At 35.9% G+C, this 55,493-nt stretch overlaps 1 protein-coding gene and 1 pseudogene across 3 annotated transcripts; one reads left to right on the forward strand and one right to left on the reverse strand.

Annotated features, from left to right (window-relative positions):
* Nucleotides 1–1,199: 1,199 nt before the first annotated feature.
* Nucleotides 1,200–2,115, reverse strand: LOC141519481 (olfactory receptor 4D11-like; annotated as a pseudogene).
* Nucleotides 2,116–11,840: 9,725 nt separating this feature from the next.
* Nucleotides 11,841–37,544, forward strand: LOC141518997 (butyrophilin subfamily 1 member A1-like). Of its 3 annotated transcripts, XM_074231422.1 has the most exons (11): nt 11,841–13,392; nt 13,655–13,750; nt 14,410–14,496; nt 16,662–17,003; nt 20,202–20,483; nt 22,874–22,990; nt 23,698–23,727; nt 26,074–26,094; nt 26,174–26,200; nt 28,315–28,341; nt 29,155–37,544. In XM_074231422.1, exons 3-11 carry the CDS (start codon nt 14,421–14,423, stop codon nt 29,751–29,753), a joined length of 1,521 nt encoding a protein of 506 aa, XP_074087523.1. In that variant the 5' UTR covers nt 11,841–13,392; nt 13,655–13,750; nt 14,410–14,420; the 3' UTR covers nt 29,754–37,544. The 3 variants fall into 3 exon arrangements, with proteins under 3 accessions (XP_074087523.1, XP_074087522.1, XP_074087524.1); XM_074231421.1 differs by lacking the exon at nt 13,655–13,750; XM_074231423.1 differs by lacking the exons at nt 11,841–13,392; nt 13,655–13,750 and having other exon boundaries at nt 14,410–14,477.
* Nucleotides 37,545–55,493: the final 17,949 nt, after the last annotated feature.

Consider the following 55,493-nt stretch of genomic DNA (forward strand, 5'->3'; position numbering starts at 1 on the left):
ATAGAACAAGAAAATTGCAATTGGACTTGATTTAGGAGATGGTTTGAATCCAGTCTTTCTTGTTGACTATCTTAATGGTTTTGGACAAATGGAAATGGGAAGAAACAAATTTAGATTTAATATAAAGAAAAATTTCTTAATGATCTTGGAAGAGGTTCCTAAGAAGGTTCCTCACGTCTTACATGTCTATCAGTAAATATCACAGAAGCCTTGAATGTGGAATTTTTTTATACACATAATTAATAAATATTCCTTTGAGCAGAAGTCTGCCAGAGGTCCAGGACACAAAAAGTTTAAGAATTCTGAATTAGAGTTGTCTTATAGAGGACTGGACTGCTTAGGGAGTTAGTGGTTCTCTCTCTTGAAGGTCTTCAAACACAAGCTGGATGTTGAGGGAATTTTGGTTTGAGTCTTGGTTGGATTAGATGACCTCTAGTGTTCTATCAAACTTTGAAATTCTATTATCCTGTTCTTAGGAAGTTGTGTCTGAGAGTAAGTTCTCTCATTTTTAAAAGGTATCATAACAGTGGATTGATCCAGAGAGCCCTCTGTCTGAGTGATCTACACAATAAGCTTATAGAGTGTGATCTTTGCTCAAAAGAGACAGAGTTTTGGGAAGTGTACAATTCCTCCTCCCATCCCCACTCTCAACTCTGTTGAGAAGACTCAAGAAAATGCTCTGAAAGGTAACTTATCTGATTGGCTGTCTTTAAGATAATTGTCAGCCATCCCAAATAAATCAGGGGCTCTTCTGCTTAACTTCTTGCAAAAATGTAAGCAATTATTATTAATGTTGGAAGTTAGAGCCTAAAGGAACTTGAGAATACAGAAGTTAGAGGTAGAAGGGTCTTTAGAGAACACTTGATCCATTCCCTACAGACATAACTTTCAGAGAGGCTATATCATTTGCCTTAGGTCACACAGGGAGTTAGTGGTAGGATCAGATCACCTGTCTTTTCCATTTTTTGATATGTAATCTTTCATATAGATAATTTTTGAATGGAGAGGGTCTAGCGTGTCTTGTGATATACCTGGATTTTTCATACTTGAAATAGCCCAAACTCATTGCCTTCAATGGTCACTTAGACTAACGGATGCAGATATCCGCTACCTTGCCCCTTGAAAACAGGGAGCATCAAATTCAAGTCAACATTTCCAAGGTTCCTGCTAGCATAGAGACAATTCCTTTGCAGAAAGTGTCAGTCTTCTCTGCAATCACTTCTCATAGCTGATTTCATCTCTTGGTTTCTCAGGGTGTAAATCAAGGGATTCAAGAGAGGGGAGATGACAGTGAAGGTAACAGAGAGGAACTGGTCAGAGGGAAGGGCAGTGAAGGATGTGGCATATACATAGATGCAGGGAACAAAATGCAGGGAGATCACTGTGAGATGGGAGGAGCAGGTAGAGATGGCTTTCCTCCTGCCCTCTCCTGTGTGAGACCTCAACATCATCATGATGATAACATAGGATACAGTAAGTAGTGAGAACCAAAGTGTGGCAATGAGACCATTGATGGAAATCATAAAGAGCTCCAGAGCAAAGGCATCAGTGCAGACAAGTTTGAGGAGTTGGGGAATGTCATAGAAGAAACTATCAATGATATTGGGGCCACAAAAGGGGAGTGGAAGTAACAGAAAGATCTGTACAATGGAGTGTATGAAGCCTCCCACCCAGGAAGCCACCAAGAACCTAAAGCACCATTCTTTTTTCATGAGGGTCACATATTGAAGGGGCTTTGAGATGGCCAAGTAATGATCATAAGCCATTATAGAGAGAGAAAAAACATCCACCCACCAAGGAAGTGGAAGAAAAACATCTGTGTCATGCAGCTATTGAAAAGATGGTCTTTCTTCCAGCTAAAAGATCTACCAAAACCTTTGGAGTAATGATGGAGGAGAAGCAAATGTCCACAATGGATAGGTTTTGGAGTAGGAAGTCCATTGGTATGTGGAGACGAGTTTCACAGGTGACAGTGAGCATGATAAGAAAATTTCCCAGCAGAGTTGTTACATATACCAGGAATAATATAAGAAACAAGATGAAGCTCAGCCTTGGAGACTGGGTGAGCCCTGTAAAAACAAATTCCTTCACCCTGGTGTCATTTCCCAGCTCCATTAGCTCATGTTTCCTCTTCTTTGGCCACCTTGTGAAAAAAGAATTAACTAATTAAGAACAGACACATTTAATCAGATAATCCTCTTCTTCAATTAAACGCACGATCTGTTGCTTTCACTCCTATTCCTGTGGTGAATGGAGCTAGAGAAAGTCATAAAGCAGTCTTGATTGGGCCCACTAGAAATTTATGACATAATCTGGAGTCTGATCGATGCTCCATAATCCTTTTAAACCTTTCTAATTGATTCCTAGCAACCACATTAGTTTCCCAGACCTTTTCATATCTCCCCAAACATCCCATGGCTCTCCCTCCCCCCAATCTGTCAATTGAGAATTTTGTCTCATATTTCACTTTTAAAAAATGATGTTATTCATCAAACTTTCTGTTTTCCCCTCTTTCTTCTCTCACTCAGATGCCTCCTTAATCCCCATCTCAGATGATGAAATGATCCTTTTTTATTGACAGAGCAAACCCTTCTATATGCACAAATAGCTCCATCCCACCATGATTTATCTGCCAAATTGTCCTCTTTATCACCCCCACTTTCACTTATCTGGGAACTTTCCATCTACTCACTGCTTCCCTAGTGCCTAAAAACATAAGATTTCTCAGTTTAGTTATTACATGCACATACATCTTCCTCATTGTCAGAAAAACCTCACTTGCTCCAGCCATCCCTGCTGTAGGTTATCCTAGGTCTCTCCTCCCTTTTTTGGCTAAACGTGGTAGATAGCCAGTCTACAATAGGATCATCTATTTGTTTTCTTTAGCTTTGCTTCTTAACTCTCCAAAAAACTGGTTTCTAACTTGATCATTCAACTGAAATTGCTCTTTTCAAAGTAATCAGGGATCTCTTAATTGCCCAATCTAATGATCCCTTCCCATTTTTGAACTTTGCTGTAGCTGTTGATATCAATCTCTGTCTTCTACCTGTTGCTATCTTTTCCTAGACTTTTGTGTCTCTGCTCTTTCTTGAATCCCTCCTACCTGTCAGCTGCTTCTCATTCTCCTTTCCTTGATCTTCATCTGAATATTGCTGACTAATCAAGGGTGTCTCAGGGCTCCGTCTTGGGCCCTTTTGTCTTCTTTTTCTAGACTATATCTCTTGGTGATTTCATCAACCCCCATGGATTCAGTGAACAGCTTTTGGCAACTGATTCTCAGATTTATTTGTCCAACCCTGACATGTATCCTAACCTTTAATCTCATATCTCCAAGTGCCTATTGGACATTTCAAACTGGATGTCTCATAAACATGAAATTTGAAATGTCCAAAACTGAATTAATTATTTTCCCCTCACCTCTTTGTAACTTTCTTATTACTGTTGTGGATATTTCTATTGTCCCAGTCACTGAGACTGGCAAGCCTCTTTTAACTAAATTCTATCTATCTATCATCTATCTATACAGATATATTTTTTCTATTCTATCAAATTCTACGTATCTATGTATCTATCTGCATATATATATTTTCTCTTTTCACACTGCCACTACCCTTGTATAGACATTTGTACCTCAATTGTTGTTCTCCCTTCATTCTCAAAGAGGATGATTCATGACATGTGAATGATTTGAATTTGAGTGAGGAAGGGCTATGCAAAGACACCAGCCTCACTTTCTCCTCTGGAGTCTTCTAATTAAATTGGCCAGATATGGATCAGGAAGACTGAAGATGGCCCTGGATGCAGTGGGAGACCTTGGTCTTTTTAAGTCCAATTGCATATTATTGAATAGCCTTCTACTGGATCTGCCCGACTCATTTCACCTCATTCCAATTCATCCTTCACTCATCTGTCAAAGTGACTTTAGAGTTGGAAGACTCTTCAGCAGAAGGGGTAGAAGTAGTTTATTCTAAGCACAAAGTACAACTTTGGACAAAGAAGAAGGGGAGAAGAGGGTAGATTACAAGTGGAAGGCAGGCAATTTAATTGGACCGTGGAGTTTTATTAATTGAAATATTTGGAAGTATTCAGTCCTTCATTCAACAATCATATTATGTCTTACTTTATATTTGGCATTAAGGATAAAAAGATGGCTTATTGGGGGAAAGAATGAATGGCAATAAATCCAGGGTCACACAGTTATTAAGTACCTGAGGCTGAATTTGAACTTGGTTCCTTTAGACTTCAGGGTAGGTGCTCTATCCAATGAACCACCTGTTTGGTCAGGGTGTAGGGTATACCAGATCATGAAGGACTTTCTATGCCAAAAAAAGGATTTTGCAATTTTTCCAGAAATGAGTCAGTAATTAATTTTAGGACTTGCAAATTTTGTGGGGACATGGAGTGGCTATATTTAGTCTTTGTATCCACAACACATGACACATCGTAGGAACTTAATAATTCTTCCATGATTGATTGACTGATTAGTAAAAACTGGTTTGGATCTCCTAGGATCAGAACACTTTAAGTCCAAACTCTTTCTTCTTCTAGCCTTCATTTCTTATCTTGTATACCAAAGGTAGATTTTGAAGACCATGTCCCAGAAGTACTGTGTTGGCTGAATCTCCATCACAGGAGTCAGTTGTGTTCAGTGGGCTGCACTTGGATGAGTAGATTTCAGAAAGAATGACATTTAGAAGAATTTTGGTGCTCCCTCAAAGTTTAACCCCATTCCCCATCCCAGAATAAACCACACAAACACACATTCACACCTGCACACACATTCACATATAGGCACAATTCTCCTTGAGTGTAGTGCCCATAATCCTCTCTAGTCTCAGTTTCTGATTGATGCTACTTTGTTTTTTTTTTTTTTTATTTGAGGGAATTTGGAGGAGGTTGAGATGGGACTGGAGAATAAAGGCTTTGATTGCAAGTGAAATTGAGAATAAGAGAAAAAGAGTAAAAGAAAAGAGTTAAAAAAGGATGACATGGAATCTCTGATAGACTTTCTCATCTCTCTCTTCCCTTTGATTATGTCCTCAACATTCAATTTAATTTAATCCAAAGACTATTTACTGAATATCTGGAATTCATCATGTGGGGTATTCAGTGACCTATCTTTCTTAGCTCTAAAACTGAGGGTGTTTAGAGATTGGGATACTTTTTCCTCTGTTGGTAGCAGAATCATGGCAATTCTGTTAAAATATTGCCCCTGTGTCTGTCCTTTTATCAAGAATAAAATATTCCTCTGGTTTCTTTTGTCTTCATTTCTCTGTACCAGCTGTACCCTTTGCAGACCACTAGAGGCCCCCAGAATACTAAAGACCCTTCTGTCCTTTGTATTTAGAGAATATTAACCCCTCTTTCCCTTGTCCAGACTTTTAGGAAACCATTCCTTAATATGTCTCTTTTTGTCTTTTCCTTTGTTTCAAACCTCTCCAGGAATTGAATCTGAGGGGACTTGTGTGCCATTTTTAGTGTGTTGTAGGCATTCAATAAATCATATTCAGACTTGGACGGGGACAATTCTATTTGTGATTTTGAGCTGGGTGCTGGGGACAGGTCACTCAGTCTTCCTATTTCCAGGATAATATAATCCTCTGCTGTAACTGGTTATTCTAATAATCAATTCTTCTGTATTCTCCTTCCAATTCTTTTCTTTCTTTTCCCTTTTTCTCTTCCTCATTTTACTCTTCCATTTTCTTACTCCATCTTATTCATTCTTCCCATCCCTCATTCTTCTTTCCATTCTTTTCCATCTGAGCTCTTCTTTGTTGCTATTACAATTGATATTATTGCCATCATCACCTTTATCTTCCATTATTTTTTCCTTTCCCTTCTTTTTCCTTCTCCTTCTCCTCTTCTACCTTTAACGTTTGTTTGACATTTTCAACTTTCCATTTTGATTTCACATTCATGATTTTATTCCACCTTCATAAAAATCTCATATAGGAGATTATAATAAATATTGATATACTCATTTTTTTCAAATATGCAAACTGAGATTTTAGATCTTCAGGAACTTTCTCTCAGAATCATGAAAAAAGAAATTTTTTATTCAAAAGGCAAAGGATTTATTGGCTAAACCAGGAGTAGAACCCAGAAACCTTGGTACTTAATCCACTCTTTCTTTCCCTGTGCTTCATCTGCAGACTATATGGTGGAGATTAGACTCATATAAATAAAACCCTGCCTGGAATTATGTGGAGGAGGTCGAATTTGTCCCTTATCAGCTGAACAACTTTGTTTACTGCAATACAGACATATTAATGGGAACTTTTGTACTAATTAGCATGAGCATTGACTGGATTAGGGCCTACTCTGCATATGTCCTAATATTCACTAGCTAGCTTCCTGGATTCCATTCCATTTATCTTATGTCCCCAAAATACAAGCCCTGGGCCATCCTTGCAAGTACTGTCTTTGCACCACTCGTTCCTTTCCTCCGACCCCTAGCTAACTTTACCTGTTTATCACCTTCCTGGCTATAGTTAATTCATTGTATGGCCTTATCAACTCTCAGAGATCATTTACTAATCCATAGAGAGGTTGCTATTTTTTTTGACAAGGAAATGGGGTTAAGTGACTTGCCCAAGGTCACACAGGTAGTTATTGGATTTGAACTCAGGTCCTCCTGACCCCAGGGCTGGTGCTCTATTCACTGAGGTCTCTAGCTAGCCCTAGAGGTTGCCAATTTTATAAAGGGAATACCCACATCTGTGAAATTGGGAATACTTGAATGCATGCGTGTGTGTGTGTGTGTGTGTGTATGTGTGTATCTATATCTATATCTACATCTATATCAATATATCTATTTTATTCTTGTGTATATATGAGGGAGTTAGATGCTTCATTGGATTGACTTGGAGCCAGGAAGCTGTTGGTTCAGTTGATTTTAATTGTGTTCATTTCTTTGTGATCACATTTAGGGTATTAAGTGATGAAGATGATTCTTCTTAACTTCAGGCAACCTAAGAAGTCAAGGAGACCTCAATTCAAATCCAGCCTCAGGCATGCAGACCCTGGATAAGTCACTTAATCTTGTTTACATCAGTTTCCTGATCTGTAAAATGATCTGGAGAAGTAAATGGAAAATCATTCTTGTATTATCAAGAAAACCCTATATGCAATCATGAAGAGTTGAGAATGGCTGAACAAAAATATGTGTTATATATATATATATATATATGTGTGTTATATATGTACATATGTGATATATATATATATATATATATATATATATATATACCTATACATTTAACTGTATATAGATTTCAGTATCTTCAACAAGTCTTTCAGTAATTCAGAAAATAATTTCTAGGGGTCCCTGGAAAATACTCACAGTCAACTGACACACTGGTACTCTTTGCAGACAGGTAGGAAGCTGCTAAGTCTTCTGAAGACAGTTTTTCTGAGCCAGCATAGGAGGACTTCCACAAAGCAGAGTCCCATGATGTCAGTAAGGTCACTAGGCAATTAGAGGATGTAGGAAATATCCCTAGTGGGTCTTGGGGCTGAGCTGGGACAGGGCGTAGACTAGATAAGTAGCCTCTTAGGGTTTAACACACAGGGGACCCAAGAAGGAACACTTTTTAATGACTTTTTAGAAACAGACAAATTAGTGCCAAGAAATTCTGCTCAATAGCCCGTAGTGGGATTTATTTTGAGATTATTCAAGTTCATTGGATTTCAGTGAATGCTTGTTTTCCCTGGTTGGTTAGGAAGACAAGGAAGACACAATGTTTTGCAAAACATTGGTGATATATTAAAATTGTAGACTCTAGAACTGGAAAAGACATCCTCCCCTCATTCAAATGACACTTGAGTCTACTGAATAACTTGATTCTAAGTCCTCATCCAGCTTCAGCTGAATGACTTGGTGTTGGGGAATTCATTTCTTATTGAGTCAGGCTATTACACTTCTAGATATTTCTAAGCATTGGGATATTTTTCCTTATGTGGAGCCCCGATATTTTCCTCTTCAACTTCAGTCTATCAGTCCTAATTTGGTGTATGGGACCAAGGGCAACACATTGAATTCCTTTCCTATATTGGGAAAGAGCTCTTCTTAATAAGCCCAACTTATTTCTTCCACAGGCTAAACCTTTTCAAAAATTCTAATTTAAATCAATTAATTGAATCAAAATTATTCTAATTAATTCTAGTTTTACAGTTCTCACCATTCTAATTTTTTGGGGGGAGTGCTTTTTAATTTGTTGTTATTTTGAACGTGACCAACAACACATGTAATTATTTCATCACGAAGAAAGGGCTTATATGTGAAATTGTATAGTTTCTTTTTTTTTTAAAATGTATATAATAAGTTCATCACATTAGTTTCAAAATTCCTACTTTGTCTGTGTCCTTTTGAATTTTCCTCTGTTTTACTGTGAATTAAAAATGAAAGGATTCTTCTCCAATTGACAAATGGTCAAAGGATATGAAAAGGCAATTTATAGATGAGGAAATCAAAGCAATCCTTAGTCATATGAAAAATTGCTCCAAATCATTACTTATTAGAGAAATGCAAATTAAGACATCTCTGAGATAGCACCTCACACCTCTCAGACTGGCCAATATGACCAGAAAGGACAATGATCAATGTTGGAAGGGATGTGGGAAATCTGGGACACTAATACATTGTTGGTGGAGCTGTGAACTCATCCAGCCTTTCTGGAGAGCAATTTGGGATTATGCCCAAAGCGCAACAAAAATATGAATACCCTTTGACCTGGCAATACCACTACTGGGTCTTTACCTAAAAGAGATGACAAAAAAGGGTAAAAACATCAATTGTACAAAAATATTCATAGCAGCCCTATTTGTGGTGGCAAAAAATTGGAAATTAAGTGAATGTCCATCAATTGGGGAATGGCTTAACAAACTGTGATATCTATATCTATCTATCTATCATCTATCTATCTATCTATCTATCTATATCTATATCTATCTATCTATATCTATCTATCTATCTCTATCTCTATCTCTATCTCTGTCTCTATCTCTATCTCTATCTCTATCTCTATCTCTATCTCTATCTCTATCTCTATATCTATATCTATATCTATATCTGTCATGGAACACTATTGTTCTATTAGAAACCAGGAGGGATGGGAATTCAGGGTAGCATGGAAGGATTTGCATGAACTGATGCTGAGCGAGATGAACAGAACCAAAAAAACGTTCACCCTAACAGCAACATGGAAGTGATGATCAACCCTGATGGACTTGTTCATCCCTTCAGTGCAACAACCAGGGACAATTTTGGGCTATTTGCAATGGAGAATACCATCTGTATCCAGAGAAAGAATTATGGACTTTGAACAAAGACCAAAGTCTATTACCATCAAATTTGAAAAAAAAGCGTTATATTATTATGTAATTTTACTATCTCATACTTTATATTTTTTCCTTAAGGATATGATTTCTCTGTCATCACATTCACCTGAGATCAGTTATAACATGGCACCAGTGTAAACACTAACAGAATGCCTTCTGTAGGGGATGGGGGGAGGGAAGCAAGAATTGGGGGACAAAAACTCAAAATAAATAAAATCCTTAAAAAAATGAAAGGATTCAATGACATCATTTCCTTTTTACCTTCTTTTTCTTTGGTATCACAATTGCCAGTTCCTCACTTCTCTTCAAAGGTCTCCAAAGTCTCCAAAGTCAAAAGAGGAAATAAAAACTTTGCAGCAAGCAATCAGCATTTCCCTAATGAGTCTAATGTATTACCATACCAAACGTTTTGGTGTATCTGGGTATTTACTCAATCTTCCTTTAGCAAAACCTGTTAAGAGTGAAGTTTTTGTGGTGGCTATTTCTTTGATTCTCTTTTCCATTCTCTTTTTCTCATTAGAAGTATGTACATCCACATCCCTCTTGTGTTTTTCCCTAGGGAATTCTTTTTATCTTTTTTTTTCTCTAAGATGATTGAGTTTAATGTATTTCCATATCAAATGTTTTGGTGGATCTGTTTATTTACTCAACCTTCCTTTGCCCAGAACAGTTAAGCATGAAGTTTATGTGGTGGTTATTTCTCTGATCATTTTTCCATTCTCTTTTTCTCATTAGAAGAAGTAAATACATCCCCACCCTTCTTGTTTTTTCCCTAGGGAATTCTTATCTCCTTTTTTTCTCCAAGATGACTGAGAAGGAAGAGATATCTCTCCAGGTCTTTTGTCTTAATTTCTTCCATGACCTAAGATAGTTTCTGAAGGGTTACTTGTTTCTTAGAAAAGAAACACTTCATTCCTTTGTTTACCTGTCAGATAAATGAAAAAAAAGAACTTATCACAATACAAGCGATAGAAAATAGTATGGGATATAAAATGGATAATTTTAAATATGTTAAATTTAAAACATTTTGTACAAATGAAAAAAATACATCTAAGAATAGAAAGAAAGCAGAAAATTTATAGCAGCAAAAGCTGATAAAAGAGAATTGAGTCAAATTTATGAGGAGTCATTCCTTGATTAATAAGTGGGCAAAGGATACGAGCAGGTAATTTTTAGATAAAGAAATCAAAGCTATACATAATCATGTAAAATGTTCTAAATCATTGATTAGAGAAATGTTACTTAAACAACTCTGAGATAGCCCTTCAAATTTATCAAATTGCCTAACATTTTAGAAGAGAAAAATAATAAATATGGAAGTAGACAACATTTTACATTGAGTTCTTTGAAATTGTCTTGGATCATCCTATTGATCAGAGTAATTAAGTTTTTCTGTAGTTGATCATTGTTATTGTATTTATATTTCTGTGGACAATGTTCTCCATGTTCTGCTCACTTCACTTTGAATCAGTTCATATAAGTCTTTCCAGGTTTTTCTTAAAATATCTTACTCATCATTTCTCGTAGCATGATAGTATTCCATCATAATCATACCATAACTTATTTAGTAATTCCCTAAATGACGAGCATGCTCTTAATTTCCAATTTTTTTAACCACTGCAAAAATAGCTGCTATAAATAGTTTTTGTAGGGGCAGCTAGGTGGTGCAGTGGATAAAGCACCAGCCCTGGAGTCAGGAGTACCTGGGTTTAAATCCGGTCTCAGACAATTAGTAATTACCTAGCTGTGAGGCCTTGGGCAAGCCACTTAATCCCATTTGCTTTTCAAAAACGTAAAAAAAAAATAGTTTTTTGTACATAGAAGTCCTTTCCCCTTTTCTTTAATCTCTTTGGGATACAGGCCCAGTGGTGGTATTGCTGAGTCAAAGGGGGAGCACAGTTTGATAGCCCTTTGGACATAGTTCTAAATTGTTGAATGGTTTGATTAGTTCTGGTTTTTAAACTTCTCAAGAATAGAACCTACTTTTAATATGAAAAAATGTATTAAAAACCATCATTGTAATGAGAAAAGAATAGAAACTTCTTGAAGAGATCATGAAATCCGAGCGGATTGTGATGACATGCAAGTTATTTGGATTTAAGTAAGGGAATGTTATGCAAAGTCACCATTCTCACTTTCTCCTCTGTAACCATCTGGGTCCAGTGACAAGATATTGTCAAATGATTAGGAAGGCTCAAAAACTTGTCCTGCCCTCAATATACTGGATTAAACCAAGAAGACAGATAAATATGGATCCTTCTTTAGACCAGATAGCATTGTACAAGGATGACATTCTTTCATGTTTAATCTAATAAACTGACCTCCAGGAAAGTTTAATGTTTTCTTTATCCTGATTTATTTATTCTTATTCTAGCCTCCCTCTTCTCAGTGTGATGATTACTATAATGACTTCTACCTATACGTTTCTTGGAAAATCTTAATGTATTTTCTGTTATTTTTTGTTTAGATGTTTTTATTATCATATTTGTTTATATCATTGCTCCTTGTGATTTGTGCAATTCTTCTCTTCACTCTTATTTCTGTAGTTTACAATTTTTAAACTGGCTCAATCCCAAGCTCTTGAAAATTCTCTGCTGCTACCTGATAAGTTGCTAACGAATTACCCAAACTGCTGATTAGAGAGCAAACCAAGCAGTTTAATTAGCAAAATCACAGGTCCAAGTAAGAGAAATAAAAACTTCAGTGTGATTTAATTCTGTCTCCCATATTGTGTGGTGTTCAGATTTCTCCCTTATCCCTTTTCCCAGTGGGGGTGAAATTTCAGTTCTTTATGTACTTTTCTGCCCCAGTTGAGCCACAAAATGTCAGAAAGTTCATTATTAGCAAACACTCAGCCTTTAATTTCTGGAGGTCTTAGGAAAGTCAGTGGGCAAACACAACCCTCCTCTTTTTCTGGAGCTGTGCTGAGGGATATGATCTCAGGGACTCATAGCAGTTTCTGGAAGAATGAATAACTGAGGCATCATCAGTCTCGATCACAGAACATTTCTGGACTTCTTGGTTACTATTTCATCTTCCTTCATAGAGTGTTAAGAAGGGATTTTGGAAATTTCCTGCTCTTTGGAAGATCTGTAAAGGGAAGAGGACTTTCAATATATGAGAATGAAGGCTGGAAACTACATACATAGCTAGCAACCTCCTTCTCACTGAGAGGTCAGCCACCTTCCTCCTGTCATCTACTTCCTCTTCGACTCCTACAAGTTCTGAATTGGAACCCCTCCTCAATGGACGCCTGTAAGCAAACTCTCTGGACCGTTGTGAGGATCAAGGGAAATAACAGGTGCACTGAGCTTTACAAAACTTAAAGTACTAGATAAACATTGACTATTCCAGTGCACTCAGAATACTGGACCAGGAGTCAAGAAGACCTGAGTTCAAATTCAGCCTACACACTTCCTAACTGTGTGACCCTAGGGAAGTCATTTAACCTCTGTTTGCTTCAGTTGCCCTCAACTGTGAAATTGTTAGGTAGCAGCACCTACTTGTGAACATCAAATGAGATATTTGTACAGCAGTTGGCATTTGGTAGGTATTGTATAAATGAGCATTCCTTCTCCCTTCCTTTCCCATTTGACCCTCACAGTCACCTGGGGAGCGGGGAATAGTTTTTTTTTTTTTCTATTTTACAGATGAGGAAACCTAGAGAGGGTCATAAAACCAGGGAAGTATCTGAGAAAGCATTTGAATTCTGTTCTTTCAGATTCCAAGTCTAGCAGGTCTTGGGGATGCCCCCCCATCATGGCCACACAGAATGTAGGTGGGCTCCCTCCTTTAATTGTGTGAGCTTAGGGATTCATTTGTTTGCATTCATTCTCACAAAGAGGACTTTATGGCCACCTCTTGAGCAGGGCAGGGCAGATTGAAGAGAGGTCGGAGTCCACCTGTGTTCCTTTCATTTTCACAAGGTTTAAAGATCCAGGAAGTCCTGGAACCTGAATTCTCGTGGGCCCTCTGGATCTTGTGGCTTCAGAAACGGAGGAAGATACTGAGTCAGAGCTTCTTCCTAAACTCACACTCTCCAAGGATTGAAAGGTGGGTTGGGTGAGGTTTTGTTTATGTGCTACCTGTTGGCTGGGGTGTGCCAGCTGTGAGTCTGAGCAAGGGTGCTCTCAGGGGAGTGCAGTAGGACTGCCCAGGAACAAATGAACATTATTCTATGCATAGTTGGTAAGAAAAAATAACTTTTAAAATGGCAAAGCTTTGTTTATAAGGAAAAATATTGGGGGTGGGAGAGTATGATGGAAATCCTTGACCTTTGATGATATCACTGAATCAATATGTTTCTTTCTCCCAGTTTGCTGCCTCTCTCTCTAAGTCACAACCAGTCACTAACTTTCATGTATCTTAAGAGAGAATCTGAAGAAGGCACCACTGGCATCTCAAAGACTAGGTAGGAAAGAAGGGAAAGAGGAAAGAAAGAAAACAGAAGAGGTAGAGATTTAATAGGGAGGAAGGGAAGGGGAGAGAGACCAGACACACACACACACACATACACACACACACACACACAGAGAGAGAGAGAGAGAGAGAGAGAGAGAGAGAGAGAGAGAGAGAGAGAGAGAGAGAAAGGTTCTTAAGGAGAGGGTGGCCAGTTACCAAAGGCTTATAAAAGTTCCTTCCCCTAATCCCACCCTGTCTCTACCCCTCTCCTCTAAATATCTATCTCATCTTCTTCACCCTTCATTCTTTCCTTTCTGCACTTCTCTTTCCTTCTTTTTTCTCCCTCTTTCTTTTCCATTTCTTTTCCTTTTCTTTTTATTGTCCCTCATACTTTCCCCTACTCTTCTTTATGCCACATTTTTCTTCCCCTTCCCCTTCTTTCTCCTTACTCTTTCTCCTCCTTTCTTCCTCTTTTCTCTTCTCATCAAAACCAAGGAATTAGGATTTGCAGGAGATCACTGTGGTGGGATCATATTGTCAAGGTAGTTGAGGCAGAAGAGAATGGGTGGAGAGGTGAAGTCATTTTTTCTAGTTCCTCTTTCTCTTCCACTCAAACATTCTTTGCCAGTTTTGGGTCTGACTTCTTTTGTGGTATCTCTGTGTCTACAGCTCTGATAGATATGGTGGCACCCTTTGACTCCTGTCTGCTCAGCTGGGTCTTTTGTCTTCTTCTCCAGGTAACTTCATGGATTTCAGGTGGGAATTCTGACTTTTTTCCTTGGAAGTTGGGCTCTGAGGGTTACGGGATCATACCCTATGACCAGTGGTTAGCTTTTAAATTAAGGTAGGAGAATGTAAGGAGAGCCAGTGCTAAGATACCAAAGCATTAGATCTGTGAAACAAGGCTAAAGGTTTTGAAATTATTCATCTGTCACATGAGAAAAGTGAAGTACCCATTCTATATGGAAGAATTACTGGGGTAATGATTTTGTGGGTCCTAGAAGTGATATACTCCTACCTTCAAAACAGTTTTCTACCTTTTCTCTGATATTCAAATCATTTTCAAAGGGAATTGTCAATTTGAGGAAGGCAACAACATATTTTTTTTGTTGGAATGTACATTGATGTAGGAAACTCCCAGAGAGACTGTTCCCTTTACCAACGAAGATCTCATCTTTCCAATTTAAAGGACTGTAGAGTTGCTTGGGGCAATGAGAGGATAAATGGCTAGTCTGGGATTATACAGCAGTTTTGGATCTCAGAAGGGATAGGAATTCATTTCTTTTAGACTCTAAGATCACTGTGCCAAACTGCTTCTACTTAATTCACATTCAGCTGTAACTAATTTTGAACCCTTCCATGATGACAGATTCTATATCCATTTATGACCATTTATTTTTTCTGTAATTAGAGTTATATGGATCTGAGTGATACCTTATGTCAACTGTCTCTGTTATGCCACCTTAGTAAACATCCTTTCCCAAAAGCTAATTGAGGCTTCTGGCTAATAATTAATGAGAAGCACACTGGCAGGTGCTCATGAAAATCAGTACTGGAAATTCCATCTCTTAAGGGTCATCACTAAAATACAAAGAGGAAGAATGCTGATAAGAGTTTGGTGAGTGATGCCAGAAAGAGTGCTGCCAGTGTTGGATAGGAGCCAAGCAGATTCTCATCTTCCGCCCATAGATTAGGGTCAGAAATGACATAAACTCACATAATTGGGCCCTGCAAGAGTGCACACTAAGGTGTGAGAATATAGCTCACTTTTTCCTCCCAGGAGCAACAAATGAAGAAGGTTTTTTCCCTCTCTGTGATTTCAGAAGGTACATTATTGCACTCCATGGAGCTAGAAAAGAAGTTTGCCTGAGGGTGAATCATCATAAAATGTACTGGGCCTGCAGTCAAAAAGACCAGAGTTCAAATTCTGCTTAGATACTTTCTAGCTGTGTGATCCTTGGGAAATCATTTGGTTTCTATTAGTCTCAGTTTTCTCATCAATAAAATGAGGATAATAGAATCTACATCTTACGATTGTTATGAGATAATAATTTATAAAGCACTCTGAACAATACCTAGCATATGGAAGGTATTGAATAAGTTCCTTCCTTCCTTCCTTCCTTCCTTCCTTCCTTCCTTCCTTCCTTCCTCCTTCCTTCCTTCCTTCCTTCCTTCCATCTTTCCATCCTTCCATCCTTCCCACCCTCTCTGTCTACCTAAACCAGGTAGAATTCTGAATCTCACATGTGGTTCACAAACTCTTCTAGGCTGTCTAATACCTGTCTACTTGCCTCTCCATTTAGAGTGACTCGGTTACTTGCTCCTCTGTGGGTAGGTGACTTGATTCGAGTGTGTGTATTTATAACTTGTGAGATTCAAATGAAGTAATATGTGCACAATTCTTTTTTTTTTTTGGTATTGTTTTTTGTGAGACAATGGGGTTAAGTGACTTGCACAAAGTCATACAGCTAGTAGGTATCAAGTGTCTGAGGTTGGATTTGAATTCAGGTCCTCCAGGCTTTAGGCCAGTGCTCTAATGTGCCACATAACTGTCCCCGAACAATTCTTTTAACTACAAAATGTAATATCAGTATGTTACTATTAATAGTCCACACACCATTTCCTTCTAAGTCCTTACATGTAATAGGTCTATATACATCTGAACACATCCACCAATGACCCTTTTTCCTTCTTCCAACACTATGACTAATTTCTCAACCTCTTAATCCCTCCCAGTAGAATAAAACAGCATAAGATATACAATATTCCGAAGTCACTTACTTGATGCCCCAAGATATCTTGATGAACTGTAGGGTAGTTCAGAGAATTTTACTGTCAGTTTGTGCATTTAATGTCTTGCTCCTTGCTTGAAACCATACTGATAATTGCACTCTGATCTAATGTCTTTGATCTTTTATCAGCCCATTCCACTGTGATTGGTCCCGGGCAACCTATAGTGGCTTTATTGGGAAAAGAAATCACGTTGCCCTGTGATTTATATCTTGAGAAGAATGCAGAGCATATGGACATTCAGTGGTACAGAATCTTCCTGTCCAATGTCACTTATCACGATGGAGCCAATGCCACTAAAAAGCAGCAGATAGAGTATACAGGGAGATTTACCTTATTGAAAGACAACATCACTAAAGGAAACATGGCCTTGAAGATTCACCAGGTCAGATTATCTGATGAAGGAGAATACCAGTGTGTCCTTCAAGATGGCAGCATCCAACAGGCAACCACTCTGGAACTGAAAGTAGCAGGTCAGAAATATTACCAAGGATTTATGGCTCGAACGTTGACAAGTCACTTCCAATCTTTGGGACGCTTTTTGCTCATATATAATAAGAGATAGAGATTTGACCTAGTTGATCTCTAAAGCTCCTGGTTTGAAAATTGATTTCTTGGAAGCATCAGGACTTAGAAGCAAGTAAGGTCTGGTCTCCAACATAGTACACATTTCATTTCACCCTCAATGGATTTATTGACCAATATTTATCTCATTTCTATGTGATTATTGTTCTGTGATAGGCACCAGAGAGGTTCACCTCCCAGGGGAAACTAGCTCCTCAAATCAAGTCAATGTCATTTTATTAAACATTTTCTCTTTGTTAGCCACAATGCTCAGCGCTGGGAATACAAATATAAGCAAAACGACAGTTTATACTGTTAAAGAACTTCCCTCTCATCGGGAAGACAACATTTGAAAGAAAAGTAAAAAATGGAGAGGGAAAGAAGGGAGAGAAGTCTAAAGAGACTGGTCCACAGTCAGGGAGTACAGTGAACACCTCTGGTTCTGGTACTTCCATAAAACAGAGGGTCTAGTAAGAAATGACAAATCAGAGAAAGGGACTGAAAGAGTGGATAGATCCTCTGGGGTAAAAAGACTGTTGGGACAAAATGGAAGAAGCATCTTCCAGGTTAAGGTCTCTTGAAATCTGTAATGACAAGGAAAAAAAGCATCTTTCCTCATGATTTTCCTTTCTTCTTGTCTCAAATCAAACAAGATTTTTAAAACTTCACTTGATATATTCAGATCATGTTACAGAAAACAAAACAAATCATTATTAAATATTATATTCATTTTCATTATACTTATATAATAGCCTAAGCCCTATAAATTAAATTATTTACATTTGGCCTTGCAATCAGAAAATCTGCATGTGAACTCATATTATGATACTGACCAGCTGTACTACCCTAGGCAAATGATTTAACCTCTCTGGACCCCAATATCCTCATTTATAAAATGGGAATAACAATCTTTGCATTATCTCCTCAGAGTTGTGAGGAAGGTGCTTTATAAACCTTTAAGATCCATAGAAATAGTAATAATCCAATTAATCATCAAATTTTTAATCAAGTGACATCTGTGACAAAGGCCTGGCCAAACAAAGACAAGATGTGGTCCCTATCATCAAAGAGATTGTGTTCTAATGGAGAGAACACAGGCATAGATACAAGAATATACTGACCATATATCCAATGAATATAAGTGGGTTTTGAGAAGGAAACCTAAGAACTGGGAGCTGAGGGATGTTCAACAGAGATTTTGTTCAGAAGGGAATTTTTAAACTGAGTCTAAACTAACTGAGCTTAAACTAAAGTTTCCAAGGGGAAGAAGGATGAAGGAGTTAATTCCAGGAAGGGGGAACAGCCAATGCAAAGGAACAGATGGGAGATGGAGTATCATATATGAGGAATGCCAAATAAGCCATTATGGCCATATTGTAGAATATACAGAGGAAAGTGTAAGATGGCTAAAAAGACAGGAAAGTGCCAAGTTGTGAAGAGTTTTATTTATTATTATTATTGTCATTATTTTCTCAAATAAGATAATATGTCTATTCAAGAATTGATGCTATGTGTATGAATGATCCCCAAAAAACAAGGAAAATGAAAGGAAAAGGAGACAATTACATCTTAGGGGGGCCAAAATGAATTTATTAATTACCTTCGTAAATAACCTCCATTTATTCATTGATTCAACAAATATTAATACTCAACTTTTCATCTATAAGAGAAAAAGAACAAACAGACCAAATGAGATGTGTCTATCCAACATATAATTTTGTAGACAAGCTACTAATGAACAAATATAATTTGAACTGATTATGTTTTCTGGCTGATGAGGAACAAAGGCATCTCAAATTATGATTCTGAGTGAATTAAAATTCACAGAGTTCCTTCATCCTGGAGTAGCTATCTTGGAGGCCCCCTTGTGAGGAAGGATAGTCCAGGCTTTACATGAAAATATCAGTGCAGAGGAGAGGTATAGATGGAGATTTGTGAATGACTAGAGAACAAAAAGAACATTTTGGTGTGAATATGTCAATGGAGATTATTATTCCTAATGAATATGCTGAAAAGAACTGAAGACATTAGATATTTTGGGGTCCTGGAAAGTCATGTCCAAAACTATTTTTTCTTTTCTGTTTTTGCATTTTTTAAAGAGCAAACGTGATTTAATGGTTCTGGCAACTCCCTAATGAGCAAACTCCCTCTACTAATGCATATAAGTAACCTGTCCTGAAATTTCAAACCTTTAATTAGTTATCTGGGACAGGGAGACATTAAGTAATGTGCCCAGGTGCACACAAGTTACATCTCTCTCTCTCTCTCTCTCTCTGCTGTCTGTGTGACTCTGGACAAGTTATTAGCCTCTAGGTCACTAGTCAATGCTTTTTTTTGAATTCTTAAACTTGCCATTTTATTTGTTGTATTTTTTTTTTAGGTTTTTGCAAGGCAAATGGGGTTAAGTGGCTTGCCCAAGGCCACACAGCTAGGTAATTATTAAGTATCTGAGACTGGATTTGAACCCCGGTACTTCTGACTCCAAGGCCGGTGCTTTATCCACTAAGCCACCTAGCCGCCCCTATTTGTTGTATTTTTGAAGAAGATCATGGGGCTTAATTGGAGACAACCCTAGGGCCAGGAGCATGGAGGGACAGTCATGGCATCAAGGGAAGGATGTATTTGTTACTGTATACCAAATCTATCTGATATAGAATGTATATAAAGATACAAAACTCAACATTATATTCAAGAATAAATTCTAATGATTTTCTGTAAGAAAAAACTCAATAAATCCTTTAATTTCAAGAATTAGATTGCTCTCTAAATCAGCTCTAGGAAATTCTTTATGTATTTTAAGTAACATCTGCGTTGGGAGAGGGAATTTTCTCATACAGATCGTAATACCAATGAAATTAAAGTCTGGTCCCTATGTTCTCGTTAAATTTTCAAGTTCCTTGATGGCAAGGACAACTGCATTTCATTTTTTATCCCAGCATGTAGAGTTTTAAAGTCAGTGTTTATTGAATGAATGGATGAGCAATGTTGAGAAGGAAGCAGCAAAGTCTTGAGTCAACTAATAGAGAAGGGATTAGTAAGAAAAGATGAATTTTTTTCCATCTTAACTGTGGATTACTATAAGTTTGTTCCTATTCGTTTCTTTCTAGCTTGGGGATCAGATCCTCAGATCGATATGAAACCTCTTGAAGATGGAGAAATTCTGCTGCTGTGTCGATCAGATGGATGGTACCCAAAGCCCCAAGTGGGATGGAAAGACATCTGGGGAAAGAGCTTGCCATCCCTGTCAGAGTCTTATTCTCAGGATGGAGAAGACCTTTTCCAAATAGAAACATCTCTAGTAGTTCAAGCCAATTCCACCAAAGATGTGTTTTGTTCTATTTGGCATCCTTATCTTGGAGAGCAGAAGACAAAGTCACTTCCTCCAAGAGGTTGGTTCACTTTTATTATGGAATGAAGCGTCTGAGCAAATAGTTTCCGTCCAATTACTTAAGGCATCCACTTTTGTTTAGTATTTTGGAATAGTTTTCATCCACGATCTGAGAGGATGTTGGTAGATTTATGGCTAGATATTTTGTATATTTTGTAATAATTTTACATGGAATGATTTTCTAATCTCTGCTAGATTTTAATTTACAAAGTGGTTAATATTTTTGTGTCCCAGTATTAAGAGAAAATGGCATTGTATTGCAAAGTTTTCAAAACACCACATAAGCACTGCAACATTCATCATTCTAGCACCTCATACGCTAAGGCATTATAATCTAGGGCTCCCCCTTCTATTAGAACACAACAGAATTTAGAAATAGAATCTAGCATAATACATCTAGAGCTGAAAGGGCCCTTAGAGAGCATCCAGTCCAGGTCCCTATAAGGAATGAGGCAGCTGAAGTAAGCGGGTGAAGTGAACTGTCCATGGCTGTTAGTTGCAATGCCAAGAATAGACATTGAATCCTCCCACTCCAAATTCTGTATTTTCCCCACTAAACTTATTTTGTTTCCTCCAAGAACGATTGAGTTCACTTCTTTGGAATTCTCCAAGAAAGTGATGGATAGCCACTTGTTGGGAATGTTTTGTGTTACACCTCTCCTCTGTGTATTTTTTCTATCATTTAAAACAGACCTAAGTTGTGCTATATACAATGAAAAGAATGAGAACTTTGATAGCCTTTTCCTATTAGAGGGTACATTGACCTTCATCTAAGAACAGAATCCATAGATACTAATCTAGAGGCATGATGGAATTGTGGGAACTTTGTAGCAGAGAAATGCAGACTATATTCCTTACTAAAATTCTTCTGTTACATTGTGGCATAATTGGGGAAATGCCCATTTCTGCTATGCATCCACATGAATTGTGAAACCTTCCTAAACTAGGACTTAAGGGTAGTTAGGTAGCACTATAGACCATAGAGTGCTGGGACTGGAGTCAGAAAGACAGACACTTACTAGCTGTGTAACTCTGGGCAAGTCACTTAATGCTTACTGTCTCAGTTTCCTCATCTGTAAAATGAACTAAAGAAGGAAATGGAAAACCATTCTAGTATCTCTGTGAAGAAAATCCCAAATGGGGTCTCAAAGTGTTAGGCATGACTGAAACAATTGAACAACAAAGCAGGACCCATGAGAGAAACTCTTCTATTTCCAAATTATCTTGTTTTAGAGTTAAAAGGGATATTAGAAATCAAAGAGGAAATGTTGTGACCTGGAAGATGAATAGATTTGAATTTAGGGGATTTAGTCCAAATTTTGCCTTTACTTTTTACTATCTATATGACCTTGGGAAAATCACTTCATTTTTGTGGGTCTGTTTTTGCATGAAAAATGAAGGAATTGAACTATATGACCTCAAGAATCTTTCCAGCTTTAAACTTATAATCTATTTCAAACCTACTGTTTTTAAAGAGGAGGAAACTGAGCTTCATAACAGGAGATGGTTTATCCAAGACCATAAAGGGCAAAAATTTGAGGTCAGGTTTTCTGATTCTGGAGACAAGTACCGTTTTATAACTGACATGAACTGACATGATGTGGCAGGTTACAGTGGCCCAGCATTCTGATGAAGGAACATGAACTGTAGCAATTATTGTTATTTTTGGTGGAATCAAACTATTTAAATGAGGAATAAATATTTACTTTAAATCCACATATTTGGGAATGGTGTAAATTCTAATATTGATGATGCATATCCTAGATCATGGGATCCTGTATGTAGAGCAGAAAGGGACAAGAATGTCCATTTATTTCCATCAATTCATTTTTCAAAGGGAAAAAACTGAAGCCAAGGGAAATTAAGCGACTTCCCAAAGGAAGTAAAGATAGGAATCACCAGAAACAAGAATCTGAATGGAGGACCTCTAATGACAAAGATTCTTTCTATAGACTCATACTGCTTGAGATGGAGTCAAGAGAAATTAGTGATTCAAATATTTGAGTTTGGTTTTATCATTGAGAGAACTATTCTTTGTCTTAATTTAGACAAATGAGAAGACTGGACTTGTATCCCAGTTCCATCTCTAACTGCCTGCATGGTATTAGGAAAGTCACATAATTCCTCTCTGGGTCTCAGTTTCCTTATTTGCAAAATGAGAATAGTGACAGTTGTACCACCAACCTCACAGAATGGTAGTGAGGTAAGTGCTTTGCTAATTGCAAAGATTTTAGAATTATGGCAGCCATCATTAAAGTATTTTTTTTCTATAGTTCCAATTTTGTTAGTTCAACTGGATCTTAGATATTATATAGCTCAACCTTAAGAGTCAGGGACTTACAAAGTTTGAATTTGTCATCATTGTGCTGACTCTGAGATTTTGTGTTTCAGTATTCCCTTTCTTAAAGAAATGTGCCTGGATCATTGCTTTTGCAATAGGCCTCCAAATCTCGGGACTCTTCATTTTGGGGTGCATTTATTTCATCAGGAGGCAATGCAAGGCAAAAGGTATGATTGGAAAATGACCACCAGGGGGAGGAGTTGAACTAAGCTTGAACCTGGGAGTACAAAACCCATAGAAAGATCATTATCTCAGAACACTGAGGTAGAGCCAGGTCATTCTAACCAATGTGAAAGCTAATAGATACCTAGTGACCTAGGTGTCTAAGACATTTTAGGAGGGAAAAGGTGGATCCTTTGTGATTAAATAATAAGATTTACTTCCATTTTCTACTTAACTACACCGTTATCTAGCAACGCAGAAATAGATCCATCTATTCCAGGAAATTCATTTAATAAGATACATGGAGAATAATGAGGAAAATGGATGAATAGAAAAATATTTTCATAGACTGAAAAGTGATTTTTCATGTTCATCTCTGAAAGTGAGTTTTGACCCCACCATGATATTTCATTCATTTATTAATTCATGGATCATTTCTTATGTACCTATTATAAGTCAGACACTAATTTAAGTGCAGGGGATACAAAGGCAAAAACAAAACAGACTCTGCTCTCAGCTTACATTCTTTTGTGGGAAGAATATATATATAAGCATATAAAACAGAAATAAAATATATGAAAAGCTACTTTTCAGAAAGGGCAATAGAAAGAGAAAAGAGAACCTAGACAGGAAGGAAACCTGGACTATATGAAAAATTAATGTTTTAAGATTTGAGAAGATATAATTTCACACTTTCTTTTCCTTCCTCCAGAAAATCAGTCTCATAATGAAGAAGAGAAAGGTAAGAATCCACGAGTTAATTAGACTTTCATTTTCATAGGATGGATGATAACAATGAATGGATTTTTTTAAGGCAATGGGATTAAGTGACTTGCCCAAGGTCACACAGTTTAGTAAGTAGTAAATGTCTGAGGCTGGATTTGAACTCAGGGCCGGTGCTCTATTGACTGCCCAACCTAGCTGCTTCAGGATTGATCTTTAGGGGTCAATATTCTTTGAGACATTCCCTCTGTGCCTCTTCCTCTAGGTGGGGAAAGGGGTTGTGTTGAACCATTGCATACTACATCATGAACTTATTATATAGTAATCAATGTCATTTGTGAGATCCTGACCAGAGGCTGTCTGAGAGGCTTGTCATCAGGCAGAGTAATTTTCTATGTGAAACTAGTCTGGGCAGGGATTGAATTATGGAGAGCTTAGTGATGGAAGTGTTCTGGATCCTTCATGGCTTCATCCCAAGGCTAAATGGCATTGTTGAGTCAATTGTTCTAAGTTTCTAAATGTATAAAGCTAATGATCAAGCTGTTCTTTTAATCACTTGGAAGATGCTTAACATAAAATATCTGTAATTCTTTTTATCAGTCTATGATTTTATTGGAAAGAAAAAAAATATGGTGTCTACAATGTGCCAGGACTATACAGATAAGGTCTTACTTGAATCTCACAGCAAGTTTGTGTTAGTATCATTTCCATTTTATAGTTGAGGAAAAAGAGGTACTCTGAGATTAAATGCTTTGTCCAGGGTCACAGAGGTAGAATGTGTCAGAGGAAGGTCTTGCACCCAACTCTTTCCAACTATGAAGCTACCTTTTCTTACTCTAAGCAATATTGCCTTTTATGGTGAAATTGTCAGCACCAGAAAAATCCCAAACACCAGAATTGTGTATCTTGGAGATATCATAATACATATAGCTGATCTCAGTGTACCTTTGAACTCTCCATCTATGATAAATAGTTGAAGAACTGAATTTTTCCTCATCCCCTCACTGTTTAATCTATCCAATCTAGAGTATTCATCAATACTGTTTCCTCTTCCCCCCCCAAGATAATATTAATATCAAATAACCCAGTCTAACCTTGTAACTACATTGTAGATTCAGTGAAAAATCAGGCAAATGAATTTTTAAAATGCCAGAATGGTAGGCCTGTGGTTTAGTGGATGGCACACTGGACCTGGAATCAGGTAGACTCATATTCATGAGTTTAAATCTGGCTTCAGATACTTACTAGCTATGTAACCCCAGGTCAGTCATTTACTTTGTTTTGTTTTAGTTTTAATTCCTCATCTATAAAATAAACTAATGAAGAAAATGGCAAATTACCCCAGTATTTTTGTCAAGAAAACCCTGAAAAGGGGTCACAAAAGACTTGGATGCAACTGAAATGGCTAAATATACAACACACAAGTTGTTAATGCCCATTTCATAGATAAAAAAATTGAAGGTCACAGAGGTCTCACGACTAGATTTTTGATTAACAATTATTAGTGTCAGAGTGGAAACTAATAATCAAGTTTCCTGACTGAATAAAACGAATCAGCAGACCATACACAATAATAGCAGTTTGGATTTGGAAGCAATGTCCGGAGACATTTAATTTGCTCCACTCATTTCATAGACAAGGAGCATGAGAGCCAAAATATGAAGTGACTTGTTGAAAGTCCCATATTTCCTTAGTAGCAGATCTTCTTAGAGAGAGAAAAATTTATTCAACATTTATTCTTTCCCAAGCTTTCGGTTAAGAGTTTGGGATATGAATGCAAGGAAATCAGATGGTTCTTGTTGTCAAGAAACATTTCCTAATGGGGTAAGACCAAAAAAAACAGGAAGTGGGAAATCTAGAGGGGGTTTGAGTCAGGAAAAAATTATTACCTTCCTAAGGGCTCCTCAAGAAATGATAACCCTAAGTATATTCACAATCAATGAGCCGACTTCAGAGCAGTCATCTGGAAGTGGACAAGACAATGGGGGGGAAGGAGAAGTAGTCAAGAGAGTGAGTTGAGCCAGGAGAAATCTTCTAATAACAGAACTAGGGGTAAAAGCAAAGTCTCCTGATTTTGATACCAATAATCTCTTTTTTCCTCCCTTTCTCTGACAACACATAATTCAGACCCCTTGTGGAGACAGGTATCAAAACCATTACTGTCCATTGTTCTTTAAATTCTGGGAAATGTTGGCAAAGGAGTACCAGTCATAATGGGTCTGTATTTTAGCAATGAAAATATCGTAATGTGGAAAGAACCTATTGAAATGAGACAAAGGCCTGCAGACGATAAGACCCTGTCATGTGTCTAAAATTCCACATTGAACTAAAATCTTTTCATTTTTTTCTGTTTCTTTTTTTCTAGTGGCTCTCCAAGAGAAAAGTGGTAAGTTTCCTATATTCATAAAATTAGTTCTTTTGGGATTTGTCATCACCATCTCATCTCCATATTTGTTTAATTGCAGATTCCAAAAAAGTCAGCATAGATGCAGGTGAGTCATGTGTGAGAGACCTTGGACAAATCACTTCCTTTCCTTGATTCCTAGTTTCTTGCTCTATAACATGAGAAAAATGGACTCCATGATCTCAAAACACTCTTCTTGAACTAATACTCTTTTTTATGATCTGGCATTTACTTTGGAGAGCTCCCTACCTACTCCCCAAACTTTCAACTTCTTCATTTGACAGATGATTACCTTAGAGGCCATTCAAAAGCCCCGAATTTGAGTCTTGGTTCTGGATCTTACCTGGGAAATGACCTTAGAAAATTGCTTGTCTTCTTTGGATCTCAGGCAACTCTCTCACACACACACACACACACACATATAAATATATATAATATATACATATATTAATATTTTATTTATTTGTTTTTCCAACTACATGTAATGGGAGTTTTTACCAATCTTTTTTTGCAAGGCTTTTGAGTTTTACATTTTTCTCCCTCCCTCTCTTTCCATCGTCCTCTCCCTGATAGAAAACAATTTTACATGGGCCCTACATTTATAATCATATATATATATCTTTATAATTAATATCGGTTTCCTGGTCCCACCACATGTCTCAATGATGCTGAGTAGGTGATGAGATCAAAATACTTTTAGAAAAGAATGTTCACTAAAGATTAAAGTTCAATGTTAGATAAGGAGCCTCATATTTATTCTAGACACAAACACAGGGACCAATCCACTAGGAGCAGATTAAATTTAGAAGTTAAATAGAAAATCCCTATTCACAAAAATCAAAGTTTTGACTACATCTCAAAAGGAAAGATAGGGCAGTGTAATTAAAATAAATTTTGACTAAGAGTTTGACTACCTGACTTCTGGTCCTAATTCCTCCATCCATTTGCTATGAGACCTTGGATAAGTCACTCTGTCTTTGAACTTCAGTTATCTCCTCTGAAATAGGAAGAATTTGATTATGTGATTTCTAAGGTCTCTTCTAGCCTTGATACCTCCTTCTGAGCATGTGTTGGTGTTTAAGTAAATGTGTCTAACAGAAGAGAACTCATTCCATAGATTTGGATCTGGTAGAGACCTTAGAGGTCATTGAATTCCACTCAGTTATTTTATAGAAGAACAAAAGGGGGCACCAAGAGGTTATGTGATATTCATAGTCACGCAGTTAGTAAATATCTGAAGCAGGATTTTGAATTCAAATCTTCCTAACAATAATAGACAGCATTCACACAGTGATTTAATATTTATCAAGTGCTTTACAAGTGTTATCTCTTTTGATCTTCATAATAACCCTGGGGAGGAAACTGAGACTGAGAGGAGATTATTGATTTTCCCAGAGTCACAGAATTAGCATGAATCTGAGGCATGTTTTGAACTCAGATCCTCCTGTCTCCAAGTAAAGCCCCCTGCCCAATGCATTAACTTTTTGCCTAATGCTAAGTGTAGCGTTCGATCCATCCTATCACTTGTCAGGGAAGTCAACTAACATTCATCAAGCTGTTATCCGGCATATACCGTGCTAAGCTCTGGAGATAAAAAAAAAAAGGCAAAATAGCGCCTGTCCTCAAGAAGTTTGCAGTCTTCTGGGGAGATAACATGTAAAAAAACTAAGAACCAACTTATATTCAAGATAAACTGAGTATAGTCTCAGAGATAAGGCAACAAAATGAAAGAATGCATACTAGAGTCTTAATTAATATTCCTTGAATTGAATGGATAGTGTACATTAATTATGTAGAGTCCAGATTTATTAGAACATTGGGTTTCCTAATTCCCATTGGCCATCTGTTATGATCACTCTGGAATGGAAAGGTAACCAATGTTTAATTTGATAACCCCTTTAAGATCAAAATAATATTCACCTACCATTCTAGTTCTTCAGGGTTCAACGGCATGCCCTCAGTATCTTTGGAGGAGAAAAAAAAATGGTTTTCTGCATCTCTTGTAGAGGGAAGAGTGGAAGTTAGAGATAAATTTTCCTCCTCTTGCTCCTACCCTAGTTCATTTAGCCAGTGTGTGTTTGTGTTTGTTTCTCTTTGAACCTGCTCATGGGAGCCACTGGAATCTGGGATCCAAGACCTACGGTGTGGCAGGTTATCCATGTTGTCTCAGAAAACAAAACTGAATTGAATTTCTATTTTTAGGGTGGAGAAGAGCCCGGAAGCATGCAGGTGAGATACCCAGGAGAGGAAAAGGATATTTCCTTTTGTACTAACCCAAGGTGATGGTAGTGGTTTTTGTCCTGTGGACTCTGACCCCAATTTGAAAGGAAATCACTCAAATTTTCCAAAATAACCCAGTTTGAAAGGAAATCTCAGTCAATTCATTGTTTTAGTTTGTATGATTGTAGATGAGCTATTTGTCTGTATTTGTGTCCCTTGGACCTGAGAGGGTAGATACAGTCAACTTTTACCTGATTCGGTGTCATGAAAACATTCAATCAAACAAATGGAGCAAGCTATAATTTTCAATTATTTTCATAATTTCAATTTCAGATAATTTTCATAAATTTCAAACTAGCCTAGACAGTTGTATGATTTCATTTGAAACTGACTTTTCAGCGTAGATTGGGGCAGAATTATTTTAAAAATGTTCTTTCAGTAGCATATAAGGTCTTTGAGGGCAGGAACTGTTTCATTTTTGTTTTTATATTTGCAGGGTCTGCCACAGGAACTGTTCTTAATATCTGTTTGTCGAATTGAAATTTATGATGCTGAAATGTCTCAAGGATGGTTCTATTAAGAATTCTCAGAATCCTTAGAATCTCATTCTATATGAAGGTCAATCTTAATCACCAGTTGTCATTGTCTACTCTATGACCAATCCTAACAGATGACCTTGAAGAACCATTCTGAAGCTAGATGTCTGTCAGGAAGTGGATAGGAGTGAGGGTGGTTTGGGGTAGTTGTAGCACTGATGAGCTGTACCCTTCTGGAAGTAGTTTCCAGATTCTTTTTAGTCACCAGGTGCATCTCTCTTTACAGAACATGTAACTTTGGACCCAGCCACTGCTCACCCCATCCTGATCCTATCTGAAGATCAGAGCCAGGTGACTTATGGGGATACTGAACAGGATGTCCCTAAAACTGGTCAACGATTTGAATCTCGGCCCTGTGTGATGGGTAGTCAAGGCTTCACCTCTGGAAGACATTACTGGGAGGTTGAAGTGGGAACTGGGACAGCCTGGACACTGGGTGTTTGTAAGGAATCAGTGAACAAGAATGGCTGGATTATTCTTTCTCCAGAGGAAGGATTTTGGACAATGAGGCTTTACAAAAACTGTTATGAGGTTCTGAGTAATCCTCTGACTCCTCTACCTCTGAAAAAACCCTTTAGCCGAATTGGAGTTTACCTGGACTATGAAGTTAGAGAGGTTTCCTTTTACAATGTGACAGACAGAACCCACATCTATACCTTTCCCCATTGCTCTTTCTCTGGGACTATCTATCCCTTTTTCTGGGTCTCTCCTGGTGCTTCCCTTGTCCTCCCCAAGGTGACCAGAGAGAATCTCTCTCTTTTTGAGGTGCCAAGTGATTTTAACCCAGTGTGTGTCCCAGGAGAGCTGTCTCCAACTCCTAATTGAACCCTCTCTTTAAGAAACATTATTCTTATCTTTCACTCAACAGATTTAGTGGGGGAGAAAAGGAAAGTCCTTTGTAGACTAATTCAATTTCTGTACCCATAGGGAATCTGAGTTGGTTAACATTCATTTTGAGCTGATTAAATCAAAACTGAACAGTGGAAACTAAACCCCATCCCCAAGACATAAATTTAGTGAAATATTTATTAGTTAAATAATATCTTGTAAAACTGTATAGTGATAAAGTCATAGATTTAGTCTTGGAAGGGACCCAGTTGGACATTTCATCCAGCCCCCTCATTTGACAAAAAAAGAAACTGAGGTTTAGAGAGGGCAATTGATTGCTAAAGGTCACACAGATAGTGATGAATCCCAGATACTCTTGCCAAATCTTTACTATATAACTTGCGGGACTGGCCATTTTTATCTGCTTGCCAACAGAATAGAGGCATAAGGATTTGATATGAATGGGATTTGGTGCTATAAACTAAACGTATTTTCTGTGTGAACTTTCTATTTTTTAAATATATTTTCCAATTACAAGCAAAAGTAGTTTTTCACTTTCATCCCTTTCTAATCTTTTGAGTTCCACATTTTTCTACCACCCTTCTTTCCTCCACTCATGGTAGTGAATAATCTAATACAGGTTGTACATGTGCAATCCTGTTTGACATATTTCATAATAATCATGTTGTGAATGAGGACTTAAAACTAAAGGGAAAAATGAGAAATAAAGAAAAAATATAAAAGTAATTTTAAAAAATGAACATAGAATGATTTGGTCTGCATTCAGACTTTATAGTCCTTTCCCTCTGGATGTGGATGTCATTTTCCATAAGTATCTTAGAATTGCTATTGATTACTGAACTGCTGAGAGGAACTATGTCCATCATAGTTGATCCTTTCATAGTGTAGCTATTATTATGTATAATGTTCCCCTGGTTCTGTTTGCTTCACTCAGCATCAGTTCATGAAAATCTTTCCAGGCTTTTCAGAAGTCTGATCATTCATGATTTCTTTCAGAACAATAGTAGTAGTCCATCACATTCATGTATCATAACTTGTTCAGTCATTCCCTAACTGAGGAAAATTCCCTCAATTTCCAATTCTTTGCCACTACAAAAAGAGCTGCTATAAATATTTTTGTACATGTGATCAACCTGATGGAGTTCCCCATGCCATGAGCAGGTCTCCCAGAGGTCTGTGAGTTGGCCCCTCCCACCAAAAAGAATCTTGAGGGGGTGCCCAGTAATAAAACTCAAAATGAGTTAGAAAGATCAGGGAAACCAAGGTTTTTAGAAAGTTACCTTGGTGATAAGGAGGGGCAAAACACTATCTTAAAAGAGGGTGGCTGCAGAAGAAAATAGTCTTTAGACCAAAAAAGACACCTTGAAAGAACTCAAAAAAGGATTTTAAAAATTAGGTAGGAAAATTGGGAGAAGAAATGCAAGTGAAATCTTGCAAAAGGAAGCACAAAAATTGACGGAAGAAATTAAGTCCTGTGAAAATACAACTGGACAAATAAAAAAATAAGGAAAAATATAATCGCTGCTTGAAAAACAAAATCGGTCAAATGGAACAGGTGATGAAGAAAATAATTCCTTGAAGAATAGTCTGGGGTAAATGGAGGTTGACTCCATAATATATCAAGAATCAGTCAAGGAAAATCAAAAAAAAATGAAAAAAAGGGAGAAAATGTAAAATGCTTCACTGGAAACAAACAACTAACCTGGAAAATAGGTCCAGGGGAGTTAATTTAAGAATTATTGGGGGCAGTGAGGCAGCTAGGTTAGAGCACTGGCCTTGGAATCAAGAGAATCTGAGTTCAAATCCAAGTTCATACACTTAATACTCACTTACCTGCATGACTTTAGTCACTTAACCCCATAGCCTTGCAACCCCCCCCCCACCATTGTACTACCTGAAAACTCTGATCACAAAAAGAGCCTGGACAACACATTTCAAGAAATCATCAAGGAAAATTGTCCCAATATCCTAGAATCAGGGAAAAATAGTCATCCTCAGATCACCTCCTTAAAGGAATCCCAAAATGAAAATCTCAAGGAACATTGTAGCCAAATTCCAGAATGATCAGATCAAGAATGCCAGAAGGAAGCAATTCAAATACCAAGGAGTCACAGTCAGGATTTTATAGGACCTGGCTGCATCAACATTAAAGGATTGAAAGTGATATGATATTCCAGAGGATTAAAGAGTTTGGATTATAATCAAATACCCAGTAAAATGAGGGTAAAAATGGACAGTTAATAAAATAGGTGATTTTCTAACTTCATTGTTGAAAAAACAGCTAAACAGAAAATTTGATCTTCAAACAAGAAGCTCAAGAGATACATAGAAAGGTAAATTGGGGAAAGAAAATGACTTATTCACTAAGATTAAACAGGTTACATTCTTTGTCTGGGAGGAAGATTCTCATAATTCTTGAGAATTGTAACTTTATAAGAGGGAGTACACTTAGACTGAAGGTATGGACATAAGTTGATTTTGATGGAAAATTAAAAAAAATTAAAACATTTAGAAAAAAGGGATCATAATGAGATAGGAGGAAGGGGGGGAGGCAGAATGGGATAAATTACATCATACAAAGAGGAACAAAGGATCCATTGCAGTAAGAGGGAATGAATGATGGAGTGAGAATTGCTTGAATCTTATTCTTTTCAGATTTGACTAAAAAAGGAAATAATACAAATGCTCAGTTGGGTTTAGAACTGTATCTTACCCTTTAGGTATTAGGGAGGAAAAAGAGGGACAGGAAGGATGGACTGATAGAAGGGAGGGAAGGAATAAAGTAGAGTGGCTGATAGACTGGGAGACAGAAGTTGGAACGTGTTATTCCAAATCAAAACACTGGTGAGGAAGGGTACAATGAAAAGAGGAAAAAAGTACCAGTACAGAGGAGATTGGATGGAAGGAATTATTAATAATAACTGTCAATGTGAATGGGATAAACTCTCCCATAAAATGGAAGAGAATATCAGAGTGGATTAAAATCCAGAATCCTACAATGTTTTGTTTATAAGAAAAACATTTGAAGCAAATGAAATGCACACAGATTAAAGGTAAAAGGTGGGAGCAGAATATATTATGCTTAAGTTGAAATGAAAAAATCAGGAGTAGCAATGATTATTTCAGACAAAGCAACAGCAAAACTTGATCTCTTTAAAAGGGATTAGGAAGAAAACTACATCCTCCTATGCACCAAGTGGTATAGCATCCAAATTATTAGAGGAGAATCTTAATGAGTTAAAGGAAGACAAAGACAGCAAAATTCTACTGGTGGGGGGGGGCCTCAATGTTACGCTCTCAGAATCGGATAAATCTAATCACAAAATAAACAAGAGGAAAGTTAAGGAGGTGAGTAGAATGTTAGAAAAGTTAGATATGATAAACTTCTGGAAAAAACTGAGAACAGAAAGGAATATCCCTCTTTTTCTGTGGCACATAGCACCTACACAAAAACTGACCATTTATTAGGTCATTAAAAACCTCATAATCCAATATACAAAGGCAGAAATATTAAATACATCCTTTTCAGATCAAGATGTAAGACAAGCCACATGTAATAAAAGATCATGGAGAGATAGACTAAGATGAATTGGAAACTAAATAATCCAATTTTAAAGAATGAGCATTTCAAACAATAAATCTTAGAAATAATAAAATTTCATACAAGACAATGACAATAAGGAGATGGCATACAAAAACTTGTGGGATACAGTCAAAGCAGCTATTAGGGGGAATTTTATAAATGCTTACATGATTAAAATAGAGAAAGAGGATATCAATGATGTCAGCATGACCTAAAGAAAAAAATTTTAAAATTCCCAATGAAATAGCAGATATAAAATTCTGAAGCTAAAAGGAGAATTAATAAAATCAAAAGTAAGAAAACTATTGAGCTAATTAATAAAACTAAGATTTGGGATTATGAAAAAAGCAGTAAAATAAATTAACCCATGGTTAATTTGATTAAAATTAAGAAAACCCAATTACTGGTATCAAAAATGAAAAATGTGAATTCACCATCAATGAGCAAATTTAATGGAATAATTAGAAGCTATTTTGCCCTACTATATTTCAGTAAATTTGAGAATCTAAGTGAAATGGATGAATATTTACAAAAATATGAATTGCCCTGATTAAAAGAAGAAAAAAATACTTAAATAACCTCATTTCAGAAAAAAGAAATTGAAAAAATCACCAATGAAATCCCTAAGAAAAAGTCTCCAGGCCCAGATGGATTCACAAGTGAATCTCCAAACATTCAAGGAACAATTAATCTCAATTCCATAAAAACTATTTAAAAAATAAAAGAGAGAGTTCTGTCAAATTTCTTCTATGATACCAATATAGTGATGATACTTAAATAAAGTAAATTAGAGACCAATTTTCCTAATGTATGCTGATGCAAAATTTTAAATAAAATGTTATCAAAGTCAATACAACAAGTTATCACTAGGATAATACACTATATTCAAGTAGAATTTATACCAAGAATACAGGCTTCCATCAGTATTAGGAAAACTATCAGCATAATGGATCATATCAGTAACAAACATAATAGAACTCATATGGTTATTCTAATAGATGATGACAAAGTTTTTGACAAAATGCAGCACTCATTCCTATCAAAAATACTAGAGAGCAGAGGAATAAATAGAGTGTTCCTCAAAACAAGAAGCAGTATTTATCTAAAACCATCAGCAAGCATTATATGTAATGGAGATGAGCTAGAAACATTTCCAATAAGATCAGGGTAGAAACAAGGATGTTTGTTATCATCACTACTATTCAGTATTGTATTTAAAATGTTAGCTTTAACATTTAATAGTAAGAGAAGAAAGAGAACTTGATGGACGTAGAATAGGAAATGAAGAAACAAAAGTCTCAGTCTAATCAGATGACATGATAGTGCACTTAGAAAATTCTAGAAAATCTCTAAAATGTATGTGAAACAAATAGTAATTTTAGCAAAATTGCACACTATAAAATAAACCCAAATAAATCATCAGTGTTTCTATATATTACCAACAAGTAGCAAAACATAAAAAGATAAATACCATTTAAATTAACTGTAGACACCAAAAAATACTTGGAAGTCTATCTGCCAAGACAAACCTGGAAACTCTATGAAAACAACTATAAAACACTTTTACACATATCAAATCAAATCAAAATAAGGGCAAATGTCAATTGCACTTGGGTAGACTGAGTTAATAATAAGAATAATAAGTTTTCCTAAATTAAATTACTCTTACAGTGCCCTACCAAATTACAAAAAAAAAATACTGTACTGAACTAGGAAAAATAGCAATTAAATTCATATGAAGGATCAAAAGGTCAAGAATATTGAAGGAATTAATGAGAAAAAATGCAAAAGAAGGTAGCCTAGTTGTATCAGATCTAAAAGTATATTATAAAACATCATTCATCAAAATTCTTTGGTATGAGGTGGTGCAATGGATAGAGCACCAGTCCTCGAGTCAGGAGTATCTGGGTTCAAATCGTGCCTCAGACACTTAATATTTACCTAGTTGCATGGCCTTGGGCAAGCCACTTAACCCCATTACCTTGCAAAAAAAAACTCTTTGGTACTGGCTAAGAAATAGTGGTACATCAGTAAGATCTTCAAAATAAATAGTAAATGACTCTAGTAATTTCCTTTTTGATAAACTCAAAGATTCCAGATTCTGGGATAAGAATTCACTTTTTGATAATTGCAAGGAAAACTAGAAGATAGTATGGCAGAAACTAGGCATAGACCAACATCTCATACCCTATGTTACCAAGATAAAATTGAAACGGGTTCAAGATTTAGGCATAATAATTGATATTGTATTAGGAGAACTAATAATAGTTTATCAGATCTATAGAAAGGGGAGCCCTTTATGATAAAAAGAGATTATGAAATATACATTTTTAATTACATTAAATTAAAAAAAGATTTTGCACAAATAAAACCAATGCAACCAAGACTAAAGGAAAGTGGTAAGTTGGAAAACAATTTTTACGGCTAATGTTTCTAATAAAGGACTCATTTCTAAAATATATAGAGAACTGAGTCAAATTTATCAGAATACAAGTCATTTGAGGAAATCAAAACTATTTATAATCATATGAAAAATTGCTTTAAATCATTATTGATTAGAAAAATGCAAATTAAAGCATCTCTGAGCTACCATGGAGTTTAAACAAAGACCAAAGCTTAGTATCTTCAATTTTAAAAAGTTGTCATATAGTTCATAATTTTGTTATCTCTAATGTTTTCTTTCTTCCTTTTGGATCTTATTCTTCTCTCACAACACATTCAATTTCAATATATGCTTATCATGGAAGCAAATGTAAAACCTATATCAAATTGCCTTCTGTGGGGGAGAGAGAGGAGGGACCAGAGAGAGGGAGAAAAAAATCACAAAACTCCAAACCTTGTAAAAAAATGATTGGTAGAAACTCCCATTTTATTCAATTGGAAAACAAATGAAGTGTTTCATTTTACAACTGATAAATGGTCAAAGGATATGAAAAGGCGATTCTCAGATGAAGAAATTAAAACTACCTATAGTCATATGAAAAAATGCCCTAAATTTTCATTGTTTAGATAAATACAAATTTAAACAACTCTGAGGACCACCTAACAGCTATCGAAGTATCCAATATTACAAAAAAGAAAAATAATTAATGTTGGAGGGGAAGTGGATAAACTTGCATTGTTGGTGGAGTTGTGAACTGATTCAGTCTTTCTGGAGAGCAATGTGAAATTATGGCCAAAAGGCAATAAAACTGTGCATATCCTTTGAACCAGCAATACCATTACTGGATGTGTATCCTGAAGAGATTATGAAGAGGAGTAAAAACCCACTTGTACAAAAATATTTATAGCAACTTTTTTCATAGAGACAAATAATTGGAAATTGAGAGGAAGCCCATCAACTGGGAAATAGCTGAATGAATTGTGTTATATTAATAAGATGGAACATGAAGGATAAGTCTCAGAAATTCATGAGGGACAAGACTCAGAAAAGCCTGGAAAAACTTCCATGAACTGATGCTTATGAAGTGAGCAGAACCAGAAGGGTATTATACTCACCAATAGCAACACTGAGTGAAGATCAGCTGTGGCAGACTTTTTCATTTCAAGAGAACAATAATTAAAGACAATTCTAAAAAAATTGTGATGGAAAATAATATCCCTATCCAGAGAAGGACTTATGACATTTAAATGTTTAAAGAACTCCCTAACTTCAATTTTTAAGTTTTATGTATTTTTTCAAGTTTCCATTTGATTCTTCTTTGCAACATGATTAATATGGTTTTATGTTTAATGTAGTTGTATATATCTATAACCTATATTAGATTGCTTTTTGTTTTAGGGGAATGGGGAAGGTTGAGGAGGGAGGAAAAGGAATGTGAAACTCAGAACCTTGCAAAAATGATTGTTGTGGGCAGGTAGGTGGCATAGTGGATAGAACACTGGCCCTGGAATCAGGAGGACCTGAGTTCCAATCTGGCCTCAGACACTTAATAATTGCTTAGCTGAGGGGAGGCTAGGTGGCACAGTGGATAAAGCACCGGCCCTGAAGTCAGGAGTACCTGGGTTCAAATCCGGTCTCAGACATTTAATAATTACCTAGCTGTGTGGCCTTGGGCAAGCCACTTAACTCCACTTGCCTTGCAAAAATCTAAAAAAAAAATAATTGCCTAGTTGTTTGACCTTGGGCAAGTCACTTAACCCCATTGCCTTAAATAAATAAAAAATTTAAAAATAATGATCTTCAAAAACTATCTTTACATGTATTTTAAAAATAAATGTTTAAAAATAATCATTGTGCGATCTTATATATGTACATGAGTGTATATGTTTGTATGTTTATTGATATATATGTTTATAGGTATATAACCATGCTTAATTTTTACATTCTTGGGATGAGCTGGTGTGGGGAAGGAGAAGGAGGAAAATCAAGTAAAAAGTGCAGAACAAAGAACTAAAGAAACATACAAAGAAGCAAAGTAATTTATTGTTTTATAGCGAGTCCTTTCATGTTCTGCTGGTTACATACTAATGTGTTTTTTTCCTTTTCCCCCATTTCTGTATTTAAAATTTTTAGTTGATCAAATAAAAATGGGGGGACAAAGTAGCTGCCTGACTATAAGGTTTCCCTGAAGGTGTCATGAAAGATGTGGATACGGATGAGTCCATATTCTGAGACAATGAATGCAGAACACAGTGTCTGGTATAACCTGCACCACTCTCTAATGGCAGTAAGTTCTTACAGTTCCAGAGTCTTTGTCTTCTTTGCTTACACATCCTCCTCCCAGTTGTATCTTCCTGAAAGGAATCTCTTTTTGTCCAGTAAGTACATAGGTCATTGTCAAACTCACATCCAGGCTTCTGAATCTTTAACTTCTTAAAACAGGTCAAGCCATGCTTGAAATTTTTTTGCAGGAAGAATGAGTCATGAGCTATGCCATCATCCTAAGTTATGTCCCTTGCAGAGAAATGCACAATTTTAGTCCACGGGTTAAAGCAAGAACCATATTCCTCCTTCTCAACTTCAGTTGGGTCTCCAGAAATACTCTATGTTCCTATTCTTCATCTCAGACATTGACTATCCAGGTGATGATGGCAGAGTCATTTAGAATCTATCTACCTCTTTATAACTATAAAATGGAGGTAATAATAGCCCATTCCTTGGTTATTGTGATGATTGTGAATTAATATGGTAAATCACTTTGGAAACTATAAATCCTAACATTACTACTGATGTTGCTCTTGCCATTATTAGCATTAATGATACTACTACCATCATCATCATCATCACCATCATTGTTGATTCCCTAGAACATACTTTCCAATATCCAATCCAAACTTTCTCCACCCCTCAAGTTACCAAACCCTCTTCCAAACATGTTGACAGAATGGGTAGGATGTCATTCCTCAACTACCCCATATTACAGATTGAATTTAGTGTCAATGTGACTTTATCAGTTTAATGTTTATTTGATGCTTTTGTTCTACACCAAATGTTTCCCCTGCTTCACTATCACCTTGTCCTTAATTGGCTGCTTTTTGATTGCTCATCCCTCTTCTAAAATTATTTCTTCAGAGGTTAGCATTAGATTATGAGCTCCTTAAGACCAAGAATTATCTCTTTCCTTTCTTTACTAGACCTTTCCTTTAATATCCGAAACTGAGTATTTTCACTTAACTGTCTTCCATGCCCGGAATGCTCTCCTCATTACTCCTTAGCTTCTCTGTCTTCAAGAATCAGCTAAAATTCTGTGTTCTACAAACAGCCTTTCTTAGGTCTCCTTGATCTTAATGCCTATCCCCAGTTAATCCCTTCTAAATCTTCTATGTTTATAGTAATTTGCACATTGTCCCCCCCCCCCCCCCCCCGCCCCGTTAGACTCTGAACTCTTTGAAGACAAGTTGTGTCCTTTGCTTCCTTTTTTTTGGTATCCAACACACCTAACAGGGGCTGGCACATAATTAGTCCTGAATAATCATCTTCTTTCTTCCTTCCTTCCTTTCTTCTTTCCTTCCTTTATTCTATTCTTTCTTGTAACTTCCAGTTATGAATGAACACAGGCATAGACAGTGAGATTATCCCTCACTTTGCTAGTCCTGGACTTTGTCCTCTCTTTAAAAAACCTAAGAAGATATTAACTATCGTCATTGAAACTTCATAGAGACTCAATACTGATGATTGACAGGGGCTTATAATCCAAAAGCATTCCATGAACTAGTTCCCTAGAAAGATCCTCTGCTCCCCACATTGATTACCTTTGTTTTTCATGAGATGTTTGACCAGGCCTGAAATGGAAACAAGAAAAGAAATTAAGTTACAATTAATCGAGCACAGTGTCCCTTTACTTCTCTGACAGTACTCCCCTACCACAACCTCCAAATCTTGTTAAGTTATAATTGAAAATGATATAAGAGATCATCAAGACCAATGACCTCCTCCCTTGATGTTTGGGATATAGGACCTATCTAGGGTCACGTGGTTCAGGAATGGATTTTTTTTGTTTTGTTTATTGAAAAAATCTGTTTTATTTTTGACTTATGGAATAAAATAACCATTTATGTAACACAGAATAATGAAAAGCAGACTTCACATAAAACAACAAATCTATTATGTACAACTTGCTATTCCTTGTAAATACAAAGTAAGTTACCATGGATATTTCATTTTTTGCCTTTTTTCTCTCCCCCAAGGGAGACAGTTACAATTAGGCGCAACTAAGTATGCGTATGTATATAAAAATTAGAAATATATATATATATATAAGCACATATGCATTGTACATATCTCTGCATTTGTGCACATATGTGAAATCATTCTATACATAGTGTTAATTATTAGTTCTTTCTCTGAATGTAGACAGCATCTTCCTCCCTATGTCCTTTGTAACTCATTAGGTAATCATTCAAAGTTGTACTTAAAACAATATTGCTATTATTCCATGTTGTGTTCTCTTGGCTCTGCTCATTTTACAATTCAGTATTTCATGGAAGTCTATCCATGTTTTTCTACGATCATCAACTTCATTGCTTCTTATAGTACAGTAGTATTCCATCACAATCTTGTTTAGTCATTCCCCAAGTGATGGGCATCTCCACAATTTCTAATTAATTCTATGCCAGCATGAAGAGAGCTGCTACAAAAGTTTTAGAATATATATGTTCTTTTCATTTTCCCTCCTCATTGTTTTGGAAATAGATCTAACAATAATATCACTGTATCTAGGCATTTTAAAAAGTCTTTGGGTATAATTTCATACTGCTTTCCAAATTGGGGAATTCAATTCAGATTTCCATCAATAGTGAATTAGTGTACTAATTTTTCCACATCCCCTCCCAACACTTGTTGCTTTCCCTTCCAGTCATTTTAGCCAATCTGATTGTTGTAAAATGAAATCTCAATGTAGTTTTAGTTGGGATTTTTCTAATGATAATAATGATTTAGAGTATTTTTTCAGGTGAAAAATTATTTCATATGCTCTCATGGGAAAACAGCCTGTCCATATTCTTTTACCATGTATCAAATGGAGAGTGACTCATATTCTTATGGATTTTAGAGAGAGTTCTGAGAACTCTGTATCTGAGAAACTGTCAGTACTATTTTGTCCCAACTTTTCTGCTTTCCTTCTGACTTTGGCTATATTTGTTTCATTTGAACAAAATGTATTTTCATATAATGGAAGAGAAACTATTGATTTTAACACCTCTTCTATTCTCTACCTTTCATTTTTTATCATAAATTTTTCACCTATCCATAACTGTAATAAATGATATGCTCCATGTTCTTTAAATTTTCTTGTAATTTTTCTTTATCTAGGTCATGGATCCATTTTCTATTTTATAGGTGTTCTTTTTTCATAAAACTTACACTTTTATTTATTAGCACAATGGGTTTTTTTAAAAATGAAATATTTTCAATTTACCTTTAATTTTTAGGATTTCCAATTAAATGTTTAATAGGAAATGTTAGAATCCTTTTCTAGTTTTTTAACTGCATACCCCATTCATTGACCTACTCTTTCTCATTTTATCTATGTAAGTATTTAAAGATATAAAAATTTTCTCCAATCACTGCTTATAGGTTTTACTGTTCTCTTATTATTTTCATTTCCTTTAAATTATTAATTGTTTTTGTGATTTGTTCTTTAATCTACTTATTCTTTAAGAATAGGTTGTTTGATTTCTTATTTGTGTTAAATCTATGTTTCCATGGTTCCTTATTTGGCATAATTTCTATTGTGATTTGAAAAAAGACTCCAAGCTTTTCTGCTTTTAACTGTCAATTTATCATGTCAAATATAAGGTCATTCTTTTTAAAGACATCATAATTGCTAAGAAAAAGATATATTCTTTTCTATATTCCATTTATTTATCTCTGATTTTCTATCATATCTAGTTTATTAAAAATTTTGTTTACTTCCTTTTCTTCTTATCTTTAGTTAGATTTATCTAGTTCAAAGAGACAAAGATGAAAGTTTCTTACTATTATACTACTACTACATATCATCACGTGTAATTCATTTAACTTTTTAAATTTAATTTAATTTTCTTTCTTTTTTTGGCGGGGGGAGTTTTCAAGGCAATGGGATTAAGTGACTTGCCCAAGGTAACACAGCTAGGTAATTATGAAGTACCTGAGGCTAGATTTGAACTCAGGGCCTCCTGGCTCCATCGCCAGTGTTCTACCTAGCCACCCCTCAATTTTTTTAAAATTTAGATGTTATGCTATTTGCTGCAAATAAGTTCAGTTTTGATATTGATTCATTGTCCTTCATATCTTCTATCAAAATATAGTTATACTATTTCTCTCTTTGAATTAATTTCAATCATAACTGTGCCTGAGATCGTGTGTTACCCCTAGTCTTTTTGCATCAGTTAAAGTGTAATAAATTATACTCCAATTCATACCCTCAACTCTGTGTATATCTCTCATTTTCAAATGCATTTTTTGTAAACAGATTGTTGAATTCTGATTTTAATCCATCCTCTTGTCCATTTTTATTTTATAGATGAGTTCAACCCATTCATATTCAAAGTTATGGTTATAATTCTCCTCCATTTATCTTCCCTTGCTATTGCCCTCAGCCTCTATTTTCCCCCTCTTTTTCTTTGATCTACCCAGCCCTCTAAGTGATTCTTTTTTTAATTCAATTCCCCAAAGTCTTAGAACCTACACACACCTCTAACAGTCCCTCAACCCTGTTCCCAGATTTTCTCACTTTGCAATTCCAAAAGACTTCTTTTTTTGGTCTTTTTGGTTTTCCTTTTTGCAATTATATGTAAAGATAGATTTCATCATTCATTTTTGAAGGTTTTGAATTCTAAAATTTTCAACTCTTTTTTCCTCTCCCTTCCCCAAGACAGCAAGCAATCTGATATATTCATGTGCAATCATGTTAAAAATATTTTCACAGTCATGTTGTGAAAGAAGAATCAGAGCAAAAGAGAAAACCAAAAGAAAACAGGATTAAAAATAGTATAGATCAATCTCCATTCAGACTTCATAATTCTTTCTATGGATAACATTCTCCACCATGAATCTTTTGGAATTTTCTTGAATCATTATATTGCTGAGGCATTAAATTTATCAAAGTAGATCATCACATGAGGTTATTGCTACTTTGTGCAATGTTCTCCTGCTTCTGTTCACTTCACTCAGCCTCAGTTCATGTCAGTCTTTCCAGGTTTTCTGAAATCTTACTACTCATCAATTCTTATATAACAAGAGTATCCAATTATAGTTGTATGCCACAATTTTTTCAGCCATTTCCTAATTGATGGACATCCGCTCAATTTCCAGTTGTTTACCACCATAAAAGATTGACTATAAATATTTTTGTTCATGTCGATCCTTTTCCCTCTCTAATGATCTCCTTGGGATAGAGGCCTAGTAGTGGTATTGCTTTATTAAAGTATGTGCACAGTTTAATTGCCCTTGGGGCATAGTTCCAAATTGCTCTCCAAAATGACTGGATCATTTCACAGTTCCACCAACAATTCAATCGGTCCCAATTATCATTTTCCTTTTCTGTCATATTAGTCAATCTGTAGATGGGAGATGGTACCTCAGAACTGTTTTGATAATTTGCAATTCCCTAATCAGGAACGACTTAGAATATTTTTTTCTGTGAGTTTAGATAGCTATAATTTCTTCTCCTGCAAAATGTCTATTCATATCCTTTGAACATTTATCATTTGGGGAACGATTTGTGTTTTTATAAATTTGACTCTTTTTTCTAAATATTTAGAAGAGAGGCCTTTATCAGAAATGCCGGCTCTAAAAATTGTTTACCAGTATTCTACTTTCCATCTAATCTTGTTTTCATTGGCTTTGCTTGTGCAAAACCTTTTAACTTTAATATAATCAAAATTATCCAATTTGTATTTCATAATGTTCTCTATTTCTTATTTCATCAATTCTTCTCTCAATAGATCTGACAGGTAAATAATTTCTTGCTTTTCTAATTCGTTTATGGCATTATTCTTTATGTCTAAATCATTAACCCATTTTGACCTTAATTTGGCGTAGGGTGTGAAATGGTGGTCTATGCCTAGTTTCTGTCTTATCGTTTTTCATTTTCTCAGCAGTTTTTGTCAAATACTGAGTTCTTATCCCAGAAACTGGAGTCTTTGAGTTTATCAAACACTGGATTATTGTACTTATTTACTACTGTGTCTTATGAATCTCACCTATTCCACTGATGCATCATCAGAATGTTTTGATGATCACCATTCTATAGCATGGTTTTAGGTCTGGTACGACTAGGCCATCATTCTTTTCATATTTAAAAAATAATTCTTGATTTTTTGTTCTCCAATAAATCATGTTATTATTTGTTAACCTATAAAATATTTTTGCTAATTTTATTGTTATGGCTCTGACTAAGTAGATTAATTTTGGTACAATTGCCATTTTTATTATATTAATTCAGACTATCCGTGAGCAATAGATCTTTTTCAAAATGTCTAGGTCTGATTTTATTTCTTTGAAAGGAATTTTGTAATTTTGTTTCTATAGCTCCTGGGTTTGACACAGCAGATAAGACTCCTAAATATTTTATATTGTTCACAGTTATTCTGAATGGAATTTCTCTTTCTATCTCTTGCTGCTGGGCTTTGTTAGTAATATATATATATAGAAATGCTGGTAATTTATTTGGATTTATCTTATATCCTGAAACTTTGGTATAGTTGGGAAAGACTTAGCCTTAAAACCTTTAAAACTCCTTTGCATCTAGGGGTTCTTCAGTCATCCTGATCCATATCTGGGCATTGGACCCAGATGATTCTGGAGGAGAATATGAGCATGGTGACTATGCACAGTATTACCTGACCTAAATTCAACTCATTTTCATGTCTTGGCATAACCTCCCAGATGTTATGATTTTCATATCATCTGCAAAGAGTGATAATTTGCTTTCCTCAGGGCCCAATCTATAGTCATCATTATTAGTACAAGACTGAATAATAGTGATAGTAACAGGCATCATGAACATATCATGACTGCTTCTAGCTTATCAAAATTATAGATAATGCTTGTTAATGATTATAGATACTACTTATCATTTGGAGGAAAATTCTCTAGTGTTTTCAATAGCAGTAGATATGTAGTAGATGAAATATTGGACTGAGAAATATGTTTTATAATTAAACTGTTCCTTCTGCCCTGACTACGTATCTTATTATTTAGTATTACTGAAGGCAAAATACATCTCATATCAATGTTGAAGTTATTGAAATAAAGTCAATGACTTGCCCCTCCCTTGAAAAGGACAAGCCCCATCAGTAAAACAATGAATCCCTGCCCATGCATGAAAGGAGTAAATCTTTGAGCACCTGTCCCTCATCAGTATATCCCTCTTCACTGATATATTGGTTTTTTAAAATGATCATAATTTATACAATGTCTAAATTAAGAGTCTTTAGGCAAAACAAGAAGGAAACACTGAAAGCTGCCATGGTTTCCATACCAGTTTAGGAATACTTTGTGAGAGTATTGAATTGAGGGTCTCCTGGTGAAATTACTTCCCATCATACATCAGTTATTTGTTGGTTAAGCATATAACTATATGGAAATAATGAGGAAGAAATTGTTGCTCACCTGGTTCAGATTTAGGTGAATCACTGAGATAGAAATATGAGAGAGAGAGAGAGAGAGAGAGAGAGAGAGAGAGAGAGAGAGAGACTGAGAGACAGAGAGAAGAGGGAAGGGGGGAGGAAGTCAGGGGATGGAGGAAAGAATGAAGAGAATTACATCATTTAGGTAAGCCACTTAAGGCATTGAGGATGCCACATTTGATCTTTCCATCCTGCATAGTTTTGATATGATCCTGCTAAGATATACTCTCACAATTTCCAACTTGTAATTGGGGTTGAAATTCTGAATGTTATATATTTCTTATAATTCTAATATGATACGACATTCCAAAAGATGTCTCCTTATTTTGCATTTCCCACTGATTGTCTCCTTATATAAAAAACATCAATTCCTGTTTCATTTTCTTAAAGAAGCAACAGGATGTTGCCAAACCATGGTCTTCATAGGAAAAATCTAAATTGTCAACATCACCTCTGGACAAGAGGAGGAGCCTAGGCATTTGAAGTGACTGGGGATTTCCTATTCTATTTCCTTGGCACTGTGAGCTTGAACAATGTAAGATGACTGTAGAGTATTAGAAGAACAATGAAGAAAAGGTTACTCACCAGGTGGAAGCCCAGACAGATTTATGAAAGAGTGATCAGGTGAGTTATTCTGGACTTTTGGGACACTGAGATGATCTGAGGGAAGGACAGCATTAGCACATTTAGATTTTGCATTTACAACACTATGTGCCTCATTTGACACTTACATTATTTAGTATAATTCAAGTAGCTTGATCTTGTTCAATGAGTCAAAGTTCCTAGATTAGCGGTCAAAACTCAAAATCATTTCCCTCATGAATTTAGGAAAGCCAGCTTCCCACTTAATCCAAAATAAGAGAGTTCTATTACATAATCATTTAGGTTCCTTATATCCATACAATCTTTGAATCTGCCAAACCTTTTATTCATGAAAGTTGTATCTTTTAGAATGTTGCCAACATCTCTGGCCCTTTAGTTACTCATATTTAAGAGGAAACCATGGGATGGCATGGACTCTAAGACTCCTTCCTACTTTCAAGCTGACTTGTGAGGTAATATCTATTTCTAAAAGATGTCTCACTTCATAATGCTCTTGAATCATTAAGGTTTTTTTAATGGCATAATTTATTCCATTTCAAAATTTATAAAGTCTTTGGACAAAAGAAGAATATCACAGGAAACATTGAAAGCTGTCATGGTTTCCATACTAGTTTAGGAAGACCAGGTGCGAACATTGAGTTGTGGGTCTCCTGATGAACTTATTTCCCACCATATACCATTGGTAGGTAGATTCACAATATATTTATATTGAATAATGAGGAAAAGAATATTGCTCACCTGGTTCAGATTTAGGTGAATCTATTAGTTAGAAATAAAATGACAGGGGGAAGAGCTAAGATCCTTGCATAATGACAGGAATTTCTGGAAACTAGGTTCCCAAACTCCAAAAACCATCAAATTATGACTCTAGCTAAAATTTAGAAGGACAGAACCCACAGAAAGACTAAGTGATACAATTTCCAAATCCAAGACAACTGAGAAGGTCAATGGGAAAGGTCTGTTTCACCAGGACTGAGGGTTGGAATGACATCTTTTAGATAAACCATTTAATGCAGAGGATCCTTCATTTGGTACTTCCATTCTGCATAATTTTCCTGGGGTTGCATTCTGATTAATGGACTTGAGACTTGGGAACAGATTACTTAGATTTGAAGGTGGTTACCCAACTGATTCTCATATCTTCTTACAAGAAATATATTCCTACAATTTCCAACTTGTCATTGAGAAGGTTGAACTTCTGCATGATTTACATTTGTTCTAATTGTAAGATAATATGAAATTCCAAAGGGTGTCTCCTTTTTTTGTATTTCCCACCCATGGTCTGCTTTTAGAAGACATCAATTCCTGTTTCATTTTCTTAAAGAAGCAACAGGGTGTTGTCAAACCATAGTCTTCATAGGAAAACTCTGAATTGTCAACATCTCCTCTGGACAAGTGAAGGAGTGATTGGGGGTTTCCTATTCTATTTCCTTGGCACCATGAGCGTGAACAAAGTAAAATGACTGTAGAGACTTATTAGAAGAACAATGAAGAAAGGGAGAAAAGGACAACATTTGCTAAACCAGATTGCAACACTGAAGTGTCCCAGTTGACCCTCTATTGCCCCAGTGATTCAAGGTTCTTGATTTTGATCAATGAACCCTGAACTAATCAGAGTACCTAGATCAGGGGCCAAACTGAAAAAAATTCTCCTAAATTTAGGAAATCCAGTTTCTTACTTAATTCACCATGTGATTTTTCTTTAATATAATAATTGTTTCCATATTACCTAATTATCTTTGAATCTGTCAGATCTTATGTTCATGAATATTGTATCATTTGGAATGTTGTCAACACCTCTGATCTTTTAGTTGCTAGATGAAACCATGGGACTGCATGGCCCCTAAGGTGACTTCCAACTTTCAAGCAGACATTCTAATCTAATTTCCATTTAAAAAATCTGCCCCATTCATAGTGCTTCTGATTCACTGACTTTTTAAAAAAAAATGACCTTATTCAATTCTAAATTATGAAAGAGTCTTTAGGCAAAATAAGCACAAAACAGGAAACACTGGAGATGCCATGTTTTCCATATCAGTTTAGGAATACTTTGTGGGAGCGTTGAGTTGTGGGTCTCCTGATGAAATCATTTCCCACCATACACCAGTTGGTTCAGTATATACATATATTGAAATAATGAGGAAGAAAATGTAGGGGATACTGAGTGCTTGAAATGATTGAGGTTCTCCTGATCAACTTAGTTCATATTATTAGCAAACGTAACGTAGCATCACTATAGACATATTTGAATCATGTAGAAGAAAGCATTCATCCCCAGCTGGGAGGTGGAGATTTGCCTGTGAGAGAGAAAGTGGAATAGGGATTGGAGACAGGGAGAGAGGAAGGGAGGAAAGGAGATAATTAATTCATCTAGATTGTGCGTTTACAACATTGCAGTGTCTCATTTGACACTTCTCTTCTACATTGTGTTGAGACTATTGATGTTGAGGAATGACTGCTGTGAACCACTACTCAGAAAACCTAGATTAGCAGTCTTAACTCAAAATAATTACCATTGTGCTGTTTGGAAAACATTTTCTCACATATTCCAAAATGATCTACATATTTTTATTCCAGCTCTCATACTCATTAACCCTGTGTCTTTTACTAAGTGACATCTTTGACCCTCTATATTCTCAACTATATAATGAAACCATGGAACTTCGTGGAATCTAAGTTTGCTTTGAACTTTTAATCTGCAAATCTAAGATAATATCAATTTCTTAGATGTGTGACATTTCTTAGTACTTCTAATCCATTGACTTTTTTTCAAAATTTTCATAATTTATTCTATTTCTTAATTTAAAAAGTGTGTTTTGACAAAGCAAACACTTTACAGGACATATTGAAAGCTGCCCTAGATTCCACTCTGGTCATAGGATAAGCCTGGGTGGACACATTTAGTCAAGGGTTTCCAGTTGAACTTAAGTGCTAGCAATCTCCAGTACTATGTTTTTTCTTCATATACATGTAAGTGCATAATGAGGAAGGAAATATTACTCACCATGTTCTGACTTAGATGAAACTATGAGAGAGTTAATGAGTCAGAAAGGCAGACATATAGACAGAGAGAGAGAGAGAGAGAGAGAGAGAGAGAGAGAGAGAGAGAGACAGAGAGAGAGAGAGACAGAGAGAGAGTTAAGGTGAGGGAGAAGGAGACAATTATCTCATCTAGGTAGGCTATTAAATACATTGCAGATGCCTCATTTGCCACTTTTATGCTCTATCTAGTCGGACCTATTCATCAAAAGTAATGTCTACTGAACAAGGGATGAGAAAACATAGATTCTGTGTCTAATTCACATACTAATTTAGTGTAGGATCTTGGGAAGGCCATTTTCCCATTTTTCTCAATCGATTAAATGATTGGCTAGTTCTACAAAATCTCTTCTATTCCTGTAGTTCTTATTTCATATTTAAATAAAAGTGTCTCATGTATTAGTGCTTCTTATTCACTGTCATTTTTATATTTTTTTTCAGTTTCTTAAATAAGAAACTCACTTGGAAAAAAATATTCTCAGGATAAATCTTAGTTGCCTACATATCTTGTATATAAATAGAAGAGAATGGATGATCACATTGAGTTAAGGGTCTCCTCATGAACACATTTCCCATCATTTCCCAATAGTATGTAGTATCACTATATACATATATTTGAATAATGAGAAAGAAAATATTACTTACCATGTCCAGGATTAAGTGAAGCTGTGAGACAGATTGAGAGAGAGAGAGAGAGAGAGAGAGAGAGAGAGAGAGAGAGAGAGAGAGAGAGAATGAGTTCATCTAAACAGGCCATTTACCACATTGAGGATGCATTATTTGATCCTTCTATGCTGCAACATATTCAGGTTTGTTCATTCAGAGGAATGACTACTGAACTAGAGAACAGAGTACTAGGATTTCTGACCTCTTCTCATACTAATTCATTATACGATCTTGGAAAAGGCATTTTCTCACTATTTCCATCTTTAAATTGAGAGGGCAGACCACCTAATTTCTAGATTCCTTATAATTCTAGAATAATATCAAATTCTTATAGATTCCTTATTTTTAGTGCTTCTCATTTAGTGACTTTTTAAAAAAATTCCATTACTATTTCATTTTCTTAAATAAGAGAGTTTGGGCAAAACAAACACATCACTGAAAAAAAACAAACTTAGCTGACAATTTACCCCCTGAACCAATGGGGAGACTCAACTAATGCAGTTGAATGACTACTGAACTAGTGATCAGAAGACCTGGATTTGGGACCTGTTCTCATCCTAACTTTATTATCTTAGGACAGACATTTTGTTCACCTTTTTCTTCTGTTCATTACATAATCTCTCAGATGCCTTTAATTCTAAGATAATGACAAATAAAGATATATATATATATATATATATACATATATATATATATATATATAATTTCTTCGTTCTTCCCATTCATTGACTTTTGTCAAAAGGTTCTTTATTCTTTAATATCTCAAGATAAAATGTTTTGGTGTAACAAACTGATCACAGGAAAATTCCTTGCTGCCAAGATCTCCCCTCTAAAAGTTGATTAGTCTGGGTAGGTTCATTGAGCTTCCTTTTCATTGTTCTTCACTGGTATGTAGTGTCAGTATATACATGTATTGGAATAATGCTTAAGAAAATATTACTCACCAAGTTTATGTTTAGATTTTCCTGTGAGAGATAGAAAGAGGGAAGGAGAGAAGGAGAGAATTAGCTCATCTAGAATGTGCACTGACTACATTGAGGTGCCTCATTGGACACACCTATCCTCCAAAGAATTCAACCACAGTGATGTTTGGTAAAAGGACCTAGATTTAGGAGCTGAACTCATAAAAATTACCTGCATGGGCTTCGGGAATCATGTTCTCATTTATTCTAAAATGAGAAGGTTGTACTACATAATCTCTAAGATTCTTTATAATCTATCAATGTTTCAATCTAGGTCAGCTCTCACTCTCTTTAATTTTGTAACTTTGAGAAAGTGGCAACGTCTTTGGCCCTTTATTTTCTCATGTTTAAAATGAAATTATGGGACTGCATGGATTCCAAGATTACTAACAACATCAAATCTATACATTGAAGAGAATAACAATTTCCACAAATGTCACATTTTTTAGTGTTTCCCATTTACTGACTTCTTCAAAATTTCCATTACTTATTCTTTTTTTTAAATTAAGAAACAATATTTTGGCAAAACAAATACTTCACAGGAAAAATCCAAGCTGCTAGATTTCCTATCAGGAAATAGAGTAAACTGGCTGAGTGCATTGAGTGGGGGGGGGTCTCCCAAGAAACTTGCTTGCCATCCTTCTCCTGTGTGATATGTAGTTTCATCATACACATCCATTTGAATAATGAAGAGGAAAATATTACTCAACTATGTTCAGGTTCAAGCAAAACTTTTGGTCAGAAATGAAAACAGAGATAGCCAGAAAGAGAGAGAAACAGAAGGAGAAAGAGAGAAAGACAGACAGAGAATAAGAGGAAGAAGAAGGAAAAGTGGGAAGGAAAGAATTAGGTCCTCTGTTAGGCCATTCATAGCATTGAGGTTGCCTCATGGGAAACTTCAATGCTACCAAGTATTTGAACTGATTGATATTGAGGAATGACCATTGAATTATTGGTCAGAGCATGTAGATGTGGGGCCTGTCCCATACTAATTCATATTAAGATCTCTGGAAAGCCATTTTCTCACTTATTTTAAAATGAATGAGTTTTCCTTCAGAATATCAAAGATTCCTTATAATCTAACAAGGTTTGAATGGATGCCAACTTTTCCACTCCTTATCTTTGTAACTTTTAGAAAAGCACATTTATTTTCTGAAGTGCAAAATGAACCCATGAGACTTGAGAACCTTTTAGGATCACTTCCAACTTTAAATCTATAATTTAAAGATGATAGCACCTTCCAAAAGGTGTCTCATTTTTTTATTACTTCCAGTTCACTGAGATTTTATAATGAATTTCCATGATTATTTCATTTTCTTAAGTAAGAACTAGGGGTGTGGCAAACCAAACACTTCACAAGAACAGTTGAAGTTGCCAACATCTCCATCAGTGACTAAGTGGAAGAGACTAGACGTTTGCAGTGATTGGGGGTCTCCTGATCTATTTAGTTCACACAAAGACCGCATGTAATGTACGGTCCCAGTAGACATATATATAAAATTGAAGAACAAGCAAGAAAGTGTTACTCATCAGGAGAAAGTGCTGACATGTTTGAGAAAGAGAGGGGGGAAGGGAGCAGGATTGGAGAGGTGAGAAGGGAGGAAAGGAAAGTATTAGATCATCTAGATTGTGCATTTACAACACTGAGGTGCCTCACTTTACACTTCATTGTCCAAATTATTCAGGCTTCTTGATATTGGGCAATAAGCCCTGAACTAATTGGAGAAACTAGATTTGGGCCCCAAACTCAAAATAATTACCATGATGAACACTGAAAAGCTAGGATCTCACTCTAAAATTAGAGGTTCTATATAATCACTAAGATTTCTAGGAACCTAAAAATGTTTGCATCTGCCAGATCTCGTGCCATGAACTCTGTATGTTTTAGAAAACTGCCAACATCTCTGACCCATTATTTGCTCATCTTTAAAATGTATCTTTTCTTTGTGCTTCCTAATCACAGCCTTTATCAAAATTTCCATGATTTCTTCCACTTAATAATTAAGAATTTTGGGTATAAGGAATATTTAGCCAGAAAAAAATCTAGCAGCAAACCCCTCTTCAAATTGGGGAAACTAGATATGTATTTGGGGAACTCTAATCAATTTAATTTCTAGGTTCTCTGGATGAAATTACATGGGATAAGACACATTAAATTGTTTATTTGAAACATATAGGGTCATCAGAGTGTGACCAAGGAGAAATACTTTGCAGAAACTTTGGAAACTATTTTGTCCCTGGTCCCAATTGATTTGCTATGCAGTGAATGACAGCCTCCTTGATTAACTACCCAGACCAACCTAGGCCTGTTTGTGAAGCAGCGAAGTCGAGAAACAGATGGACCTGAGATCAGGAAGATGAGTTCAAATCTGAACTCAAACACTAATATGACCCTAATCAAGACATGTTACTTCAATTTCCACAACCATAAAATGGGGATAATATCAAAGCACATACCCCTCAGTGTGGCTGTGAGAATTAAATGAGAATAATAATTATAAAACAATTAACATAGGGCCTGTCACATAGCAGGCATTTCAAAGAGGGTTATTTCCTTTCTTATTCGAAATTCACTCACCCAACCATTCCTTTACCATCCTCTTTAGTCTTCCTCTCCTGGGATATTCCCTGCTCTTCCTCTGACACTTTGGCTGAACACTTCCAGAAGTAAAGAGAGAAACCTTGGACTTTCTCCCTTGAATGACTTGCCTTTCCTTTGCCTTCTTTTGTTTTAGGTAAAAGAACTGAATCTGGAGGCTCTGACCTCATTAATTTTGAAAGATCAGGACAAGGAGGATCCAGGAATATGGGAGTCATGGAGGTGGAGTCTAGTGTCAGTTTTGTAGCTGGCCCAGCATCAATGACTTGGACCCTAGAAAGAGAGAGTAACTTGGGAAAATGAGGATTCATCAAGGCATCAGTGTTGTTTTTGGACATGAATTTGGTGGACCAAGGCTATGTAGAAACAGTGCCAAGAGTGAGACCACTCTGTCCAGGGACCAACAAGAATGGGGGCGGGGTATGTTCCCAAATGTTGAAGGAAATGTTTGTACTTCTCTGCTTACTTTATTTTTAAATTTTTTTTAAAATTAAGGCAATAGAATTAAGTGACTTACCCAAGGTCACACAGCTAGGCAATTATAAAGTGCCTGAGGCTGAATTTGAACTCACATCCTCCTGACTCCAGGGTTGGTGGTCTATCTACTGCAACACCTAGCTGCCCCTTCTGTGCTTACTTCAAAGCAAAAAGTGCTTTATGAAACTGATGGAAATTAGTTAAATGGATAACAAATGAGAAAATGTTCCTTACCAGCTTTATCATAGAGAGGGATCAGTAGCACATCTATCTAAATTGTATTTTTATTTACAACACTAAGCATATTTCTTTTGATACTTCCAGTCTCACAAATATCTCATTTCCTGATGTTGAGCAATGACCATTGGACTAGCGGTCAGAAGACCAAGACTTTGGGTCTGGTAATCATACTAATTCACCCTTTCATCTTGGAAATATCATTTTCTCAGTTTTTCATGTTTAAAGTAAGAGGCTTGTACTATCTCCAATATTTATTGTAATCTAAAAAATATATAAATTTATAGTATCTATATTTTAGATAATTTATAATTTATATAATTATATATATAATTTTATTTATATATATAATTTATACAAATATTTTATACAATTTTATGTACAAAATAGTAAACAATTTCTACAGAAATACAAGCTATGTACTTGTATCTCAAACATATTATCTTTAGGATATCCACAAAGTGACAGCATCTCTGAGACTTTATATTCTCATCTTTGAAATGAATTGCATGGTTTCTAATGGAACTTTCTATGTTAAATCTATAATTCTAAGGTAAAACCAACTTTTTTTCTTTTAGGTTTTTGCAAGGCAAACGGGGTTAAGTGGCTTCCTCAAGGCCACACAGCTAGGTCATTATTAAGTGTCTGAGGCAGGATTTGAACTCAGGTACTCCTGACTCCAGAGCTGGTGCTCTATCCACTGTGCCACCTAGCTGCCCCTAAAACCAACAAAGAAGTCTCATTTCTAGGTGCTTATCTTTCACTGAATTTTTTTCAAAATTTCCATTATCTTTACAGTTTCTTAATTATGAAAAAAATTTGAGTCAGAGTAAATATTTCACAGGAAAAAAATCAAGTTCCCAATGTCTCTACAAACTGGGAAGACTGTATGGGGCTCTTCCTTGGGGAACTTCTGAACAAATTACTTCCTGGCACTCTCCCATGGCATGTAGCATCACAATGTTCATATATTAAGGTAAGAACAAGAAAATATTTCTCACCAACTTCATCTTTAATCTTGACTGTAAAAGAAAGAGAGAAAGAAAAGGGAAAAGTGAGATCATTTGCACATCTATTTAGATCATCCATTTAGAATATTGATTATGCCTCATTTGATACTTTGGTTCTCCCAGGTTTTTCAGGTTTGATGATGTTGATAAATTATCACTGAAGTAGGGATCAGAAAACCAAGACTTTGAGCCTGATTCTCATACTAATTCACTTTATGATCTTGGGAAAGTCATTTTTCTCAGTTTTCTATCTATAAAATGAGAGGATTATATTACTAATATATAGTATTATAATTTCTAAGACTCCTGATAATCTAAAATATATGCAGTACTAATTCTCATTATCTTTTTGATATTTAGAAAGTGACAGTACATCTGAGACTTTATTTTCTCATAAGCAAAATGAAACTAGTGGACTGTATGGCTTCTAAGGGTTTCCGACTTTAAATCTGCAATTCTAAAACTAATATCAACTTTTATTAGATA

Source organism: Macrotis lagotis, chromosome 3 (assembly GCF_037893015.1).
Source record: "Macrotis lagotis isolate mMagLag1 chromosome 3, bilby.v1.9.chrom.fasta, whole genome shotgun sequence".
Classification (NCBI taxonomy): domain Eukaryota; kingdom Metazoa; phylum Chordata; class Mammalia; order Peramelemorphia; family Peramelidae; genus Macrotis; species Macrotis lagotis.

What these genes read in the sequence shown, in the direction of transcription:
- LOC141518997 (XM_074231422.1), top strand. Translation starts at nt 14,421, where the DNA reads ATGGTGGCACCCTTTGACTCCTGTCTGCTCAGCTGGGTCTTTTGTCTT. An exon ending in TCATAATGAAGAAGAGAAAG is followed by an intron (nt 23,728 to 26,073) that starts GTAAGAATCCAC and finishes CTTTTTTTCTAG; the next exon opens with TGGCTCTCCAAGAGAAAAGT. An exon ending in AAAAGTCAGCATAGATGCAG is followed by an intron (nt 26,201 to 28,314) that starts GTGAGTCATGTG and finishes TTCTATTTTTAG; the next exon opens with GGTGGAGAAGAGCCCGGAAG.